At 36.9% G+C, this 63,467-nt stretch overlaps 2 protein-coding genes across 2 annotated transcripts; both read left to right on the forward strand.

Annotated features, from left to right (window-relative positions):
- The first annotated feature begins 35,692 nt into the window (after positions 1–35,692).
- LOC118740108 (odorant receptor 67c-like) lies at positions 35,693–37,253 on the forward strand. Its single transcript, XM_036471601.1, has 4 exons — positions 35,693–36,532; positions 36,692–36,893; positions 36,961–37,116; positions 37,191–37,253. Exons 1-4 carry the CDS (start codon positions 35,739–35,741, stop codon positions 37,251–37,253), a joined length of 1,215 nt encoding a protein of 404 aa, XP_036327494.1. The 5' UTR covers positions 35,693–35,738.
- Positions 37,254–43,082: 5,829 nt separating this feature from the next.
- On the forward strand, positions 43,083–44,609 carry LOC118739890 (odorant receptor 67c-like). The gene is made up of 4 exons (XM_036471387.1): positions 43,083–43,876; positions 44,030–44,231; positions 44,299–44,454; positions 44,544–44,609. Exons 1-4 carry the CDS (start codon positions 43,083–43,085, stop codon positions 44,607–44,609), a joined length of 1,218 nt encoding a protein of 405 aa, XP_036327280.1.
- Positions 44,610–63,467: the final 18,858 nt, after the last annotated feature.

Below are 63,467 nucleotides of genomic sequence, written 5' to 3' on the forward strand. Positions count from 1 at the left end.
GTTGAAAAATTTCATGCCGCTTTAAAGGAAAAATTTTGCCCGCTACCGGGCCACACTGCAATCGGGCACAACGTGAGCTACGCAAACGACACAGCTGGGGTGAGCGCTTCAAGATCGATGATCCGGTGCTGGAACGTGCAAGCTCATCACCTGTTCAGAATAAGGTCGGATGAGTACATGTTTGCGGACTGAAATTTAAGTGTGCTCCGCCCATCCATAAGAAGGGCAACCCTGCCATATGCGCCAACTACCGGAGAATCAGCCTCTTAACCCTTAAAGGGTAACGTTATTTTACATACGTTCGTCGAATCGACGAGGTCCTTTTTATCTCCCATTTTTTGTATGAAAAATGTTGCATGCAAGATTGCCAAACTACTTTTAATAATGATGAACCTTGACAAGAAAGAAAACACAGAGACTACTTATTATTTAAGCTTTTTTGTATACTTTCGAGCAATTTGCTCTTCAGTCCAATGGCGATAAAAATGGTAAAAGAGCAACAGTGTTCGTCGAATTCAGGGTTAAAGTCGCATACATATTACACTGTGCGCCAGCCGAAACCAGCCCGGACTTTGTTAACATTTTTTGAAAGCATACTCAGTCGGGCGCTGTGGTGCAGTGGTAAACAGTGCGCGCTTCCACTCATCAGCACCTGGGTTCAAGCCCTGGTCAAAGCGACATCGCAAAAAAATATAGAAAAAGAACACCTACACCTAAAGTTCAAAACCGCGTATCAAGATAATGCAAAACCGCGTATGTGAGGTTGCATAAATTATATTCTAGAGAGTAAAAACACTCATATTTCAAAATGGTCCTCTGTTTTATAAAGCAATCGCATTTCTGGCTAGTATATTTCAGGACGAATGGATAAGGACTGAGCCAAGAGCTTTTGTGAGCAAATCCAATTTTTGGCAGCAAATGTCATTTACGCGGTTTTGTAGAATGACGATACGCGGTGTTGTACTTTAAACGACGATATGTGTACTTAGACCTATTTCTCGATATCCGATTTTCCTGATGTAGTAGACAAATTAAAAGGAGTATCAAGCCCTGATAGCGACTCTTCGTAGTGCCGCCTATCAATTTCGCCAGTTAGGTCGTCCTTTAACATACATTTTAAGACAATATTATACCGCCCAGCGATGATCTCTGTATCTGAAGCTGAGTTGATAAAGAGTGTGTTTTAGTCAAATAGTCAACTTTATGTTTAAATAAAAATTGTAAATTAAATTTCACTCTGCCAAAAAGTATTCAGTGTGCATCATCAAACGTATACAAATAAAAATACATTTAAAATCATACAACACCTGCAAAGGCATGATTTACATAGCAATGGAGTTTTAAATGCTCCCCGTTGAATTTTTAATTTCTCATTAAAAAAAAAGAAATGAAATGTTTTATATGAGTAAATATACATTTTTCGCAGAGAAGTAAATTTGCAAAGGAAATGCCAAAAAAACGGAGTAAATTTAAACTTGCAAGCATTTTTAAATGTGTGCGTGTCATAGACGATTTTTATGTTCAGACATATCTACATGCATATAACTATATGGTAAGCAATTGCAGTTAACTATGAGCAGTAGTCAATGCGCAAAATAAGCTAAAACGTTGCAGAACAAATAGCCTGCTGTGGTGCAGTAAATGAGGCATTGACGCCTGCGTATGGGGAATTCCACGACGACAGAGTTGCTTTTTGGAAGCTCTAGAAAACAAAAAAAAATTTTATAGGAATTACCAAAAAAATCATTTGGTATAAACGCATAGGCGTTCGAATGTCGTAATGTAAGAAATTGGTATACAATTTCGGTTGTTTGAAAAATTCAGATAGTTTTTTGGCAATGAAAATGCTGGACATATATTTTTTTTTATTTAATTAAAAGCTGGTTATAAGTTTTCGTTCCTTAAAAACGGGAGAAAATTTTGGGTTTCTTAAGAAATGAACATAAATTTTGGCACTGAAAACATTGAACATTAATTTTAAGTTATTTTAAAGCTGGTTATTTGTTTTTGGTTATATAAAAATATTTTTGTTTTTGGTGCTGCAAAGCCTGGTATATCTTTTTGGGTGTTGAGAAACAGGACACAATTTTTTTTTTGTGAAAATTTAAATATTTTTTTTTTTATTCAACTAAGAGCTGATAATAAGTTTTTTAAGTTATTTGAAAGCTGGACATATAAAAACTGGAAATGCCTTTTTGGGTGTAGAAAAGCAGAGCCAATTTTTATCTTTTATAAAAATTTTTAATATTTGTTTTTATTCAACTAGGAGCGGGTAATAGAGTTTTGAGTTCTTAAAAACGGAAAAATTTTGTTTGCATTTTTTTTTTAACTGGACATAAACATTGACAATGAAAACGCTGAACGTAAGTTCTAATTTATTTTAAAGGTTGACATATATTTTTGGTTACCTATAAAAAACAGGAAGTGTCGTTTTGAGATCTGAAAGGGTGTAGAAAAACAGGACATACTTTTTTTCTTTTATAAAAATTTAAGATATTTTTTTTACTCAACTAAGGGCTTTTGGGTTCTTAAAAATCGAAACGATTTTTTTTTTAACTGGACATAAGTTTTTGTTATGAAAAGAGTCAACATAAATTTGTATGTTGCTTTAAAGCGAAACATATATTTTTGGTTATTTTAAAACTGGAAATGTTATAATTTTGGGTGTTGAAAAGCCTGGCATGTCTTCTAGGTTGTAGAAAAACAGGATATATTTTTTTCTTTTATAAAAATGTAAGATATATTTTTAATACAACTATGAGCTAATAATAGATGTTTGGGTTCTTAAATAGGGATTTTTTTTTAACTGGACATAAATTTTAGGTTCCAAAAACACTGACCGTATAGCTAAAGTTATTCGAAATCTGCACAAATATTTTTTTTTTATAAAAACCAGTACAAAATTTTTTGGGTTTTGAACATTTGATAACTGGACATAAATTTTTGGTCACCTAAATTCATAATAATAATAGATGTGTATATCCAGTTCACAATGTGGGGCTTCAAGCCCCACTTCTTTCCTATTGCTGACTTGCGGGCACACAGGGCAGTTATAGCCTTCTTGCAATGCTCTTCGACGATGCGCCGCCGAGTTAGATTTCTGTCCAATACAACGCCTAGGTACCTGACTTCATCCGAGAAGGTCAGCGTAACACCATTCAAGGAAGGAAGTTCCATCTGGACGATTTTAATTTTCTTTGAAAAAAGAACCATGGTTGATTTCCCTGAATTGACACCAATGCCAGATTGCTTGAACCAGGTTTCCACAACGCGTATGGCGCCTTGGACCAGGTCGCGTAGAACTTGGGGGGTGCTTACCTAATGCCGTCAGGGCTAGATCATCAGCGTAAGCAGTTACCTGACAACCTGTGCTCTGTAGCCGAAACAGCAGAGTATTCCCCGTTAGATTCCACAGGAGTGGGGAGAGGACACCGCCTTGCGTGGAGCCGCGGTTTGCGTACCTTGTTACCGATACCGCTCCCATCTCCGAGTATATAGTTCTGCTGCCTAGAAGGCGGTGAACAAATTCTACCAGAGGGTGCTCCAGACCGAGGTTAGTTAGGGCGCGGAGAACAGCCTCTGGGAGAACATTATTGAAGGCACCCTCGATATCAAGGAATACGCCTAGTGCATATTCCTTAAACGCTATTGCCTTTTCAATGGTGTTAACAATATTATGCAAAGCTGTATCTACAGACCGGCCTTTCCAATAGGCATGCTGATAGCTAGATAATTTACTTATATCAATTTCCTGTCGGATCTTCATGTCCAGTAATCTTTCCAGAACCTTCAGAAAGAAAGATGTAAGGCTTATCGGTCGAAAGTCGCTTGGCTTCACGTCCTTAGGAATGAACACAACCGTCGCCAGTGTCCATCCTTTGGGTATGAAGCTAAGCCTGAGACAAGCCTTATAGATTGAGACAAGCATCGGACATAGACTGTCAGACGTTTCCCGAAGTTCGGCGGGGCAGATGCCGTCCATGCCTGGAGATTTGTAGGGCTGGAAGGATGTTTAGCTTTAAGCAAGCAAAAGACTATGAATTGAAAGCGACATTTTATTTTATCAAAATGTATGTGCGATTTTATATTACTGAAAATTTGTGTACAATCATTATGAAACCACAAATGAATGTCCAAGTCTTATATTACCAACAATTTATGTCCAGCTCTAATTGGACTATAAACTCATGACCATGCTTAAAATTGCAAGAATTTTATATCCATTTTGTAAATTGCCAACATTTTATGTACTGTTTGTATAGAATCATGCCAAAATTTGGAATTATTAAAAATTTTTGTATATTCAGTTGTAAATTTATCATATATAAAAGAACAGTTTTTAAGTTTATAAAAATGTGCATCCATTTTTTATCGACCCATAAATGTATTTACAAATTTCAAAATATTAAAAATTAACGGCCAAATTTCAAGTTATAGAGAGAAAAAAATTAAGTAGGTCTACTTTTGAAATTATCAAAACTGTCTGAGATTCGAGTAACTAAAATTGGTCGAGCTGCTAGATTACCAAAAATTTATGACCAGTTTTTATTAAGTCATAAATTCATGTCCAAATTTATATTGCTCTAATTTTAAGACTATTTGTAAATCGATATAAAACTTATATTTTATCAAAATAAATTTTTTTATCTAAAAGAAATTTCGTATTTTGACCTTGCGAACTGATATTTGCTGGAATGAAGTTGTATTGAAGCAAGCACTGGCGAGGATGCCAGCCCATTCGCTTGGTTACTTATTGCATAGGCGGGCGGGGCGGGGCGGCAGATGCATTTGCCACAGTGCAAAGCGCGGCAGTAATGCAGTGCAATGCTATGTATTCGCGCGTTAATTGCTTGCAGCAATTTTCATTACAAAACACAAGCTGCATAAATAGTTAAACACACATGCACATCATTTACACATCAAAAAAAATAGTGCATAGACAAATGAGAAAGGGTTTCGACATGGCAGTCGGGAAAAGTAATGTGGCAGATTGCAAATTTCAAGCCAGTTGCATTCGCACTACACCTTTTGGACTGGGCACTAATGAGCAGGGTGTGGGCTGGCAGAAAAACATGGGAAGCGCACAGCTGTATTTACATTTAAAATGCCACCACATAAGCAATGACGGCATACTATTTAATACATGTCAGTTTACTGCAACAACAATGAGAAAAAAAAAATTCAGCAAAAAAAATGAAATGCGCAAATGCAGTGCAAGCTATTTAAACACATAAATGCAGGCAATATTTGTTATTGTACAACTATGATCATAAAGTGCTCAAATTTTTGCTATAAATGCATAGCTGAATGAATATGCATACATATGTACATATGTATGCATGTATGCATGCGTGGCTTGCCTGTGTGAAGGATTTATGCTATTTGCAATTACTGTTCGTTTATTTAAGTCAAATAAGTTAAAAGCGCTCAGCCATTCACTGCCCTTTGGCAATATTTAAACTTTCAGCTGGTGTTTAGTTGAAAAAAATATAGATATATAAATATGTTTGTATGAATATGCTTCAAATTTATCATAAATATCCACACAAATAGTTACTGCATGCCATTGCAAATATGTTTGTGCGAATGAATAAGTTTGTGTTTTTGTTAGCAATATTTGCAGTTTTTTTTTTTTTGCATTACTTATGTCGAATGCCACTTAACCATCTGAGGTAAATTGAAATTTATTGAGTCAGAAGAAACACAAATAACTATAAATATAAACTCATAAAAATTCGTGCATCCATTAATTTAGAAATTTGTTTTTATATATATAATTGTTTGCATTAATACTAACTCTAAAAACTCTAAAAAAATCAACGTTATCTTTTTGCGACTTGAAACTTGCACTTTGTTATAGTAAAATTTAATGGTTTTTAGCCCAAGAAATTGAACTATAATATCAAATGTTTGATGAACATTTTTTTAAACTTTTGTGAACTTTGTGGAAGCTTTGAAACTTTTATTTATGCTATTTCTGTTATATATCGAACTACATATATTTTAAGCGAAAATTTTTAAAAACAAATAAATATACATTTATTTTACTTATAAGTAAGTTGCTAACCTCATCACTTTCAGTTTTGCTGCTATTATTTTACTCGAAGCTGGTATATCTCTGCAGCTCTAGTATTGTGGCGTCAACGTTAAGGTACAGCAATTCGTGGATATGCTTGACTATAGTTACGGTGACCATTCGTACCGATTTTGGCGGGACAGCACCGATTTTGAGAAAATTGTCCCGCAGAATTTTTTTTTAAAGTCGGGACGTTTAAGTGTCCCGATTTTTCATATTTGTACCGATTAAGTACCGACTTTCAGTGTTTTCTTTATTAATTTAATAAGAGTCTCCCTGTACTCTGTTCCAAAAAAAAATAAAAATTTCGCACAAACATGGCAACACTTTCGTTATCGCAAAGAACATAGCATATAAGGGAGCCATAAACAAAGACAGCATACTTATTTTCTATGAAGTTTGGTTATGTTTTATTCTGTCTAACTGGTATTCTCTGCAGTCTATCATTCTTGTCTCATGTTTGTAAGGTTTATATAATTATTTGTTAAGCTTTTTTTCAATGAAACGATTCAAACATTAGTTTAGTGAAATATTAACATGAATTTATAAAAGTGAATTTAAAAATGAATGAATGAATTTCCTCGAAAAATTCATGGAAATGAAAAAAATAAGCTGTAAATACAGTGACGAAAATATAAATAAAGAAGAGATATTTTAGCAACCTTTGGTTATTCCCATTTCGATTATTTAATATTTATTATTTGTTTATGAAAGTGTTCGTCGTTATCTAAAAAGTCATAATTTCAAACTTTATTAGCAAAATTCGACAAAGTTTCATCAAAATATTAAGCTTTTCAATTAGATTTCTTAGAAACATTCTGACTAGGCAGTTTTGTAACCCATTCGATTCAAAGTGCAAATTTTAAGTAGCTGGGACTTATCGTAGATTTTTGGTATTTATTTTGTGCAAGTAGTTGCTCATTTTTCTCCATATAAAAAAAAAAGTCTATGTGTGGAAGAAAATGCGCGAAACAAAAAATTTGCAAAAAAAATTGGCAGTAAGCCCAAGCTACTTTATTATACTAAAACTTAGTGAGCTACAAAACTGCATACTCAAAACAATTCTAAAAAAAACTGATGAAAATGTTAAAATTCGCCGAATTTATATAGTAAATGTTCTACAAAGTTTAAAATTTTGGTTTAATTGGTTTTTTAGATAGTAAGCTATATTTTCATAAAAAAATAATACAAAATTTTTTAAACAAAGAAAAGCAGCCGAAGCTTGTTAAAATATCTTTTCCCTATTTACATACATCCTAGCCGCCATATATTTTTTTTTGTGTATATATTTTTGCGACCAGTTCAATTTTTTCTCTCTTTTGTTTTAAAAAAAATTTTACTAAAAGATTCTAAAAACAAAATTGTATGTTTGGATTCGATGCCTTAGAAATGTCCCGTAGTATAGTGCACCTTTTCATCGGAGAACATAAATTCCACGGTTATGCCGAGAATCGCTACTATGGATCGATTGTTGGCCATGTAGGTAAACTCTGACATTACTTCCACAGACCAGCTTCCATGAAATATGTCAGAAATAAGTGCCACAATAATTTTGTAGTAAGTGAGTCGCTCACTGCACAAATTAATTAACTACACTTTTTAAAAAAATCTTTAATTTAATGTTTTTTTATTTTTAGAAAATATTTTCAGTTTAAAAATGCGCACCACTTCGGCTTTAAGCTTCAGTGTGTCCTAAAAGCGTAGACTTTTTATATGTTGCCAAAAAGTACTTTGTCTTGCTCTCGATCTCCGCTAAACCCATCTCTTTTCTAAGCTGGAAAATGCTGCACATACCTTTATAAGTTTCAGGTCGACGGTGTCCATATCAGATTTGAAACTCTTACTAGGCTTTCCTGCAACAGATTGAAAGAATCCGAACGAGAGTGAACTCTCTTATCTACAACCTCACTTTGTCTCAAACGGCGTGGAGAGGTGCTTCCCAATTTGAACGGAGCTGAAGGTCCACTCAACGTCGCTCTACATAACCGTATCCGAAATTTGGACATGGCGCCTTACAGGCAGATTCTCTCCGTGCTGTCAAAAGCGGCTTTAGAATCGACAAAAAGATAGTGTGCATCGATTTGCATATCTAGTGTTTTCTCCAGGATTTTACGTGCATCGAATATCGGGTCAATGGTGGACTTACCATTCTGAAGCCACACTTATAAGGTGCAATAAATTGGTTCGTGCAGTCTCTCAAATAGTATCGTGGACAGGATACAAAAGGCTCGATTGGAACTCACATCTCCTTAACGTTACCAACAAGGCTACAAGGACGTTTTATGCCTGCCAGAGACTCCATGGTAAAACTTGGGGCATATCACCCAAACTAACGTATTGGTCTTTCAGTACGGTCGTGAAACCCGTTGTCACATATGCTGCACTGGCCTGGTGGCCAAAAGCAAAGCAAGCAAGTGCGGGTGCCACCTTGAGCAGGCTACACCGCTTGATCTGTGTGGCCATCACAGGAGCTATGCGCACCTATCCAACTGGTGCCCTCGGTATAATTACAGGCATTCCTCCTCTATCTATTCTAATAGAAAAGGAGGCCTGCTGGAGCGACCCAATGTAATCAGCATGAAGAGTGGGGATCTTTGGGGCCACTTGGAGATTATCAAGCTTTTTCTGGATGATCCCGCTATCGAGCTCACAGATATCATGCTACCGAAATTATCCTTTGAAAAGCCCTACAAGGTCAGAATTCTTGAAAGAGCCTGTTGTAAAGCGATAATATCTATGATTGACAAAGGGTCCCAAGTATAATAAACCTATGGATCAAAGATGGAAGAAGGGAGTACTGGGGCAGGCGTGCTTGGACCAAGGTTCCAGAAAAGTCTGCCAATGGGCTCATACCCATATTCCAGGCGGAAGTCTTCGCAATCGAAGTCTGTGTTCAAGAATGTCTTCGAAGAATGACAAACGGGGCCAGAATAAATATTATGTCAGATAGTCAGGCAGCACTAAGGGCCCTAGACATCACAGAACGACATCAAGGCTTGTGGACAGTTGTGGTGCGTCCCTGGGCATGAAGGGCTTGAAGGCAGCAAAAGGGCTGACTATTTCCCAAAACGTGGAGCCCAAACGCGAATGCATGGTCCCGAGCCTTTCTGTGGTATATTTAGAGGATACACTTCAGAACTGCTTAGGAGTTGGGAGGAATCTCAGATTGCTGCCCACTAGCATAAGTTAAAGGGAATGAGACAATCAAAGAAATTCATAACTCCTTCCAGGAGGAACTCAGAAAGACTCCGTGAGCTCAGCCGGAGGGTCTTAGGACTCTTACAGGCTACCTGACAGGACACTGCAAGTTAAGGTACCATCTGAGCAAAATGAGGCTTTCTGTGGAGACGGACTGCAGGTTCTGTGGGCTGGCGGAGGAAACCTCAGAGCGCTACAGAGTATCATAATTGTTTCTCTTTCGTAGCATCTGGCGACGTCAATTGAAAATACCAAGTCGGAACCGGAAGTCGGTAATACCATCAAAAGATAGATCATCCCCGACTTTATAATTTATATTTGTTCGTTTTCCAATAAAAACTTGAAGTCGGTAATACCCTCAAAAGATAGATCATAGACCCCGATTTGGTAGGTCATATTTGTGTGTGTTTTCAATAAAAGAAAACTTCCCTCCAATTTAGAGGGGGTGGACCGGTGGTCTAGGACACCCTATATTCATAAGCAATCGAGCCTGCCATGATTTGTAATACATCATAGACGTTTACTACTCCCCATACACCCGTTTTGAACTTTTGACTTTTCATCAAAATTTAACTTTTCTTATTGGCAAATAAGAATTGAACAAAGTGCGTCCGCCACAAACATTTTCAGTTCATTTCGATTGACCCTAACAATAACAATGTTTACTTGTTTACATTTGCGCTCGTATTTCGCAAAATATTGACGGCAACCAGCGCGCTTAACAGCCAATGTAAATAGTCTGAAAGCCTTTTGCAGCTACTGCTTACGATGAAGGAAAATGGCAAAAGAGTTTAGTTACTTTTCGTGCACCTGCATTTGATTTTCGTTTGTTGATTTTATGGTTTTATCGAATATTCGTTTTGTTTGCTTATTTTGGAGCTGAGCTTTCAGAGTTGCACATTGCTACGCAGTGGAGTTGCAAGTGCAACAATGGAACAAGTGGCAGAAGGTAATTGTTGTTGCAAAACTACGGACATTCGCCAATACAATTTATATCGGCATACTTGTAAGTACTGCACTCTGTGTATGTATGTATGTGTGTTTGCATGTTGCAATGTGTTGACCTGATTTAGTGGCACTCGAATTGCCAAATTCAACGACGAGCGAATGCTTGAAAGTCAAAATGGGAGTATGTTCGATGAAATCGTGCCATTGCATGGACGGACAAACACTTGAGTGAACTAAGAAGAAGGGGAAGAAAGCAAAAAAAAAAACAAACAAAAACAAATCACGAAATATTAGCTTAGACTATAAAGCCGCCAGCAATGCGGTGGGCGGGGCCATACAATATTGATTTCAATGCCAGCGAGCAAGGCGAGTGCAGATACATACATACATATGAACATGTGTACTAGTGTATGTGCATGTAAAGGTGCTGTGGCATCTTTTTTTTTGTTGGCGCTAGCTTTTCTTTTTTTTTGCGGTTAGCGTTATCCAGCATGTGGCGCAAGCTATTGCGCGCGCTCTACTTTGCCACAACTCTGTGGGACCAATAGCTTGGGTGTAGCCGCGCGCTTCTTTTGTATCAAATGTGCAGATTTTTGGTTCTGTGTTTTTTTTTCTTTTCTACTGGGCATTACAAATTGAACTAGTTTAGACAATTTCCAGCTGCTGCGGGCACATTAATGCGCCGGCAAGTTGCATGCCACACCATAACATATTTGTTGATGCTGCACGTATTCAGGCAAGAAATGGAAAGAAATTACTTTTATTCTTTTGTTGCAACTTTTAATAGATCGAACTACTTTCGTTGTTGTATTTAGTTTGTTTGCACTTTTTTGCCTCGCCATTTATTTTTATCGACCTTAAATTGTAACGCCAAACTTTCTAGTCGTGCATTTGGAAATGTGTTTTTCTTTCAAAGTGCCGTCAACAAATTGAAAATTTGTTCAGCTAGTATAACGCCTAGAAGTCAGTGCAAAAAAGAAGAACAAAAAAAAAATCGGAAAAATTAAAAAGAGCCAAAAAACCTACTAATGGAATATTTACTAGCCAACAACACCCACAGCAGTGAAAGGCGCGGCATGTCACAGCCAACCAAATTGAAAAAACAATAACAAAGTAAACAGTTAGAGGAAATGAAAGGAAAGTCAACTGGCCAACTTAGCGTCAGCACTTAACTACTTACTTACTTACATACATAAATATATGTATACATATATGCTTGCATACTTCCACTCATACATCAGTTGCTAATTTGCAATTACTGGTGGTGCCTTGCCTCGCTGTCCAAGTAAGTGGCAATCGAAATTGTGTTGTAACGGTTTTTTATTATTTATTTTCTATTTTTTCTTAAATTTTTTGCTAATTGTATAACTTTTTTCATGCTAAAAATGCATTAAAAGCGGAGAATATGGTGTTAAGATGTGGGTTTTCCCTAATTGCATATTCGCTTGCAAAAATTGGCAACTGCACTCGTAAATGGGGTAGAGAAGAAACGGTATTCAAAATTAACTAATTTAAAAGGGTTTTACTAAAAATAAAGTACAATACTAAGAAGACTAGAGAGAAAAAGAATTGGCATTCATATACAGAAAGTAAAGAAACAGTAAATTCAATTAGGAAACCGAGACCAAAGAATTTGGTTTATTACTGCTTTGGAATTTCTGTGAAAGCAGCTTTACCATGCAAGAAACTAATAAAATAAACACAAATTAGTAAAAAAAGAAAATTTTTCCTCTTCAGCTGGCAATACAAGGTTCCGACTGGTCTAAGCCTAAGCTGGATGCGGTGACCCTACAGCTCAAGAAAAGCACCAAATAACTCGGAATAATACTTGATAGTAAGCTCTTGTGGTGCCTCAATGTTGAGGAGAAGGCGAAGAAGGCCTCAGTGGTATTCTATGCATGCAAAAATATGCTGGGCGATTCAGGGCGATAGTCAGGCCGCTATTGTTACATGTGGTAATAGGATGGTGTCCAGCAATGGTGTAGCAAACATATCCTAAGAGAAGAGAAACAGGTCAGCCAAGGTAAAAGTGGCTGCCAGTGGCCCCACCAGCACACATAGGCCCTTACATTTTTTGGGCCCTTTCTGATGTCATGCGGAGCGTTACAACCCTCCTACTCAAACCATCGTGTGCAGTCTGCGATACCCAAAAGTTGTCGTATTCCTACTTCGGCTATGTTGGTTAAATCTTCGAGAGATTCTGAACCCCCTTAACAGGGGCACTTGGGACTACACCAATGGCAGCACTTTACACACCTTTATTCATATTTTGTCGGCAGACCTATCGCTAGCGTCAATATAGCTTCGAAAACTATCATCAGGCTGTATGCGACAGGGTAGTTTGTATGCAGGTTCTACGGACACAGTATTATAGCGTCAACTTTACTCGGACGAATTGACTATTTACATGATCCCTGATGGGTACTTTGGACGAACTTCCATGCCACTGTTGAGTTCGGAAGTTGGCGTGAGAGCGTGAGGAGTGCTGGTTAGGTGATTGTATCTACAGAAAATTAAGAAGATATCGAAAGGCGTAAGAGCGGCAGTAGTCTGCGCGGTACTCGGTCACAAAAAATCCTATAAGCTGCTAGCAGAATTTTCCAGGCTGAGGTATTAGTCATAAACAGGTGAATCTCTATATTGACAGTCAGGCTGCTCACAGTACTTCCTCAAGAAGTGTGGCGGAGTGCAGTGCAGCTTTGGATTCGCCACATGCTGACATACAGAATCACATTTGTTTTGGGTGTCGGGGCACACCGGCATCATTGGCAACCGAATCGCTCTGTCAGAAAGTATCCTGATTGATCGATGATTCAGAGGACGCAGAGGGTGTGGACAGAAACCGAAAGCTGCAAAATGTTCAGTATAATAAGCAGTTACTCCTACCCCTCAAGCGGGATTAAGCTGGGCTAATGTTGGGTGTTTTGACAGAACATTGTCTGCTGCCATTGCACGTCCTTAAACTGGCTCTGACCAATGATAAGATCTGTAGGAGACGCGGAACAAAAGTGGAACATATCCTCTGCCAACGTTTTGCCCCTAACACACTGAAGATTCGCCGGCAGAAACCTAATCTGGAAGCCGCCGGCAAGGTTGGGTACAAGAAGTTGTTCTAAATTTCCACGAGAACTGCGATGTTCTTCAGCATTGCTGTCCAATTTGGTCTTAGTTTATCTGGTAACGCTATAGACCTTAATGGTCTCGGTCGAAAGATAAGAGCACCTTGCGCTTTGTCAAATAGCACCAGTCATTCATAGACAGATAACATTTTAGGCTGCGATGTATACAATTGATATGTCTGCCATCAAAGGCCTAGTACCTAGTTCGGTAGGCTGAAGCTCAAAGAACTACATCGAGCGTTGTGTTCGGACATTTTGCGAATTACTTCTGTTATACATTAAGTCGTTGTAGCTTTAGCTACAAAGAAGGGAGTTTATTTATCCATATAATATATATATCTCTCGCTTTCATGAGCTGACCATAAGGCGTATATCGAGGGACGAGTACTACGAGCTTCCGGTCGTTTCGCCAAAAGCTCGAACGGCTAGGCATTAATACAGAGCCCAGTTTGAGCTGAACGATTACCTTGCGGAGTAAACTGAGTTCCATCATAACCAACAATTATGTAAGAAGAAAAAACTTTATATCTAACTATTTTGTTAGGTAAAGCCAAAAGAGTCGTAACGCTATTCAAATATATTTCTTGTTCGTGATTACATAAAAAATTCTTTTATATAAAATCTCTTCCCATGCAAATATGCAGATAAATATGCGCTGAGACATGCAACTATTTAACGGTAAACACATTTTTTTGCCGTATTTCACGGTGCAATTATATTTATTGTCATTTCCGTCAACGAAAAGTATAAATTTTAGTCGAAAATCAAAGACAACGAACGAAATTCGATTGTAATCAGCGAGATTTGCTGCGGTGATGTAAGAAATCATAGCAGCGCTGGAGTATTTCTGGCTTCTTTTTATCTTGCTTTGTTGCAGCTATTTGCAATGGTGCATTTAGTGCAGCGTGGAGGTCATGAACTACCGCGGCACACTGTTTTGATATACATACATACGTACATATAGTTGCAACAGTGAGCGAGTTGCACGTTTTGTTTGAGAATGCCTATAGCCAGCAGACGAAGGCAGACAGTGGAAGTGGAGTGATTTGTGGAGAAAAAAAAAGAAATTGACCAAAAAAAATTTAGCGCACGACGCTGCAGACTCTTGCAACATGCGGTGCATCTGCCGCGGCTGTCTTTGGTTGGTGTTGCAAGCTTGTCGCAAAAAGTGCGCTGTAATGCTTGGAGTTTTTGTGCTCACTTTTTTATTGCTGTTATTGTTTTTGTTGTAGGATAGTACATTGTTTTGCCTCAACGCTCTGGCAGTTCTATTACCATTGTTTGCTCTGATTGTGCGCGCCTCCTCGCCTTCCGGGATTCTTTACCTCTGCCGCATCTGTGTATGTACGTTAGCCAAGCCGCCTGGATGATTGCGATTTGCCGCGCAGCACGACCAATCGGCGGCCCGAAATCGACAAATTGCAAATTATAATTTATTAAACGCGAATATTACGTAAAAAAGTATCGACGAGATGCCTCGCCAACAGAGCGCAACTCGCAGTGCAATGCCCGCTCGACTGCCTATTGCTGTACTGTCTCCAGCTGTCGGCTGCATTACCAAAAACTCTAGCAACGAGCTACACGAATTTCAAAATTTGGCCGCAAAGTTATTGCCCGCGAATTGTTGCACACGGACAGACAGCACAATGCTTTGACAGCGCCAAGCTACTCGCATCTTCTTCGTTGCGGCGGCCAATTGTTTTTCTCGCTTTGCTGTTGCAACAATAACCAGGCAATAAAGTGACAGCAATCAGCCGCGCTTGGCTGGCGGGTAAAAGCGCAACGCTCCACCAGCTAATGCTGCTTGCTCTTCTTCCATTCAATGCACTCTGCTTCCTTTATTTAATCGCCTACTTTTTTCATGGTGAGAAGCTATCGTCTGTTGCATGGGGCAGCTAGTAACATACCTACTTACATACATACATCCGTAAGTATGACCGGCGGCGGCTAGTAATTTATAGAAAAAATGTGGAATTGATATTATTCGTTATAATAAATGGCGCAACGTTTATAATTTATTACCGCTGCAAATCGTTTGAGTTCTAGTGCAGTTAAATAAATATATACTTACTATTATTATTGTTATACAATAATCATACTTAGGTGGTTATGTTGTGACATTCGGTGTGCCCTTCAAGTCGGCTCAGATTCTCATCGATTACTTTCTCACTTTTATCTAAAATACATAAATTATTGAAATTTATTATGTCAGCCAGTGAAATGTAAACAATGCACACGAATTGACGTCACACAAGGAACATTGGAAGGATTTTGCGGAATACTGTAGTCGGTAGATATGACCAGTAGTTGCTTTGGCGATTGATTAAATGTTGAAATCGCTGATAAAAAGAAACGACAGAGTACTGTGCTTTATTTTACCAAAAGATTAAAATTAAATATAATTATAGTTATTTAGTTATTTAGACTAATCAACAGATGACTGATCCAGTACTAAATATAGATACATATACCAGCATTAGCTCCAAGCGTCGCACTGTGTACGATTCGGGAGTGTCGATGGACAAAATCGTAAATCTGCAATGGGAATCTGATAAAAATATGGACAAATATGGGTTCAAAGCATAATGGCCAACAAGGGTAAAGTAGTGCCATTGCATAATCGTTATTTTTAACCCTCAAAAATTTCGTTGAAATATCAATACTTTGCTGGCTAGCTCAAACAAAAAAATGTTTGTTTTTGGTTTTACGGATATTTCTTGCAGATTTTGACCGAGGAATTCAAATTTATTGTCAAAAGTTGATCAAGAAATCTTTTGGATGCTCATTTTTTTAAATTGCAAAGTTGCATCTAAATTTTCAACTTTTTAATAAGATTTTTCATAATGTATTATTAGTTTAATAGCCCATTAAATTCTAGTGTATAAAATGCGACTTTTAAGTTGCTAAAGAATCGCATTGATTTTTGGGAATTTTTTAACCAATTTTCTTGAATACAAAGTATATATGTTAACTCTATCGCAATGTCCTTTTTAATAGCAAGTAAACATTTATTAGTTGAAGATTTCTTGATGCCGAAGCCTAGTTTGTAACTGACCGTACACTTAATAGCATTTTCTCGAGATAGTAATCGAAGCAAAAGAAACTTTCAGCATTCAGTTTTAGTTTACACGAGCAGATGTGCCACCCAGAGATGACGCCGACGCCTACTACTAACAAAACTTCTTCGTCTTCAGAATTATTAGAGTTGTAGGTGCAGCGAGACGGCATCAAACCAATCAAGGACTTATAGCGTTTTCGTTTCTTCAAAAACTGGTGCCTTTTAATTGCTCGGCTCTTAGTGATTGTGCTCAGAGAGCAATAAGAAGGTAACATTTTTCGGTAGAAATAAAAACGCCATTAGATTTAATGCCCTATTTCTGTAATTTTTACTAAAATTAGTTATGATATTAAAATCCATCTTAAATATATCTGTCATTGATTACATGAAGGGTATTCTTAGATGTAAGCAAAAAAGGCGAAAAAACAATATACCAAAAATGACGTTTGACCCTTCCAATTTTCAAAAGAAAAAACAGTACATTGTAAATTTTTTCGTCGAAAATTATTTTTTATTGTACCAAAAAATGTTGTACAACATTTTCCATTTTCTGGTTTTGTGAAAAATTTCTTTAATATGAAGAAAACACAAAATTTTGTAAATTATAATGTGTAAACTGATTTTTCTTTTAAAAATTGGGAGGGTCAAACATCACTTTTTGTATATAGTGTGTTCACCATTTTTACTTAGATTCGAACTTAGAATTCGAATACACTTTTTTTTCGAAATTAAATTACTCCGCTCTAATATACATATTTCGCTTATTGTAAAAATTTGTTATTGTAATTAAAAATTCGAAATCATTTCGGAGTTAACAGAAGGCTGAAAAGGGTTCGAAAATCTGCGACAAATACGCATGTAGTATATAGGATGTACTCTAGCTGTAATAGGACCCAATCTCATCAACAAGATTTTGTCCAGAGCCAACATGGATTGTCATGATTGTCACGGGAGCACTACCCCTTATACCCGCCAAATCTTTATAATTAACTTATAATTTTCCACCAGTGGATCTCACATTCGGACACGCAAAGGTCCTGGTAACTAAACCGAATAATCTACGAAACCAAGATTTTACTTCTACTCTGTTTGGATAAAAAATTCTCCATAGGAATCCCAAAGACGAAAGCGCCGTTCGACGCCACAGACCTTGACTCAGGGTCGACGGCAATCTTTACAGATGTTTTCAACAAATGAGTAAACAGCGCGACTTACTCAAATGAACTCTGCTAATCCTCAGTCTTCGCTTACCAGACCACCGTAGTATTTTTCAGGCAGAACTAAATGCTGACATAAAAAAAAGAAAGCTTTAAAAATCCTGCGGAGCAACGTCCAAAGCAGTCGTAGAATGTAGAAGTATTCTCAGCCTGCTTGCATCTACCCTGCAGGAAACGGGACTAGTTTGTAGCTAACTATTAACTAACTAGCCGTCGACTAATGGTAACTATTTACTAACTATTTCCTTTGGCCGCAACTAACTACTTTTGAAGGGCGATGGCCGCAAAATAGTGATCCCTGGTTTCCTTTACATTAGATGTCAACTAGCTTGTAGCTAACTAATTTTGGACATAAACTATCAATAAAAAAAAAAATATATATTTTCAATATTTTTATTTAACATTACATACTTGCTTATTTGGTTACATGCTCTTTTGTAGGTGGTCTCACATTTGAATTCCATCAGACATAACATCAAAATAATAATGTTACATTTCGATATTTGTTTTATTTTTCGTAAACTTGAAAAAGAATCTACGAAGTGCAGAAAAAAAGTGTATTGAAAGTAATTTTAGTATGAGGATATTTAAATAGAAACGTGTAAAGAAAACTAACTAACTTTTGTCATAGCTAATTAGAAGTTAGTCATGTATCGAAATCCCGCAAAAAAGCTAACTACAAGTTGGTTATTCTAATCAACTGATATTTTTTTTCTTCAGGGTAGTTAAATGCATGTTGACTGTTGAATAGATCCCTCGGCAAGTAGACATTCCCGGCAAATGCATGACCGCTGCTCAAGACGTGACCATACTTCTTACCTCCACAAAATACAGATTATAAACATAACTCATCGAGGACGTAATATAAGGTGGGCCACGGAACCAACCGGTTCGACTACCGTACAAATGTCGCCAATAGTTAATGTAAACCGATCTTTGTTTCTCACTCGGCTTGACCGCTCCTCTCTTAGATTAAAAGTTGTATTACCACCAGAAAATGTTTTATGACCAAGCATGGAAAGGGGTTGGGACAGCAAACCACCGATTTTTGTTGCAGTTTCAGAGGCGAGGAAGAAGTCGGGTGCAGCGAACACTATCTCCTCCACGGTTTCGGCCTAGCCAGTGCAAGCGACCAATTCGTCAAGTGATTTTTATGCAGGGATCACACGATATGTACCATTTGTACATTTTGACAGTCACAGAGTGGTGTTTTCTAGAAACTTTGTACCGAGAATGAGTTCAGCTTAAAAAAAAATCCCATTCTGTAACGGTCAATTCTACAAATCTGTACAACAGTACAAATCGTGTTATCCATGCTTTAGATTAGTTTTTAAAACATAAAGCGCATTCGGTGGTTCAACTTCGAAATAAAGGAAGGAAATAAATGGCTTTCGCCAGTGGTATCACTGCGGACCTTTTTTGCCAAGTTACGTACGCATCCGTGCTCTTGCACGGTAGCCGCCACTCTTTCCTAACCTAAGTCTATCTGTTTTGGGAAGTTTAGTTATAATATTTTTGTACTGTATGCTTCAATTAAGAACATTGCCTGGCGTAGTCCTGCTGCCGTAGTAGAAGGTAAATAACCCTGATTTTTTATGAAAAGTTGCTAAATTGATAGCCCTTGGCTATGATATAAACCTTTGTCATTCCGGTTACGTAATCTCAACTGACATGGAAGCGACCTGATGAGCTCTGAGAGAGTTTTGACCTCTTTGCCTTTGCCTACTTGCTAAGCCCTCCCATAATAGTATTTGTTTTGACCCCGGGAAAGGATCGGAACTCGTTGGAGTAGTTTTCGCTGTCACTTTCTCTTTCCTCTGTTTTTCGAATATGCTATGTAGTTATATCACTTACCACAATCGCCTTGTGATGTGGTAGCTACAGCAGCTGAATGTCATTGTGCCTGGAATGGGAGTGAAGTAATTTTGACATTACATACGACATCTCTGCTTTGGGGACCTGTAGTTCCTGGCCCTATGTTTGTTTTGTGCAAATGTCATTATATTTTAATATTATTATTTTTTACACAAAACTCTTGTATATATCATTTGTACCAAATGGAGCTAGTGAGAGAACAGTTTCTTCATGTTTCTTATTGATATAATATTTCTTTTCTATTTTTCTATCATATTCTGAAGTCTCTTTGTGTCATTTGGTTTGTGAATAACGTTGACGACTTCGCAGGTTGTTAAATAATTCCACCCTATCATTACCCACCGTTTCGTCTCGTCGTCTATGTCTTTTCATAGGTTTTAGTGACATATGTAGTTTTCTTATACCTGTAATAAATTGAAAGTCTCATCTACTGTTTTCTTTCCCTTTGTGTCCAGTAACCAGTAGCTACGCAGTCTCGCCCATTTGTTTTTGCACGTGCCAGCTCCACGGTTTTACTCATAGCTAAAATTTCGGTTTGCATTATACTGCAGTGGTCCGGTAGCTTAATTGTTTGAGAAGTTTCGTGTTTCATCCAGTAATATCCACGGTCTTACTCCTAATCTGCGGGATATCTTATAGTCTCTAAGATATCTATTTAATTCTATAGTGGTCCGGAAGCTCTGCTCCGATATAGATCATGACACCATGCAGTTGTCATTGGTTCTTGCGAGAATTCGCCTTTCGCTTTTCTGCGAGTTTGGCTACAAGGGTTTCCATAGCAAAATCAACTTAGGGTATATCGAGTATCTTTGCCAGCGTACCAGTTTTAAGTATATTATATAATTTATTTGTTTTGTCATTGAAACACTAAATAAATTGTATTTGCAAATGTGCTTGATAAGAAATCACCCACAGCGTTGATGAAAATTTAGTTTTTAAACCAGTGTACGAAAATAAACTATATTGTACGTTACTATTTCGTTTCGTTTATTACTTTAACAGTTCGGTACAATACGAAACAAAACGGCTGAGTTCACTTTGGCGATAGTATACTACAGTAGTTTAGTAGTTACAGACGAAACAACAAACGAAATGAATCGTGCAGGGAAAATATATTTATGTGTGCACATATATGCAATAAACAAATACAAAACGAACGGCTGCAATGAATAAAAAAATAAAAATGTTTTTTAATTGAATTGGATATGAAAATTTACAGAAAAAATTATTTTTCACGTAATTGAAACGTTTGCATACATATAAAACGTACCCTATGGTACAATTGTCACAAACGAAAAGCAAACGTTTCTCGTTTGGGAAAATGACAGTGAATCTTACAATTTGTTTCTGACTATTTACAAAACCGTACAAAACCACAAATGATATGATGATCGATGAGCAAATGGGAATTGTTTTGTACAGTTTATTTTCGTACCCTGTTTTAAACAGAACAGAAAAAATATTTGAATCCTTAAGGTCAATCTTCTTAAAATTTTTTTGAATTATTCCGAACAATTGACAGCATTTATTAGCAATGCAGGAATATGAGCAGTATGTATGTACTAGATACTTACCGTAATTTTCTGAACAAATTTTTAATATCATCTCATTATTTATTTTTTTTTTATTAGTAGTTGATATGATTTCAAATCAACCGAAAAATTTTATTTAAAAATATTCCAAATGTTTCTATCTAATACCATTCAATTTTATTTATGCTGTGTCATGTGCACTTCATGTAGTTCTTGCCTATACTAAGTGCACCAACATGCCGCAGATCAAAAGGTATTACGAGTACTTACTTAAAATCCAAAATAGGCTGTATGTATGTATATAAAAACATAATCCAAAGGATTAACGGTATAATGCGTGCATTTCGTAGAAAAATTGATGTTAGTGAACAGTTTAAAAATACACTACGAGTATAATGTATGGGTGTATGAAATGACGAGGTCTGACACTTTAGAGCACCACTGCATGCTTGTATGTATGTACATACATACATACATTTGTAGCTAAAAATAAACTTTCTTCTCGATTGCTAAGAGATTGGTATGGCTATAAATTACAAACACTTTTCAATCCGAACAAGCTGCATAAATGCGCCAGCGTAACATTTGCCACATTGGCGGCATGTTCATGAATCTGTCTATTGATGATCTTTTAATAAATACATGGCTTAGCTGGATGTTGCATATGTAAAGTATGAGCACTATGTAGAAAAGTATGTTGCAACAGGGCGTATTTTTATGTATAATTAATTATGTTGTCATTGTTGTTTGTATATATATATTGTTTTTTTGATGGGTTTGACTGCGCCAGCGTCAACGAGCTATTTTCAAATGACATTTTCAATAACAAGTATTTACATATGTATCGATGTATATCTAGATGTATGTGCCTGATTGGAAATGTACATGCCACCTATAATTCCCATATGTCGCGCATTTCAATGTCAAGGGACTGCCCCAATGTGTTGCACCAAATGGAGCTCTAAGTAGCAGGCGCAAAGATTTCAAGTGCCATTAAAGAAGCTGCATTATTAGTGGATATATATTTATTTACAAATATATATGTGTGTACATTAGACTGCATCACCAAAAAAAGTTGCGGTTTTTCCGACGGGATTACAAAATCTATTATATTTTAAGACGTCCACCAAAATATTTCGGAAAAATATTAAGATTTACGTGAGCTGGAGCGATTTGAAAATATCTCCAAAAATGGAGTTTTGTTATGAATAAAAATAGTTTCTCAAAGAACTTTAAAAAAAAGGTCCCTCAGATGACAAAACAGTAATCGTAATAATGAGAATTTTGATGCTGTTTTTTTTTACTTTTTCAAAGAGTGATCTCGGTAGAAAGTTATTTTCCCTCTATTTTTATTTATGTGCAAAATAATCACTCGTGTCCCATTTTTTTTTTCAAATACTAACACATCTTAATTCAAATTTGAATGATGTTCGTTCATCCTACCTTTCTCTTTCATCCTTTGTATCAGCTTATTAGCAATGAAATAAAAATACCTTTCCAATGATACCTTACAAGTTTAAATCGGAATAGCTTAGGTTCAGTTATTCAAATTTTTCTTATACCAATCTTTGAAAAAAGTTCAAAAACAGCATAAAAAATCTCATTATTACGATTCCGTTCAAATTTTATTTTCTATTTTTTTTAAATATTTTTATATAAATTTTTTAAGCTTAAACTATTTTTATTCATAAAAAACTCCTGGGAGGTATGTATTTTCAAATCGGTCCAGCTCGCTTAAATCTTACTATTTTTCCGAAATATTTTGGTGGACGTCTTAAAATATAATAGATTTTATAATTCCAATGGAAAAACAGTACCCAATTTTTTTTTGTATTTGGAGTGATGCAGTCTAATGTACATATATGTTGTACATTGCATACACTTGGTATACCAGCACGCATGTTTCACAACTACAAAAATGCTCATTTGACTACTTTACTACCCTCAGTTCAACACTAGGGAGTTTAAAAGCTATACGCTTACAAGATGCTTAGTTCTGCATTTAAATTTTATTTTTGAATAGCAAACAACTAGATATGTATTTTCAAGATATGTATTTAGCTGAATAGTCAATAACGCAGATACTTATTTTCCTATTTCTCATTAACTATAGGTATTTAAGTAATTTTCAAATGTTCGTCTAGAAAATAATTTTCGCTTATTTGGTGTTAATTGTTTTGATAACTTTTGATTGGTTTATTTCGGTTTAAATGGAGAACATCATTCCTAGACTTCGGCCTTTATTTAGTAATTTTTCGGGACCTCTATAACAGAAACTTTCGGAATTTTTCAAAACTTTCCGTAATTTTCTGGACTAAGCGGGTCAAAGTGTGTATTTGAATCTTAAAGTGTGTTCACATATAAATAACTATTATCTCAATCAAAGCTCGTAGATTATTAGCCGTCAAATTTGTTGTGCTTGTTATTCTCATATCTCAAGGAAAAGTTATGTTTTTTCTTCGTGCCGCCGTGATCACTTTTTTCTGCTATATTAAGCACTTTAAATATATTTTAACCGAGGCGAATTTATACAGGGTGGTGTTACTGGCGTATTTAGATTTTCGCTGCGGCCCTTCTTAATGTCAAAATGATGCGTTTGTTGTAATATGAATTCAGAAGGACCTCGGCGAAAATCTAAATTCGCCAGTAACACCACCTTGTACAAATTCGCCTTGACTTTAACTTGGTATTTTATTAAAAATACCTTTACAAACCTCCTTTACTTGCTAGCGTCCATTTTTGGTTACTTTTACATTTGGCATTTCTCCTCTTCTTCGCAAAATTAATCGATAAAACTAGGTTGGACACCGAAAAGTTATCGGTTAAAGCTGAGATTATTTTATAATTACAGATAAACAAGGGACGTATTTTGTATGGCTAATCTCTTGTTCTAATTACAGATTACGGAGTTAAACTCGAAAATGAAGATAATCTACTTATATTTAAACCTAGTATTATTTTTTTCAGCATTCTACATGATTTTTCGTGATTTTATCGGGACTTTTTGGAATTTTTTTTTTTTTGAAAAACTCTCTTTTGTTTACCTTTGGTTTTTATTTTGTAATTGTTCAGCGCATTTCCTGATTGAAACTTTCCGGGATTTTTTCGTGAATTTTTTGGTTCAGATATATATTTAAATCTTAGACTTGATGTTTGGGAAATTAGAAAATTCGAAAGTAGAAAAATTAGATGTTTGAGAAATTTTTATAATTTGTTCGTAACTTTTTGGAATTTTTTAGGACTTTGGTATTTTATTTTCGTAATTTTCGCGGCTTTTTTAATTTTTGCGAGATCTGTCAGTATTTTTAAAAACTTTACGGTCCTTTTTTGTGACGGTTAGGAATTTTTTAGGACTCTTTGGGAACTTTCACGTTCAAGAGTGCAACAAACTTTAGATATGAATATTATTTTTTTATTCAAGATTGTAGACAATTTTTTTCTAGATTTTTCGGCATTTTATGGAAATTTTCGTGACTATATCGGGACTTTTGAGAATTTTTCATAACTTGTTCGAGAATTTTCGGGCTTTTTGAGCACCGTTGATTTTTAGTTTCGTAAATTTTCGCGGTGTTTTCCCAATTTCGATTTTTGAAAACTTTCCGCGTTTTTTCTATACTTCAATTCCAAGAGTGCATTTAGATCTTAGCTGTGATTTTTATGAATTCTAAATTCAGTATAGAATGAATGCAGGTCGATAGGGGCCCGCTCAGTTTTGTATTAAACCACTTTCTTGTAAGTAGTTTCTAAAAATATCCACTGTGGTTAACATTGATTAGGCAACAAAACAAGAATAATCTATACCTCAGCAGCAATTATATCTAATATTTTTTCTCTATATGTTTAATTGGCCAACATGAGTTTGCACATCCGAAGTATTTGTGCTTCTGCAGAACCTTCACATCTTTTATTTTCCATTCTACGTAAGTATGTTTTTATCTATATTGTTTTTTCTTTAATCCACGAATTCTTTGCCTATTAACACGTGCACACGATGAAATCATTAATCAAAATTAAATAGCAATTATTATATTCGTATTCAAATAAATAGCAGTATGTAGAAGCTCACGAAAAAATGCCTTCACAGCCATAAAAGAAAAAAAATCTGTTTAAAAAAAAACTCGAAGGCATTCAGCATCACGCACGCTCATTGTGGGAGTCAAAATAGCAATTAAAAGTGACTGTGGCTAACTGAGTGCAAAGCAAAGGGCCGCTGACTGGTCTTGACTTTAGGGGTCAAGCGCTTTTGAATCAAATTGGCTTATCGATATTCACGCTGTGGCATCGCTGTGAATGGAAGAAGTTATAGCGTCATAATTGAGAAGTGATGATCTATAATTAAGACTCTAGTGCCATTAAATGCCCATACAAATATACATACATACATACAAATATACATTATACATATTCATGAACATTTGTTTGTTTCGATGTTAAAGCAACAGATTCTTTGTATTTTGAAATTTAGACTTAGCAATTTTAAAGCTAACCAATTTTCTAAACTTTTGGTTTGCATTCGAGAAAACTTCCAGCAGCTGCTGCAACTACCACGTCTCCTTTCTTCAACTAGTCACATCATGCAACACGCTGCCCATGCCCATACCGGGCATCCATCTAAATACATACATACATGCATACAACTGCGCCAACTAACGACCAATCCACCAAGCATTCTAAAAAGCAGCACATCTCTATAGTCACCTCCAATCTGTAAAGTTGTATATAAGTCGATATTATGACGCCTAATGTTGCACGTAGTAGCCTCGTTGCATATTGCATGCAATCACTCGCTATCGCAGCAATGCGCTGCTTGGTCATTTTGTCGTCAAGCAACGGCGCTTTTATTGTTCAATTCCAATTACTGTACATTGATGTTTGCCGTAATCGCCTTTCAGAGGCAATGCCATCACCAACACCAATGCCGACGTCAACGTCACCTTCCCCACAATTACCACCGCCGTCAACATCAACAGCAGCAGCAGCAGCATCAGCAAGAACATTAAAGAGTCTATCGTCATGTGGCCACAAGAGTGCAGGCAGCCAGGCAACTGAATGGCTAGTTGCCTGCCAAGCAGTGCTGAAAAATCCTTCGTGCTTTTGTTGCCATTGGAAACTTTTCCGAGCATTTATGTCAATTTCAATGGCTTTTGACGCAATGCACTTTAAATAAAATTAAATGTCAGCGCGTTGTTTTTGCTTTATGGTGCACACTTTTTTTTAGTCAACTTGAAGAATTATAATTTTTTTTTTACTGCTTGCAGGAAGAAAAAAAGTGTTCATAAAACGTGGGAATCTGGCAAGACAGGTCATTTTATCGTACAAATTTGTCCAGGGGGACACACATACGCCTAGACGAGGTTGCTTTACAAAGCGAAAAGAAAGTATAATCAAGGTACTAACCTGCTCAATCACTCGCTTTGCCAAATTTATTTGAGGAGTGAGTGAGCGTGACCCCAGGCGTTTGATATACCCCCACTTAAGGCGGGCACATCGACGCAGAAAGTACTTGTAGTAATCAAATTACTTCTCATTCCCAGCCTCTACGTTTATATTCACCATCTTAGGAGTATCGTGATAACGCTATTAAAAATTATTTCTGAAGATATTTTGAATTTCAGAAGGTCTTCCGTCTGCTTCCTATTTAACCGCGGTCAGAATGACCGTTTGGTCCATAAGTCACGTAAATCAGCTCATCCAATTTGTTTTTTAATTATATCACTCAAAAATCGTTATACAGAACTGTCTGCTTTATTGACACATCAGAGCCATACCGGTCTATTTCATAAGCTGCCTTATTTTCTCAGTCCGCGAACGCAGCAAAGATTGGAATTGAGGTGGCAAAGTGATTCCACATGCGACATACATTTTCACGCCGATTCCACTACTTTGGACTCCATTGCTTTCGGCTATCGAAGAAGATAGTGACTTTTTCTGCTGAAACCGTGCTATTTGTTAAAGTACTAGCTGCCACGAATCTGCTTGGTTGACGCTGCTGTCGTTTATTCAAACGAAAATGCTGACTTATTTGCGGGTTCTCCGGATAGAGACCGGCTCCAACTGCCTGCTCATGGCCATCATTTCCCACTGGTAGCTCTACATACCCTTGTATTGAACTTTCAAACCAGCGTAGGCAGCATTTTTCACTCAGTACATATCGTCACGGGTCAGACATTCACATTTTTCATATGTTTGCTTTCACAAGTCAGAAAGTGCAGATCATGTAAATCCCATTAAGCCACTTGCCGTTTCCGAAATGCCTAGGCATGCGAGACTTTGCACTTTCCAAATTATTTTATTATTGTTCTCTTTCTTTAGATCTTTCCTCCAGACTATTTCGTCATACTCTGAAATCCGTGCAATGGCTGTGGTTATTTTCCAAAAGTCCATTTCCAGCTGTGTGAGCCCTTTTTTCCGTACGGCACAGAATAGGTGCAATTGTTCTTTTTTTTAAGACGAGTTCTGTTTTGTAGCAGTCAATCCCCAAGTCGTTCTGTTCGTATCGCATAGTTGGGTTAAATTTTAGCGATTTCAGAATTCCTTCTTTGATATTTCCACCGCAAATTCTACCGGCATTAGTTCTTGTTGCGAAATAAACGAAGCCATCTAAGTTTTCGAAATTATAGCTATCTGTCAATAATGACGTACATAAGTACCGGGACGCGTATGCACTGACTGTATGTCTGATGGTTGGGGTAGGTTTTTAGTGGTGTGAGCCAAAAGGCAAGTCCGACACGTTTCGGCTTTCGATGCTTTGCGCCACCTCTAGAGAAAAACCTTACTTCACCGCTAATTTGAACGGATCGAAGGACTTCATAGACCGAGCTAATTTTGCACCATGCAAAATGTCTGAGACTACTATCCTACGTGTGCCGAAGAGCTAAGAGTTGGTGCCACCTGGAAAGTGGTTCTCCCTAAGCATCTCCAGAAACTTTTAGCGAGAGATCGTCCAGGTGTAAGAGTTGGCTGCCCCGACGTGCCTAGTCAAAGCCACATCGGACTAAGTTAAAACCTTTCTAACCTAGACTGCTCATTTATGGTCTCCAAGTGTCTACAGGAATCCAGAAATATAAAATTTTGACTTGCATAATTCTACTAAAAAATATGTTGATACTTTTTGCATAAAAAAATTTGATTTCTCTTAAATTTTTTTTTTAATTTGTTTGCGATCAAAATTCTGTTATAAAAAATTCTTACTCAAAAAAAATTTCTACCCTTCCATTGCATTTTTGTATTCCCTTTTGGGAGAACTGTTTATTCAATGGCTCGCAAAAAAATCCATACCAAATAAAAAAAAACATCCGCTTTAGCGAAAACCCAAAGTAACTTATTACCATTTTAAAAATATTTATTTCGATGACTTTTACAAGCACTTTCCACTTCAATGGCCGCAAAATTTAGCATAGTTATTAATATTGTTAACTATGCCATAAAACTACCAACAAATAAATACACATTTATGTGGCAAAGGCAAGCGTAAAACTTCCGTATCAAATAAAATGGCGTACAATTACGTTTAAAAAGGTTTTCGAAAAACCAAAAAAAAAAAAAAATAAAAATACTGCACTCCCACTACACGGCTTGACCGGATTTAACCTCGGCAATAAAGCAAGCGGATTCGCTTTTTCTGTATGTAATTGTAAATGAACACTTGCGAACTTTAAAGCAAATATACATGAATTCTTTTTTTTACACACGTATGTGTGCTTATATATATGTATGTATGTATGTATGTTTGTAAGTGTTGGTGCAATCAACGCACTCAAGTCGATTTAACATTATTGCCCGATTCGATTGATTACACCGGCAATGCGTGCTAACAGCAATAATAACAGCTACAACAATTGCAACAAAATTGAGCAAAAAAAAAAACAATTACGATATATGCGATTGCAAAAACAATGTTGCAAGACATGCGTTTGCGTGTGTGTAGTCAGCAACATGAATGCGCACGTAAATCGGTATTTTTCACATCTCCACTTCGCACTTTCACATTCAACTACCCAACGCCTCCAACGCTTGCACACGCATACTTTCAAAAACTCGTAGTACCCCTGCAGAAAAAAATTATCAATTGGAAAAAATTAACCCACTTGTAGTTGGCTTTTTTGCGGGATTTCTATAAAATACTAGCAGACCCGGCGAACTTCGTCACGCTCAAAATTATTATTTTTTTATTGAAACATTTTGATCCAACATTTTCACCAACAATTCACGTTCACAATTTTCAGCGATGCATTTATCTGCTTGGTGGTTGCACAACCCCTTCACAACGACATAAATTTGAAGAACTTTTTCCTCTTCACTCCCTCGCGGCAACAGTGATCCGGCTCGATAGTGACTCTGTCCTTCAAACTCTGTAGTATAGGTAGTATAATTGGTGGGTGAGTATCGTTGTTCTACAGAAATCCTACATACATAGACTTATTTCAGACGAAATATCTTAAATGTCTTGTTAAGGAGCGCAATGGTTCGGATGGTTGATTTAACGGTGGTCATTTGAGAGTGAACCCTGGACATCTCAATCCTGGTGTCTCCGAATGAAGCTTTATTGGTAATTCACGTCCATTGGACGGTGATACAGCACGTCGATGTAATCGGGCTATTTGAAAAGAGGACGTGGCGCCGTACAAACTTCTATATAATTCATCTGTAGGTGTGTTTGTGAGTGAAGTCCTCCTAAATGCTCGGACAGATTTTAACGAAGTTTTTTGTGTGTTTTTGAGTAACTCTCTGGATAGCTGGCACTATAGTTAACTTAGTTATTACTAAAAATCTTATTTATGATCCAATTTGGCTAATATTCAAAATATGTATTGGTAACGGTAAAGGCAATACTATTGCAAAAAAGAGCTGCCACGTGGCGCTAGAGTCATTACGAATAATCGCCAAGTTAGAAAAGTTGCCATGAATGTCAGATTAAATCGACCTGTTGCGCCATTGAGTATATCGAAGTCTTATGTGTTACGATTGGCCCAATGTATGTGATTTTTGCCGGTATAGTTATGCCTTAAAGCTTCATTCGAAGACACCAGGGTTGAGTTGTGCAGGAGTAAATCTCAAATCACCACCGATAGATCAATCAAAACCATAGCACGCTTTTTACTGTAATAAATTCAAGTAAACAAAAATTTATTTTCACTTAAATTGCTTTCGTGAAACTTACTTTTAAGGTATTTCGTCTGAAATAAGTCTATGTAAATTGGATTTCTGTAGAACAATTACCACCATGAAAAATTCGGTTGGTATGGGAGGTGCCACGCCCCTTTTTCCAAAAACATAAATTTTTTCCTTGAGTATGCGATTCATATATCTCCATACGAAATTTCAGTATTCTACCATGAACACTTCCAGAGATATGCAGTGTGAAAGATTCTGTTTTTATGGGAGGTGCCACGCCCCTTTTTCTAATAGCCCCCATTTTTCCTCATGACTATGCGATTAATTTTGTATATCTCCATACCAAGTTCCAGTAATCTACCATTAACGCTTCCAGATATATGCAGTGTGAATGATTTGCTTTGTATGAGAGGTGCCACGCCCCCTTCAATTAGCGGTAAGAAATATACTTTACATCCCATTCTCATACCTAGTTTTAATTGAATTTAATTGATAAGATAAATAAAATATTGCAATATGGGTATCAAATTGAAAAGGTTTAGGAAAGTTTACTGCCGAAAATATTGTCGAGGAGGGTTGCCAGCTGCTTGAAAAATTTTATTAAATTAAATTGGTAAAATAAATTAAATATTACAATACGGGTATTAAACAGCACAAATAATCTTTTTAGGTGCAGTGAAGCTTGCCAGGTCAAGTATCTGTGTTAATAAAATAAAAAACTAAAAAAAAATGTTTAAATATTGTTTTTCTTATTGTTATAGTTGAAATCTAATGCATTATTTCGCTGTCATCGCCATAGAAATATAGTTAGCATTCCTTTAAGAAAATATACCTCTAATTCCTTCCTAATCAACTTCCAGTTAACCTATAGTTAGATACTTTTCCTGCAGGGACGTGCGTACATATCAATAAATGTATGTGTATCTCTGTAACATTAGTGTGCGCAAATCGGGGATTTATTGCTCGCGAATTGTTGATTTTCGTTTCACATTTTGCATGAAATTCTGTTTATGACCCTGCGCGCATTCACACCGCACACACAAATGCACATTCCCATACCCACTCCAGCAAACTTCTACTTGCAATTTGCAATTGTGTAAAAGTTAAGTTTTGTATGGTAAGTAAGTGTGTGGGTGGCTGGTTGGGCGGCTACTTGACTACTTGCCGTCTGGCTGAGCGCGCGTTTGACCTCGCTCGCTTCAATGACTGTGAACTGAGTGAATGAAAGCGCAATGTTCAATGCGTGCATTCGCCGTTCATTTCTATGTTTTTTCTCCATTCAAACATCTGTACATGTGCTGTGTGTTTGTGTGCGTTTATTTGTTTATTTTCTTCCCTATCGCTTAACTGGTAATGTTTTGTGTTATTGTTTAGCAAATGGTCAATAATTTTATTTTATAACTTGCACGTTTACATGGCTGCATACCAATGTGACGCCCTCTCCCTCAAATGAACGCTAAAAAGTTGCATGTACTCGAGTATGTATGTATGTGTATTGTGTGCGTGCGTGCGTGCTTTTTCTTAGTGAAAACAATAAATTATTTACGAGTACTGCAGCAATCATCGAAATCACTCAAAGGCAATACGCAAAAGTTTTATATAAATAATGAAACGTTAACTTCCTTTTATGTAACGCGCGCTCTCGGTTGGTTGCTTTTAATATGAAAACTAAAGGAATTTGTCTGAGAAAATTAGGAGAATTTTCAACTTTTGCAAAGAGTCAGCGGACCTATATACATGACTGGCCCCCGAATTCTTAAGACTGTTTAAAGCTCTTAATCTATGCAATGCCACTTTATATCCTGTTCAGTTTGCAAACGTCAAAGCCAAAATACGATAACGGTCCTCTATCTGGTACCAACCAAAGAAGTTTTGCTCGGTGTGCTTTTTTGGATTAGAGTAATATTTGGAGAAGGTCATCTAATTACCGGGACCAAAAACCATCTTGTCCCTTACATCTACTTCGCTAGAGTTCTTCTTTGGTCCACATAATTTTAAGTAGCCTCCAGAAAGCTTATCTGGCTGACTACTATTTAGGTCCTATCGATGGCCCCGGGCTGCTTCAGCTCAACTGGTCGGTAGCCATCAATTTATCAATGAACTATACTAACTTTGTACTACTCAGGAGATTTGTTGATTGTATTCCATAGAGTTTTACTCCACTGCCATGATTTTTCTTATGGCATGGCAACTCTTCCGTGGCTTAGGTCATTTATTGTCCCATTGTTATTTACGAAATATTGCCGTAAAAGCTGGACCCATGAAAAGCGTTTTTGCAATCTTGATTTCGACGCTCATTTGGACCAGCGGCGATCAGAGAGAGCATTTAAATACTCTGTGAACGTCAAAAAAAGTACATATAAAATTTTAGAAAGGTTATCTCTCTGTGGTCGTCGCTGCTAAACTAGACTGATAGCTTTTGGCAATATACGAGTAATATATACCGTTGGTGTAGTCATCCTTTGTGGGATGAAATAATACTCTTAATAGTAATAAAACTATTTTGGCGCTAACACTTTTCCAAAGTATTTGGCCGAGCGTTTTCTTAAATTTTTGGTGTGCCTCCTTGCTGTTGTTACACAAATGGAGGGACCTACAGCTTTACGCTGCCTCCGAACGGCAAACGGATTTTATGAGAAGATTTTTCAAGGCAGAAATACACTCGAACGATTGCCATTGTCTACGAAGTATAACGGCTGTTAAAAAACAACTTTATAATTAATATGTTGCTAGGACCAGTGATCGAATCTAGGTCCAACGGAGTAGTATTACGCACCTCTAACCACTCAGCCACAGCGCCTAACACTTACAAGGCGAAATATCCGTTAAGCGCGCTCAATAAGGTAATAAGCGTCTTAGTTGGAACTCACATAAAGAATTTTTTTTCTTAAATCAGCACGGATCTTTTTGGTTATTTGGTGAACCAAAAAAATATCTACTAACTGAACTAAGTAAAAATATAAATGATTAAGTGGTAAACTGCGACCTTGAAGCCATTTTTGTTCAAAAGGCAGCCCTTGGATGTGGTGCAACTGCGAATTTCGAACGATACCTGCGACGATCAACCAAGAGTACGATAGCAACCATTTGGTGATCTTAGTTGGTCATCCATGAAACTCTTTATTACTGCCTGGATAACCTCAATAGGATTTAATAAATGGAGAATGTTTGATGACCTTAATCAGGCCAGTTTTTTGGTTATACGCTCTAAGGCAAATGAAACAATTTACGCGATTTAAGATTAGGCACCCGAAATGTGTGGATCATTTATAGGAAAGATTCATAACTCAACTGCTACTAGTGTTACCCACACTTTTGAGATACAAAGAGCAGTTGCCATGGAACGGAGCAGCAGATTCGCTCTCATCAAAGAAAGGATAGCTACAAAACCTTAGTTCAATAATATCAGCCCTACGATATTAAGCTATAACTGTATATACATATAAGGGTGCTTTTTCGGACTATTGTTTTGTTTCATTCCTACATCGAAATTTTGTGGAAAACACCAACAAAAAAACTCCCTGCAAATTTGAACCCATAATATTAACATTAAGTACTAGCCCAAGGCGTGCAAAGATTTCCCATACAAAATACACGTAAACTTTGATTGTTTTCCTTCAAAATTCTATAGCTCGGAGGCATTTTATGGTCTAATCATGGTTAATGATGGATTTTCTTCAGAATTGCACGTTCTGCAAGAGCGTCCATTGCAGCGTAACTTAAGCTCTCACCAGCGAGTCACTAAACCCAATATTTTCATGAAATTCCCCTTTTTGCCCCTATCTCGTAAATACCAAGAGGTGCCGAAAAATTGGAAATCACAAGCTTGTAGGTCATTCAATTTCCTACAAAAAAGTTTTAGATTACCAAATCGCTAATACCGATATTTCTTGAGATATTGGGCTTTGCAGTTGATCAACAATTATCACAATTTAGCTCAATAATCAATAAAAATTCCACACTACTTCAAGCACCCTAATACATATGTTTGAGCAAATTATTTTTCATTTATATACACCCCGCTTTACTTTAATAGGTACAAATTTGTTCCTCAGATGTGGGCTTATATCTGGACTAGGAATGTTAATCTCGGGATCCTTTTCTTGACTAGTATTGGCTATATTCCTTTTTTATTCAATAATTAATATTAAATGTGCTTAAAGAAGAAGTATGGGTATAAAATTAATGAGGAAATCCTGTAGAATTTAAACAGTTCAAGTTTCTGGTGCAGAAGGGCTGGTAAATATTGAAAATGTTTATTTTAAAATTTTATCCTTGAAATATCGCAATATTTGTTTTTGAAAAAAATTATATGTTAAGGGCTTACATAAACACGATAACATCCTCGAGTTTCGTTCTTCTAACTATGTCAGCTTAAAAATTACCTATACGTCCTTGTGAATCCAAAAAGTTTTAATTTTTTAAATTCTAAAGAAATTTCCTATTCCATTCTTTTACCCATATTTTTATTCTACATTATATTGAATTTTCTTAACAATTTTTGGAATTAATCATATCTTTCAAAATAAATCCTGCAGTCAGAGAGAAAAAATAAAAATGCCACTTTAAATAAAAAAGTAGCTTTCAAACCCATTTATTATTATCTATTTCATGGTAGGATGGCTTCTCAAACAATATGGAAGCAATTTTTTCGATTCAAGTTGTTGAAAAGTAATGAATATCTAAATCCCGGGATCCCGGGATTGTGACAACGCCTTCCCGAAAATCCCGGGATCGGAAAAGCCGAAAAATTAACATCCCCAATCTGGACTTCCCTCATCTGGAATCGATTTCAAAGTGAATCAAAATAATAAACATAAATTTCATGTAGCTTGATAAAACCTGATATAAAATTCAAAATAACAAAGGTGTTTTCTTCATTTTCACCACCTTTCTTTGGAATTGATTATTCTACAAAATCAGATCAAAAGGATCGATGTCCAAACGCCGAGATATAAGCGCAGATCTGAAGAAACCCTGTGTACCTTTCAACTGAAGCGGGGTGTATATATAAAAGCGTGCTTAGCTGGAAGTATCTGCGCATTGCATTAGTTATATCTCTCAGGATCTGTTTTTAATGCTTTATATATTTTTTTAATTTTAATTTCTTACATTATGAGTATAATTACTTAATTTGCCATACATTTGTGAAATAATTGTTTGCAAACAAACAACTGTTGCAGTTTCCATGCAATGTGAAATTATTCCAATTTTTTCAACTACTACTATATTAAAGTATTTGCATATTTACATACATGCTTAATTTCAGAGTACTAGTATGAAAATAGTGTAATGGGGGGTGTGAACTTCAAGCCCTCTGATTCTGGCTATTTGTATAAAGCTGGGAAATTAATTATATTCAAGACTGAACAATGCAACTAGTTTTTACGAGTACAATGGAAGAGTTGGTGAAACTAAATTAAATTGTCTAATTATTTTAACATTTTTCTAACCGTCTGGTACCCCTGTCTCAAATGCCGCCCATGCGCACTGCCTTTGGTACTATTCACATATAAAACGACGCACGCCCTTTTCTCTAAAACAGTCGTCCACTAAAACTATTTTAATTCGAATTTATTAATTTCGTGCTGGTCCTTGATAATGTCTGCATCTTCCGAGGCCACTGAACCGGCAGCTACCGTAAAAGATTTCGTGAAGATACCACTCTTTCTGATAAGTCTCAATGGTGAAAAACTATTCAAATGGACACCAGATGAGCCACCATCCCGACGACAGAAGATATTTCTTCGCACCTTCAGTACGATTGTGACATTCAATTTCTCTAGCATGATACTCTTCCTCATCTACGATCACTTGGAGAGTGCTTTAGATTACACTGCGCTTACCATATATTGGGGATTTGGACTCAATTCTTTGATGAAAGGTGGCACATTGTGGCTCGGTCGTCATGAACTGGAATTCATAATAAAAGGCTTAATGGCAAGGCACCCGAAGACGACAGAGAAACGCCATGCCTATCGATTGGTGCCTTATTATAAGAAAATAACTGCCTACAACAAATATTTGACACTCTGGCATCTTGGTACGACAACTCTGTTCAATTTGCATCCAATCGCCTCATCGGCTGTGGAGTACTTATGGCGGGAGGATAAGGAGCAGGGATTCAATTATAGGTTTCCCTTCATGATGTGGTATTTTTATAATGAGGAGAAACCCATTCCTTACTTATTTTCGTATATACTGCAATGCTTTGGTTCATATTACATGTCCTATTTATTTTTGGGTGGCGATTTACTACTCATTACTCTCGTACACTTGGTCAATATGCATTTCGATTATTTGGGTAGACATATTGAACAATTTCAGCCAAGTGGTACAGACGAGGATATAAAAGTACTGGGGCCTTTGCTGGGGTATCATCATGAGATATTGGAGTGAGTGGTTTGAGGTTGACGAAACTTAAAATGAAATTACTTAGAGAAGCTTAAACTTTTTTATTTTAATCAAATAAGAAGAGGTCTTCAGATTCATTACTTAATGCCATAACTACCAATCAAATACTTTGCTTATACCTACTTTTCCTATAATTTCAGCTACGCCGAGCGCATAGACTCCACCTTTAGTCTGTCCATTCTTCTGAACTACATGGGCTCTTGCGTGGTACTTTGTCTCATTGGACTGCAACTGGTTGCCGGCACAGAATTCTTAAGCGTTGTAAAATTTCTAGCTTTTCTCATCGCAACTATGGTGCACGTGTATTTCATCTCCTACTTTGGCAACAATCTCATTGATTTGGTAAAACGAAAAGTTCTTTTAGAAGAAAATATTCACACTTCACTAAAAATTGCTTATCTTTCCACAGAGTTCTGGCATAAGTGATGCGTTCTACAATCATGCCTGGTACAAAGCAAACTACAAATATATGCGTATGTTGGTACTGCCCATAGCACGCGCCCAGCGTTATGCACATTTGACGGCTTTTCAATTCTTTGAGATCTCAATGGATAGCTTTAAATCGGTAGGAGAAGAGATACATATTAGCACTTTCATATACTTTTAATAAATAATATGAAATTTTTTTGTTCAAAACAGCTCTGTACCACTTCTTATCAATTCTTCACTCTCCTGCGGACTACTTTAGTTGAAGAGGTTTGATAGATTGTATATATTTGTGTATAAAGGTCATAGTTACAATTTACCGAAATATCTTTATTGAAAAGCTATAATCTATAGTTACTGCTTAGTATAACTTTGCTTAAATTGTTCTGCAGTGGTTTATTTCGAAATAAAATATTATTGCTATGAAAAACTCATTCACGAAATCATGTCTCTCTTCAGTCTTGTCTTTAGAGACCTTCAAACCTACATCAACCCCATAACTCTCTTACCTGGTCTTTCTTAGTAAAAGCAGGTTCTTTTGTAAGCCAACTTTGCGAACAACTGCCTCCAGCTAGATAACATCGTTAAGGAGCCTGAAAAATGTGCCGCTTGAAGTCGAGCATGGCAGTGTTTTTCGAAATCTCATTAAAGGGGGGAAACGAGAGTGGATCCAGGTATTGACGATACATCATAGAACAGAGTACCTGTTTAAACGGAAAGAGTTGTGAAAAGAGCTAAGTCCGAGAAGACTGTCATAAGGGAGTCAAAAGTATTACAACCGTCGGCATCCATCGAAATCCCTAATACTAAAGTTACTTTTTTCTTCGCATTATTTGGCTCTACAATCAACGTAGACCGGATATTCCCCCAAAAAATTCAATAATAGACACGGGTTTCCAAAAGGAGGACTTGCACACTTGAAACATGGATCGAACACTTCTTAATGTTTTCGAATGCACTATGGTCCCAAATAAATTTTTTTTTGCATAAATTAAACTAATGCAACTACGAAGTTGAAAATTCGCGGAGTCAATAGTGAAGGCATACATATGTAAGAACAAGTCCAAATTTTGGACCAATCGGGCCACGCCCATCTTGAGCGCCCATATAACATTAAGCTAGGTTTATTTGTTTTTAAACATCCATTTAGCATATGTGTAGATATGTGTATCCATACATAAGTGCATTTACGTAAGTCTATATTTAGCTACACTAGGGCGGGTCAACTTGTATGAAACGATTTTTTTTGACATCGTTCTTAGCAGATTCGGTTTCTACATGAAATTCTAAGTGAAAACCCCGTCAGAGCATTGCTATAAAGTCATTTTCGAGCCCTGTTTGTATGCCAAAAGGAAAGCATTTCGGCACGGCTAATCGAAAATTGTGCTAAAATAAAAGACAATTGTGGGAGTTTGCTGAAAAAATGCTGGCGAGATCTGAATTTCTACATATAATACGCACTTTAGCAAATACTTCAACGTTTGTACATTTATGCAAGTTCATGCCCAAATACAATACGTGTTTAAACATCCTGCTTTGAAGGTTTGACGAACCGGTAGTGTTGCCACCTAGTTATTTTCATTGTGCCCTCTTGATAGTCTATTTTATTGCCATTAAGAAAATATATCTGTGGTCATAAGCAATAATCGCCTAAGTCGAAAAACATGAATTCGAGAAAAAGCGCTTTAAAGATTTGGATTGTAATGTTAACCTTATGGGGAAACCAAAATACTTTCATTTATAACTTTTTAAATAGAATAGGTAATGAGATGGGAGTTTCACGTAGACATGGAATAATAGTTGCAGAAAACAATAGCATATATAACTCAATTCTTTCTTAAGTCGACTTAGGCGGTTATTGCTTACGACCACAGATATATGCTTTATGCAACTTCTTATTTTTCTTTTTTGGTTTTCTGCCAAAAAATTGATTTGGGACCATATTGCAATAGCGACAAAAGGTGACATGTTTGACGAAGAAGAACATGAACCAACAAATTGGGACGAAGCATCACTCGAGAAATATAGACTTCTTCGTTCTATTTAATCGCGCAGAAATATCAGCGATGTAAACAAATAGAAAGGCTTTCAGGTTTCGACGTCCAAGTGCGGACAAAGGCATCTGCGATTTAACTAAAAGGACCCGTACGCACTTGGTCCTGTCGACGCTTGGTAGAATAGAATAAATGAAGAAGCATCTCAAAGCAATGGTGATTTTTTGTTTTTTTGTTTGAGGCAGGTTGAGCGAAATTCTCTCTCAAGAACACTCTCATCCAGCATTTTTAATATAAGAGGTTAGAGTCACTGTGGAGTCGTTATACATGTGTACCTTTCAGGATGTAGAGTCGACAATTCGAGACCGTTGCTTAAAAAACTCCGCTAATTCTCTCTAAGGTGCTTCTGATGGTAGAAAAGATAAAAATGTATGCATTTAGTTTTCCCCTTTAAATCACCGGGTATGAAGAGAGTATATCCGGATCATGTTCCCCTAAGCTGAAGGAAGATTAAAGTAATTTTTACGCTTAAGAGGCCACGAAAATTCAGGGTAAAGATTACACACCAATAAGCCTAATGTCTTACGCTAGCCTTTCGAGATGCTCTCCGATCTGCATATTAGAGAAAGGGCGTGCAATTGATCGCAATCTCGACATGAGTACTTCAAAAGGATTTCAAATGGCTGAGAGTCCACATTTTTACAAGCAGTTCACCATGGCCTCCTTTATAGATATTAAGTGTACCTTCAATTATGTGTAGATGCTATAAATTAGACGCTAACATATGTAGCGATAAAATGCTGCTTTCGATCGCGAATCGTATCTCCGTTAAAAAACATAGAAACTCAAACTGATCTAGGCAATCTTCGCTTAGTGTGAACCCGAAGAAAACTGGCCTGATGTTCTGTACAAATATGACATAATTGGCCAACTTTACGAAATTGAAGGGAAAAGAACTGGGTCTCTTACACGAGATGAAAGATCATAAAGGTATTCGGGATGCCAAACATACTTAATTGGGGACTGAGCAGTCAGTGCCTGTTGGCGCATAAAATGCTCAAGAGGCAGTGATTGTAGACGGGGAGATAGCCAGTCCTTGGATGGGATGACTGTCTTTAGAGATGCATCAATGGTAGGAATTTTCTTTAAGTAGTTTCATTTGAAGCAATCTTTTCACCTACTACACCACGTAAGCTATATATCGACGGTGATGCTAAAAACTTACTCCAATGCAATTACTACCCCTGGAGCTTAAATGACCTGTCACCGGTTTTGGATCGCTTCTGTCATCTCATCGTCATCAGGGAGACAGTACTTCTAAGCGCCAAGGGTACTAATTATATTGACCGTTTTGCGGTATCACTACGGTGACCATATTTTGGAAGTAAAAATACATTACATATTCATACATACGTGTATTCATACTTTGGTAAGAGCGGCCTTACAGCCACATAGTATAGCGCATCAGATGTAAATAGCTGACTTAAGCCGCTTCACTTTTGCCACTTATCTCCTTTTTTGTGTACCAAAAACTGTACCAGAATGTAAAAAATTTACCAAAATATGCTTTGGCTATAGATTTAATTATTCCATTATACATTTTACAAATACACATTGCTGATATACTAGTTAATAAATCATTTTTTCGCGTGTTTTGTGAACTATTTTATAATACTGGTTTGTATAATGCCTTATCCATTTTTCATCCGCCATTTGGCGGCAGCTTGAGAATCCTCCCACTACTCTAGTAGCTCTGCTGTATAGGCTCCGTTGTATCCGACGTTTTGCGTTTCGCGGCCATCAAAACCCTCATGCCCCTGTACCCATCAAAGGGCTACACTTACCCAGTTATGCGTGCTTAATTAAACAATCAATAGAGTTGTCCACAAGCCTTAATACTGCCTGTCTGTTAGACATGATATTTTTGGGATTAAACCTCGTTGACTTTCGTTCTTTTGGTCAAGTTGACGATGATGGATTTTAATACAGTTATTGGTAGAACCTTTTCAGAGCACCCTTTCTCAATCAGTTCTAAGGCTTCGATCTAGAGTGTTGCAGCCACCCGTAGCTGAACAGCTTCTTTGCATAGCCAAAAGCGTTGCCTGTTAAACTTTGCAGGAGCTCCAAACGTACAAGAAATAAAATGGAAACGGTGTCTTGCCTTCGTCCAGAAAAGTTCATGAAGCTCTGTTAGTCCTTATTGCGATAAATTCCAGTATTGCTGAAATTATGCTAGGCAAAAATCTTACCTGCCCTGGAGAGAAGCTAAATTTTGATAATGAAATTATAAATGCTATATCTAGATAGATTATTTACTTCTCGGTTATGTTTTGACAATAATTTTTCGACAAGAATCCCCGTTTGGAGTGAATGGCAAAGTTTGGCTAAAGCTAAACTTCAGTTCCATTTCAATTTTCAGCTATGGCTCTAAACATAACCTCAGCGGTTTTCTCAGCGGATTAAAAATCCTTGAGTATTTACAGCCTTTGTAGAAAGTGACAAATGAAACCGCTATGATTGAGGTTCAATCTGTCAATCCTTTCTTCAAAAAATTTTGTTTCTGCTGTGAATGAGAAAATTGGTAATCCTTTACATGCGAAAGTAGATGGGGCACATATCAGGTCACGCTATTTGTATCACAATGGGCTTTTAAGCAGAACCAGGGCTCTCTACATTCTGTATGGAGAGTTGCTTAGCCTAACCTATGGTGATTTTCTGCCACGAAGTAGTACCTATAGAACAAAATAAGCTTTGCAAAATTCTCATTTTCTATTTTTTCTTCTTTACTCAATAAGAATAGTGAAGGAACTCGCCTCGACAAAGTAATGATTAAAAGCTAAGCAATTGGTTTTTCTTGAAATTTCAGAACTTTTAGTCGATGTATTCGAATACAAACTTAGTTTCAAATAAAAAGTCTGAATTTTTAAGAAAATTCAATTGCTTAGTTTTTATCCATACTGCGAACTAATTCCTTTTTTGAAATAAAGGGCAAAAAAGATTTTTAGAAAAATAAATACAGTCAGAGGTAAGCACCTCCAGAAAAGAGACTGTCCTTTGAAATAAAGTCCGGATGTTCAGTGCAAGTATAACCGAAGATATTTGCAGACCAAAGCGGCTGCAGCAATTAAGGAGGCGTAAGGCCAGCCAGGCCACAATTCAGAAAATATCTCCCACAGTCGGATCGCAACTTGTTGAGGGCTGTATGTACGCGACAGTTGGCCTCAATTTTTGACCAATTCGGAGTTGTCCTAATATGAAACAGAGGACGAACTGGCGAGGCACGGGCATAGGCGACTCATACATGTAAATCAAAATTAAAAACGAAATTACGGAAATTTACTAAACGAAAGTTAAGCTCATGTGAAAATACCTACAAATCCAAGGCTATCTGTACATTCCAACAATTATATTAGCCGTAGATATATAATTTTTTTATAATGCGAAATATTTTTTAATTCGTCACATTACTAATATAATTACTTAATTTCCTTGCATTAGTGAAATAATTGTTTGCAAACAAACAACTGTCGCACTTTCCATGCAATGCGAAATTATTATAATTTTGAAAAAAAAGTAAATAAAAATGGTTCCAAGCAAGTAAATATCCATCGTAATTGCGTGCTTATTTTTCAGAGGTGTAGTACTATCTTTAGTAGTGGAGGCTTGTAATGGAATGCTTTTAAAAGGACACACAACATCTAACGAGAAATCACTAGCTAGAGCCCACCTAAGCCATAGGTGTATATGTCGATTAATAAAGCATATAATCATTACAAGAATTTTGGCTCCTCGCGTCTCCTCTCTGTCGATGCTTTGTCTAGTCGCAAGTGCTGTTTTACAGCTATCCATCCGCTTGATGTCCTTTAATAAAAAAAATCTGATAGCAAACGATTAGCCGTGAATTTATTATGTAATTAAGCCATTTGTCTTTTATGCACATCAACCTTAGTTTCCTTAAAGCTTTACATTGCTTTTCACACACCCCTCTTTGAGCGCCGCCCTTGTACAGCGTTGCATACTTATAAAAAGGGTACCAAGCTTTTGTTTACAAACATTTTCACTTCAAAACTATTCCGCTCAGCATTTATCGATTTCGTGCTAGCTCGCGGCCATGCCTTCACTTTTCGAATCGGCTGAAACAGCACCTACCATAGCGGATTTCGTGAAAATACCTCTATTTCTGCTAAGTCTCAATGGTGAAAAACTTTTCAAATGGACACCAGATGAGCCACCATCACGAAAACAAAAAATACTTCTGCGGAATTTCTGCATGATTATATTGTTTAATTTGATTGCCATGGTACTGTTTTTCTTCTTCGGCCAATTGGAAAGTGCTTTAGATTACACTGCGCTCACCATCTATTGGGGATTTGCACTAAATTCTTTGATGAAGGGTGGTACATTGTGGGTCGGACGACAAAAATTGGAATTCGTAATTAAAGGCTTAATGGCAAGGCATCCGAAAACGCCCGAGCAACGTCACGCCTTTCGCTTGGTGCCTTATTATAAGAAAATTATTGCCTACAACAAATATTTGACAATCTGGCATCTCGGTACGACGAGTCTATTCAATTTACATCCGATCGCCTCATCGGCTGTGGAGTACTTATGGCGTAAGGATAAGGAGCATGGATTCAATTATAGGTTTCCCTTCATGATGTGGTATTATTACGACGAGAAGAAGCCAATTTTCTACTTACTTTCATATTTAATGCAATGCTGTGGCTCATATTGTGTCTCCTTTTTGTTTTTGGGCGCCGATTTGTTACTAATAACTCTCGTACACGTTGTCAATATGCATTTCGAGTATCTGGGCAGATATATCGAGGAATTTCAGCCAAGTGGCACAGACGAGGATATAGAAGTATTGGAACCATTGGTAACATATCACCTTGACATACTGGGGTAAGTGGTAATGAATTGACGAGGCTTGGAATTAAATGGCTTCCGATTTATTGTTCGATTCTTAAGATAAAGAAAAACATTCAAAGTTCCCTATTCCCCTTTGAGTTCAAATATTCTTTTTCCTCTTACTTAGTGCCTTTCATGCAATTTCAGCTACGCCGAGCGCATAGATTCCACCTTTAGTCTATCGATCCTTCTGAACTATATGGGTTCCTGCATGGTTCTTTGTCTCATAGGAGTGCAATTGGTTGGCGGCACAGAATTCTTAAGCGTTGTAAAATTTCTAGCTTTTCTCATCGCAACTATGGTGCACGTGTACTTCATCTCCTACTTTGGCAACAATCTCATTGATTTGGTAAAACGAAAAGTTCTTTTAGAAGAAAATATTCACACTTCACTAAAAATTGCTTATCCTTCCACAGAGTTCTGGCATAAGTGATGCGTTCTACAATCATGCCTGGTACAAAGCAAACTACAAATATATGCGATTGCTGGTATTGCCCATAGCACGCGCTCAGCGTTATGCACACTTGACGGCTTTTCAATTCTTCGAGATCTCAATGAATAGTTTCAAATCGGTAAATGGAGAGATAAATATTTCTTAGTAACTGCTTAATATTTGAGAGTTAATTTTTTAAATATTACTCTTTCTTCGTTTTTGGAACAGCTCTGTACCACATCTTATCAATTCTTCACACTCCTGCGGACTAGCTTGGAAGAAAAACCTAACTAAATTTAACTTCATATACATATGTACATATGTGTGCACCGGATTAGGTCTAAACCAGCTATGTTGATAAATTTACAACCACATCCTGCAGTTCTCCTTAAGCATATTGTTTCTTAACTTATCTAATTGTTCATTTTGGAATAAAATATTTTGAATTTTCGATGCAGCTCACTTGCTATCAGAGACATTTCAACCGCTTAATTACACATCTCTCTAAACCGGGTTTTACGTCGTATGAAATTTGAAAGCAGATATTGTTTCGAGATGTAGAAGCATACAAATTTCGCAAAGAGTTTTTTAGGGAATGATGCTGGATCGACTGTTCTTGGCCAGATAAATCTGGGTCGTTCCGAGTACATAAATACGACTGTCGTGGGAACGAGCAGGCTTGCGCTGCTGGTGGTCCGTTAGCTAGTACCGGCGGTAAACGTTGCTCGGGAAAGTCATCACTGAGTGCAAGCTCAGTTTACTAGTGCTTCAGAAAATAAAAATGTGGTTGACTCCGAAGCGAACTTTGCTGACTGGCTCCGAAACGGATTTGCTGTTACTCTTCAAACCACCCAGCTTCTCATTTCTGCAGAAGTCCCCCGCCCACGGTGGATATCTGTATCATTCCTTATATCATGAGCACGAATTATATGAACGAGTAATTAAAATCCACTTAAAATGGTTTCCTGAACCCTCAATCTTGGCATTGCTCATTACAAAGAAAAGGGTTAAGAAGACCAGACACCGATAAAAGAGTCAGAGAGGTGTTGAGGTCGGCTGATGGTATCGAGCTTTCGCGGAGCTTGCTGAGAATACGAAGTCCTCACTTAGAACAGTCCGTAGGTAGGTACGTCCGATTGTTTCTCTATGGCCCCGAACATGGTGTCCACTGTGAAATTGAACCAACGACGATTCCAAGTCCAAAAATCATCGAAGTAGCAAGTAGTTTCCTTAACAAATTGTCAGACTCGGACAATCAGTGACAGGTTTCAGGATTCAAATTGCCGGTTCTCAGCAGGAAGCAGCGACTAAGACATCGTGGCTACGGATAAAATAGCATGGGTCACAAAAATATTTGATCCTCACCAAACTACAGGATCGGAACGGTTGAGGTCAGCATGATACCCCAATACAAGAGTGAGTTTTCCGAATACTCTGGGGATGAATATTTAATCTCCCTTTTCGAAGGATTTAAGGTCTTTACGTCTTTATGAAGCCAGCTCATGGATCGGGGAAACTTAACAAAAAAGACGAAGAAGCGAATTTCCTGCCGCAGTGTTCATCACGCTGGAGTGTTTAGCATCAATCCAGGCAATACGGAGCTTCGCTCAGAGACCTGCAGAAAGGAAACAAGCCTTCATCTTCTCGGGAACAAGCTTTCGCCCTTCAAAACCTCCAGGATTACCTGTCCTCGCTACAACAGCAAACCCATGTTGTTGCTCTGCCAATTTTATTCTTCTTAATTTTATTTCATAATGATCTTGATTCTGGTATTTGTTTATAACTTTTTATTTTATTTAAACTGTAAAAAAAACTTGACAAAAATTCTAAGCAAACAAACTTCGTTTAATAATAAGGTATTTGGTTGCAGTTCCTACTGTGGCGCCACTTTTGAGCCTCAGTGGACAAATGTGTGTTGCACGCGTAAACGTCCCAGCAACAGTCATAAAAAAGCATAAACTTGCAAAAATAAAAACAGTGCATAAGCATATAACGAAACAAATGTGCGATAATGAAGCCCCAACAGCAACGAGTGCAGCACACTGAATAATATTTCGCTTACTTTTCGCCCAAAGCAAAGTGATGGGGTGATGAGGGGACGAGCGCAGAGTATGAGTAATGGCAAGAGTGACCGCTTTTATTTGCAGTTAGTCACCCAGTAGTCATTCACTTGCTCCACTCATTTGCTTTTTCAATTAGCGGAAAATGCGACGCTGGAGGATCATTGAACTTTGTGGAGTTTTTCAGTTTTTTTTTTTAATTTGTATTTGCGTGCTGTTTTAACAAGGCTAATGCGAATAATATAGAGGAGTGTTTCAACTAAAATTTAGCAAAAAAAAAAGGTTTAGTATCAAAGAAAATTATATTGGAATCGGTTTGAATTTAAACTTAAAATTATTATGTCCTCAAAGGATTTAATCAAAAAGGTACGTGACCTTTACTGACTAAGTATCTGAACCTCGAAAATCTCGCCTTATGGTAGAAAAAAATTTATATAAATGAAACCTTACATGGAGGCATGTTCTAAAGAAATTTTCTATTCGAACGCAAACTTAAATTAGCTGCTTCAATTTTTCTCTTTGGGTAGCTACTCGCTGCCTTCTTCCTATGACTATATACATATCGTCGACCGCTTGGTCAACATTGCAGTAAAGACGTGACGAAAGAAATAACAATGAAGTTCTCATTATAGGAGGACTAGACTACAAAACAACTGTCAAAAGTCATGCACAACCGAAATTCCATGGGGCCGCTTGTTTAACAACTGACTGCTGCGAGTGTTGGATTACAAGTGTAGCGCGAAAATTAATTAGTAAGTGACTTACTTACACTCATACAGAAAAACTGAACACGTTCATGTGAGTGTTGTTTTTTTTCTTTGCAGAAATAAAGTCAGATAAGAATAGTTGTGAATAGATACATATACTAATGAACCTACTTGTGTGTGTATGTACATTCATGGCCCTTGCTTTTGGTCGTACCCTATCGGGAATTTCGTAGTCGAGTACTAAAACAGTTAACTTTTGGTCCACTAATTACGGCTAACTTTTAACTCGTTTCGAAGTCATGCGGGGCTCAACCGATAAACTATGTGTTAATTATATTTTCATTGTGCCACTGCGTTTGGTGAAAGCTAGAGTACGTTACTAACAGGGAATGGATTTTTAGGACTTCAAAAGCTATAAAAAGAGCAAAATAAAATACCGAAAAAGGCAAGAAAACCGAAAAATAGGCAAAAGATATATTTATATTCGAAATTTTATACTACAAGAGAAAGGAAAAAAATTGTAACTAATTTCATAATCAGCCTTATTCTGAGTTTCGAACGAAAAAATAAAATTAAATTAACCCGAAAATTTCTCATTCGCCCATAGTAAATACACGGAAACAAAAGGAAGGAATTGTCAAAAAATAAATCGATCTCCCAAGATTGATTCAAATATTTTGTCAAATAAAATAATTTACTAAATTTTTATAAAAAAAAAAAACACAGTGATCTGACCAAACTTTTATTGTACATACGTAAGTAATTTTGAAAACATTCATACCACCTAGGTGAGCGAGTCTGCGTCAAGCGAGAGCAACACATTCGCAATGTTGATGTGTTCTGGCGTTTCTTCGTCCACCTAACTGACAGAAACAAGTGATTTTTTTTTTTAAATCAACTAATTGAAAGACTACTTCAAAGCAAATGCAATGAGTAAATGTTTCGAATTTTTATACTCTTTTTGCTCAAAAAAAAAAACAATTTGTTCTTTGGAAGTATGAAAATGCATCTGTGAAGTGCAGAACGAAAGCGTATTCAAACGAAACATACTGACTTTGAAGTTGTTTAAGCCAAATTCATTTTAAAGTAGTTGAAAACACATGCAGGAAAAGGCAATAGACAGCTCCCTAGGATTTCGCCATGTTAAATAAATGAGTTTGTTGCAGGTGAGAATTTCAATTAGTTATCATTGAAAATAAAGTAGTTTATAAATTACTTTCAAACTGATTCAATTTTATGCAGGGAAGCGACAAACGCTCGTGTCTAAAAGATTCATTCTACTGAGGCGATAACGCAGGGAAAAATATCCCTTTAGTTCGAAGGTCCTCCCTGCCTAGATTTTTGTTTATAACCCCCTTTAAGGGTGCATTGGTGAGCCCACAAAAGGGTTCCGGGCCAGAGAATATTGTGGTAGCTCCGTGTTTTGCTAGGCTGCTAGGCGGTCCGCATGTTCATTACCATCGTGGCTCTCATGCCTCGGCACCCAGCACAGCAATACTGAGTTATTGCTTCCAAGAGCATTTTGGAACCTCAGCGCTAGTAAGGCAGACTGACTGTCCGATATAATACATGTTTTTTTTTTTTAGAATCAGTGCCTCATGTGTGGCATTTATATCCATCGCATGAATCTCTACTTGGAAAAAGGTTGGGTAGCTGCCCATTGGTTACGATCTTTTAAAATTCGGCACAAATATACCAGCTCCAGTTTTTCCATTTTCAAGTTTTGATCCGTCAGTGTACTTCAGCTCCGGATTTGGTGTAACGATTTCCAGTTCTGTAGAATGCTCGGCCCGCAATAGATACTTCGCAATCCCTAGAAATGACTAGTTTTGGAGGTACTGCGTCCCTCATGTGCATTATGGGGTCATTAATGTGAATTTCATTAGGACCTTGATATGACCTGTCATATTTCCGGCTTTTATTTTGGAAGTATTTTGGATTCTCAATACCCAAAGCCTGGCCTCCTTCAAAAGCACTAAGTGCATCAGAGGGACAGATTCGCACATCCCCTGTTATACCAATGCTTAGCATTCGGTGCAGTTTTCTTTGTTTTGTGCTAGCAGTTTTTGTGTCGCTTTTGTCCACCATGCCAATGATTCGTAGGTGACTATCGGCTTTGCAACCGTGTTTAATTGTCAGTAAGTCACTTTGAGGGAGAGTTTCCCATAAAGTCGCTTGCATGCGACTTGTTGGCGGCTGCATCCAAATGTGCATTCCAGGTGAGTCTCTTATCCAGCCAAACCCCCCAGTATTTTGCTTCCTTTGAAAGACATATTCCAGTGCCGCCCAGAGTAAATTCTGTCATGGATAACTTTTTGCTCCGGGTAAACGGAAGCAGAGAAGATTTCGTAAGATTAATGGCTAATCCTTTGTTGTCACACCAACTTTGCGTAATTCGCAGGGCTTGTTGCATGCGCCAGATCGTCTGCATAGACTTGTGTTTCGAAGCCATGGTCGTTTAGTAGGAAAAGGAGTTCGTCTTTAACCATAGTCCACAGGAGAGGAGATGTACTGTCGAGAGCAACCCCTTGTGGCTGTAATAGGTTTATTTGTGCCTTCTAGCTCCATACTGATCTTCCTTTTTTTTAAGCATAGAAACCACCCAATTTATTATGGCGGAGCTTACTCGCTTACACATCAGGGCATCTCATATTTCCCGGTAAGGCGTAAGGCACAAAGGATTTCGACGTAAGGCTGTGAATGACGGTCTCATTGGATTTGCTTGGTTGGTAGGCATATTGGTTCTTATTAGTGGTCGTTCCATTAGGTTAACTTCTCTGATGTGTTGATCCAAGATTTCCTCTATGTTTTTTAGGGGAAATGAGCTGAAGCCAATTGGTCTGTAGAATGAAGGCATCTGCTCAGGTTTACCTGCCTTCGATTGGACTATTTACTTCCTTGTTGGAGTTGACAAAGATATTTAGACCCCATCTGGTCGTCGTGATTTGTATAGGCTAAAGGTAGATACCGCCCATTGCACTCTTTCTACCGTGGCAAGTTTAGTTGCAAGGCTCGGTTCTCTACGGGAAGTGCGTGCTGGGACACCAAATTCCGATAGATAATAGCCTGATTTGCAGCCCGGGAAATGAGTGTCTAACAGAAGTCTGCAAGTCTCACCCTACTTAAATTTGTGCCACTGTTTTTAAACGGTCTCTATTAAACTTTTAAAACGAAAAAAAAATCTCCTCAATTCGAAATTTTATAGAAATTTTTAATTGACATTCGCTAAATAACTTAGCGCTCATTACATCTCTTTGCTACTCAATTATCTAAAGCTCCCGGTTTAATACTTTTTCACTTTAATATTTTTCAATTAAAACTCATACAACTCTTTTGTGCATTTTTTTCGTACACATTTTATGGCTTTGTTATTATTTCCGCTACTACGGGTTTCACCCATTCATTGTCCAACATTATCATGTACATACACTTAAGCGCTTTAGTCATGGCTCCAAATCCCTTTTGTATTTTATTATTTTCATAACCACACCGTCTATTATGTCGGCATAATTTGTGCCTACAATTAAAAACTTTTTTGTTTAATTTTTTGGCTTTCTACAGCAAGAGGAGCGGTTCGTAGCTACCGGCCGGCTGGCCATTTGTCCACATGCCGCACGCTATAATATGTTAATATCGGTGACCATAAAAGCATTGTTGTCATCCATCAAGCGCTGCTGTGGAACTCTGAAACCCTCTGTGTTCGCTGCTATACGATAATAAAGGGACTAAAGCACGCATTCGGCTCGTAAAGACATGGGATATATAATGCTAAAAAATTGCAGCAAAAGTTCAGCAAGATTATGATATACTTAATACAACAGTAAGAAAAAACAACTAGCTGGACGCAGGGTAAAAGCTGGTGTCATTGCTCTCTTTGCAGCAGTTTTGGAACACATGCCTTTTTATTCTACATATTTGTTTTATTTTTTGTTTCAACTAATTTCATCTCAATTTGCATATTGCGCTGTCTTTCTTCTCTCCTTTTTGGTTTTTGAAAAATACACTAAAGTGCCGCTTTATTACCAATTTCTGCTTTGCAGCATTCAAATCGTTTTGGTCATACGCGTGAGCACTTCCCTCTTTTTGTGCTACTGCGGTTTCCGTCTCTTCTACATGCGATGACATCTAAACAAAGCGAAAAGTCCTGAAAATTAACAAAAAAAAGAAAATTTCATAAAAACAGCAAAATAATTGTATGCGACATTCTTTCGGTTTCACGCTTTGGGAAATTATGCAAATTCTTTTTTATGCTTGAAATGTTGCGGTATATAAAGCGTATAAAGCTCATATCCTCATTCCATTTTCATACTAAATAATATACATCAACATTTTTATATAAAAGTAAATTAAAGAATTTCTTGCATATTTTAAATGGGCACTCGAGAGTGACGAGGACATGTAATGTATAATATAAGTACATACATACATACGTATCTAGATAGAAAAGCTGGTATATTCAGAACAAATTTTTTTTTTATTTTTAGTGGCTATTTCTGGTTTGAAGTGTCAAACACTTCCAACAAAAAAAAAAAAAACATTTTTATACGAGAGCGCACTTGTGCACAAGCGTATATTCACTTTGTTCACATAACGGTTGTTTGTAACAGCCAAAACGAATCGGGATGGATATGGACAAATATATACATAAATGCTCAGAATGAATAGAGAAGTCGATTAAGCCATGTCTGTATGTCCGTCCGTGTACACGATAACTCGAAAAAATTAAGATATCTCAACGAAATTTGGTATGTACCCTTTATCCAAAGTAGGTTGGTATTGACAAATGGCAGAATCGGACTGTAACCACGCCCACTTCCCATGTAACGGTACATTCGAAAAATGAAATGGGCGTGACCCCGCCCACTTATGATGAAATGCTGTATCTCACTAGCCGCTACACCAATCGTTACCAAACTCGGTAGGAGCCTTGCCTAGGGTCTGTCTAAGAAATTTGGTGAAAATCTTTGAAATCGGGCAGCAACTACGCCCACTTCCCATATAACGGTAATTTACGGAAACACGAAAACTGCGATAAATAAATAACTGCTGAAGCTAATTAGTGATCGATGATCGCAATAACTACTTGGCATAAAATTAGATCATTATAAATTTTTGAACAATGGGCGTGGTGCCGCCCACTTATGACCACAATTGTGTATCCAAACTCGGTGCAATTAATAACATTGGTAAAAGAAGGCAATTTGTTGAAAATTGTTCAAAACGGACTAAAATTGCACCCGTTTTCCGTATAACTGTAAACTTCAGATATACGAAATCTCTAATATTTCAATAACTGAAGACGCTAATTTACTCTAAGGCAGTAGTTACACCAACCTCTTAACAATAAATACATGAGACTGCTATATATTTTTAGGAATTGGGTGCGGCACCGCCCACTTTATGACCACAAAGATGTAACCACTTTATCGATTTCTACCAAACTTGGTTCAATTCTATCATTAAGTCTATCTCAGCATATCAACGAAAACGTTTGAAATAGGGAAAAACACCCCTGCTTATCATGCAAATGTAGTTTAGAGAAAGTTGAAACGACAATATTTGATACCTGCGCCGGGTATATAAAGTTCGGTTTCGGCCGAACGTATACTTCTTTACTTCTTTACTCGTTTTTTTTTTTTAATTTTTGACCGCAGCTCATATACAAAAAAGAGGCAGAGGAGGTCCTTGTGTCTTCGAGATATATCAAGTGCCCCATCTCTCAGCACTGGAAAAAGGTGGATAATAGTAGGTGGAAAGGCCTACAATCCTGTAGGGTCTGTAGTAGTCTGCGGCCCACTTATTACGCAAACTAAACAGGAGGAATTAATATCGATTAACTGCCGTTTAAACATGGCACTGGGCCGTGGAAATCCATGATGCAAAACTAGTACTGGGACACAATAATTCTTGTCATAGCTGTTATTCACCAAATGCAGAAGAAACTGTGGAGTATCTGCTCTGCGATTGCCCAGCACTATGTAGGACACAAATCTGGCTTCCAGTCAAATCCTGATACTACGATTTAACAGACATAAGTGATATTAACCCACTGTAACTTCTTAAGTTCTTGAACTCCACATGCTGGATTTGAGAAAAATAACCGACTTCTTTTAAAACAGCATGCATAAGTGCTAATTGAAGTTAACAACTCGCCACCATGATACCGTTTTATGTGAGTCAGTAATTAATATTGCTGCCTGGCTGTCCAACATGACGTTGCAGTTCTTCTGTGAAGACATTTTCGCCAAAAATGCGCTTGGATATGTGTAAATTTTTTCAAATATAAGTTCAAATATGGCAGCTCAGTGCTCGCATAAACAAGTTTGGTTCCATCAGTGTTCCCCGGATCCTTCGCAAACCGTTCTGTTACCTCTTAACATCCGTCGCTTTTGAGACTTATAACCTTTAAGAGCTTAATAGAGATGGCCATGACAGAGTTACATGAAAAGACAAATGGGAACTTTTCCAGCTTAAGCACAGGCAATCAGCTTCTTAGAACAATGATAAAGCATAAAGCGCCATTTTTAATTTAAGTCCCTAAAACTTGGAAAACCGGCGTTTTATTAATTGAGCTTTCTGTGAAGCACATCATGTAAGAATTTTAGCCAAAAGTGTGAATTCTCACTTGTTAGTCTTTCAAAAAAATGATAAACTGAAAAAAAATGCAAAAGGATTAGAAAGTTGACAAGCGCTACAGCTGAGCTAATTGCTTAATTTATACATACAAAGGATAGGGAAAAAGCTAAAGAATATGAAACAATAAAAAGGACAAGAAGAACAGAAAGTTCGCACAAAAAGCAGCTCCTATTCAATCTACCCCTTTCGAACTTTGTCCATTTACACAAAAAAACTTTGGCATTAAAACCATTTTGTTTCAAAGTCAGTTGTGCCATTTTCTGTCGCTTTTTTCAGTAAACGTATGTGTGTGTGTTGATATGCTCCTCTTCAGCGTTTCATTTTCTATATGTATTTCGCGATATTTATTTAATGTCCCTACCCTTATTCTAATTGTTTATTATTATTCGTAACTGGTTAGCCAACATTGCTGCCAACTAACTAATTTATATGTTAATTTTTTGATGCGGTTGCTTTAATTTGAATTTTTCAATAATGCAAAAGCTGCCATTTTTCATTAACTGCGTCAGCTTTATTTTCCATAGAATTAATGAAAACAACATTACAACAAGAAACGCAACGCTATAAGCAATAAGACAGCGTGCCAAGTGCGTCTGGAGGACGCGTTGGCTTCACAGTAAACAGCGGACAATAAGTGTGTCCAAATGTTTAGGGCAGCGAACATTTTTCGTTTGAATTGTTTATTTTCATAGAAATACTTATGTATGTATGTATGCACATTTGAGTGGATATTTTATGGATATTTGGTTTTTTTTTAAATGCGATTAAATTATTTTTTTATTTTTTCATACCTCCAGAGATATATGTATGTATTTTCCCTTTCACTTACTTTCAACAGAATGCTTAAAATATTGGAATGGTTTTATAAATTATTCGCTTTTCCTTTGAATTGTTTGAGCGACTTCCGGTGTACATAGGTACCATTTTTCATCAGGTGTCGGATGATATTCTGTTGTTCTCTAAGAGCAAAGTGGTTTGGAGTTGACAGAGTCTGACTCAAAGAATCAGGCTAGCGGCCGCTGCAGCACGGTCATTGTGGTATTCTTCACAGGCTTATCAAATCGGGAAAACAATCACATTATATATGTACCTCCTACGACACACTTCAAGAAAAACTTTCAGGTGAAGTTTCCTTCTACACGAGATTGGAGTAGGGGCAGAATAGTTGAGGATAATTCCACTGAATTCTATGTGCGGTGTGTGTGCGGGGTATTCTCTGAAACGTTGAATTCCTCTCTCCCGTTCCGACTACAGAACTTTTGCTAGCATCTTCCAAGCGGAAGTACCAGGAATCGAAAGAGCCTTTAAAGCATTAGGGAGGAGCTGCGTTGGAGTGCGAAGATCATACATTCTTTCGGATAGCCAGGCGGCATTTCTAGCTCTTACCTCACCAGTAAAAATTGCCTAAAACAGTCAGGGATTACAAATGTGCGTTAAGCTCAACGGCCGAGTTAATAGACATCTCCCTCATCTGGGTTACCGGCTATAGGAACATACACGGAAATTGGAGGGATGCCGGAGCATATCTTGATGAATCCGAAGCAGAGGCAATAAACTGTCCACTCGGACTCATCAAAAGTAACTGCATTTGCAATTCGCACGTATGGTTGATACACGCTGGAATAACCCTCAAACCTGAAAAAACTGCGAGTAACATATGACCGCATTATGAAAAATCAAAGACAGAAGGAGTCCTGAAGAGGTCGAGGAAAGATATAGTCAAGTTAACATCCACGATAACGGGACATTGGTCCATTGGCGAACATGTGGCTAAAATGATCCTTCCGTACAACCATCGCTGTCGTATCTGTGACCTTGAGGGAAATAAGGAAACGAGCCTACACTATCTGCGCGAGTGCGCAGCATTGGCACGAATAAGGTATGACCCAATTGGGAGTTTTTCCATCGAAAATCTTAGGGAGACCCCCGAATGCACATAACTAGCCGAAGTAGATTCTTAAAAAAATCTATATGGTTTAACGAAACCGACGAAAGCGTATCAAAATGATGCTATCAGCATTAATTGGGTCCTGGGCATGTGCTCAGGCGACGCTTCTTCAATCCAACCAAACCCTCCGAAGCTTTACTAAAAAAGAAAAGAAACGGCACTGGTTATAAATAAGTGATAAAACTCAAGCAATATCATTTGGCAATCAGCCTGTAAAAGTCAGAGTTAAGTTGATGCTGAGAATATTGTTTGGATACTTTCCTTGGATGTCATTCCAAGGTATTCGGCCTCGTCCTTTGATAAAGATAAAATAAAATAAAAAAATGAGAACATGGTTTTTTTTATATATTAGATCATTTAAATGTTCTTTATTTAAAATATTTTACTAAATTACTACACTATTTCCTTGTTTCCTTGTTTATCGTAAGTTTTGGTTAACTATACTCATTTTGTATTTTATTTTTATTTTTATTTTAATTTTTATTTTTTCATATTTACTTGTATGTGATATTGATTTGCAAGAGGGTGTAGTATGTATATTTATGTATCCATGTGTGTTTTAATGTATGTAAGTATGCTTGTGTGCGTTGAGTGAATATGTGACCATTTTGCTTAGCGTCTCGGAGTGTTGTAAAATTTTGATAACTTTTAAATATTAAAAAAATTATCTCATAAGCTGAAGGGCAAATCAGTTTTGCTGATTTTGTTTAGAATGAAATTTCGCTTAATAGTTGCAGTTATGAATTGGACGCTCAGCAAAATTTTGATTGTTTGTTTGATTCTGTCATTTCGTGTGTATGTGTTTGTGCATGTGAGTTAACGGCAGTATTGTTTTCTTATACTTTTATAAATCGTACATTATTTACGCTATTTTAGTGTCTGCTTAGTATTTCTTATGTAAATAATTTCATATACAAGGTGGCGCAAAAAGTATCATCCGATTTTCTTCAGCTCCAGTTTTTTTTCAATGGCATGTGCTTACTTGAAGCAATCAATTTTATTCGTTCATGTTTTCAAAGTGATATCTGATAGGTGGCCGCCACCAGAGTTGATGCTAGTTTTTGCTTTTTTATGGCATTTAGCCTGGAGTCACTGCGGTTTATTTACATAGACCAGCCCTTTTAAGTGGCCCCGCAGAAGTGGTCCCTAATCGAAAAATCACGTGGCCTGGAAAAGTATTCCGGAAAATCCTGAAAGCGGCGGCGCCGTCTTTCTGTAGCCATATATCTTCCAACTCCAACTCATTCAGTTTCGGTATTGAGAATTCGTTCAACTTGGTCCGGTACGGTTAATCCGTTTCTATAGTTCAAAAAAGTACGGTCCAATCACAACCAATATACAGTTATTTTTTGTGGATGGAGTGGTACCTCATGGAGAACGCAAGGATTGTCGGTTGCGTAAAACCGTATATTTTATGTGCTTACATGTCCACTGGAACAATCAAATCTCTTTCCACGATACAAAGGCTGGCGTGTGTATGCATAACTGGATCCATGATCCACGTATAAAGCGTTAAAGCGCCAAGCATTCCTTTGTCGGAATCAGATATGATATACTATTCATCCCCAAACCTAGGATATAATTTTGAAACTATTTAGGGGCTTCCCTTAAACTGCGAAACTTCGAAAAACATTAAAGGTTTTATTCAGAGGTCATGATAAAGATGAAATGAAAAAACCGGTTTGTTCGATCAAAATATCAGGTTTGCTCGATATCCGAAAAATCAGGATTTCAAAAAACCGCCTATATATTTCCAAAAAAAAAACGGTGGAAACCGCTTTGGAAAAACCGAGTCAATCACCCTAGTGTGTACATAAACCCAATACGATTTAAGAAATGTGTGAGCTTATCCAAGAATAATTTAAGAATTTTTACAGGAATTTTGACAGGACATTGCAGGCTGAACTATCACCTGATTAAACTGGAAATTTACTCGTTTGGGCGATGCAGATTTTGCAGGATGGATATTGAGACCGCACAACACATCTAAGAAGGTTGTCCTGCACAGATGCCGGAACGTAAAATACACCTGGGTGAACATTTAAAAACTGAGAGCGAAGTGAAATCCATAGATTTTGGCTCCATACTAAAGCTTCTCCCGGATACTGGGTTAATAGGCACACTATAAATCCATTAAGGGGGCACAATAGATCTTTAGGTTGCAGTGCTTTATCATCCAGAAATAATAGTAAAATTATTCAGCTGCAGGAATCTCTGACTGTATGCCACAAATGTGTATGAGGTCGGCAGGCACCAGCTGTTGAACCAACTGAATTTTATACGGAAACATCTTAAAATTTTTAGTCCAAATTCTTTTAATGGATCGCCAAGGTGCGCGTTATCGCTCATATGCTGGATTTTCTCAATTGACCGGCGTGTTCGAGGCCGTCCAGGTGACTGCCGTCCTCAAGTTCACCCGGTCTCCTCAAGTCGAGCCACCACACATCGTGGCAAATGAATGAATGTGAGTTTTATTTATTTTTTATGTCCTAATGATTTTTCATATCATATCGGTATAAACAAGTTTAGATATAAATTTCGAATCTTGAACGTTTTATATCGGCACTGCTAGCTCATATATGTACAAACATATGATAGTCACACATTTTTTGTTTTTGAAATTCATATTTCTTATCCACGCGTGGCCACGTAGGACTCCTTTTTCGGACTCAAATATTCTGAACGCTCAGAATATGAAAAAAAACAATAATTTTCACTGCCAACTGCAAAAGTTTTACCGTCTCCAAGTAGGGTGACACCTTTTGCGCCACCTCATACTATACATATGGTATGTATGAAAGTCTGTAGTAAGTAGTATTTTTTGTTGCTGTGATGATGTTCGATTCATGTTGATTATTTGATTCAATAAAATATATTATATATTTTTTTCTTCTTCTTCGCGCTTCATTGCATTTTCGTATGGGACGAAAAAGTTTTTGCTTGTCATTGTTTTGCTACAACAATAGCCTTGTGGCGCCCAAAAGTAGTCTAACTAAACGAAATTCAAAATTACTCCAACACCTCAAATGTGTTTTTACTTGCATGTATTTGTATGTATTCATAACTTAGCCTACTTTTGGGCGTTTCTTTTCAAACTTAAGTTAAAGAGTTCGACTGTTTATGCATTATTTATTTTTGTTTTGTTTGTGTTTTTGTTATTTGAAATTCGAAAAGTTTTGCCTTTGCATAGTAATTATTCTCTTATTACAAGTATACCATTTTTTTTTTTTTTATCGCCTCTATATATTTGTTTGTTTGTTTGTTATATATGTATGTATGTCTGTAATTATTGTAATTCAACACGCTCAACTGAGATTTATTGAATTACTTATTCATTAGTTAAGTTGTTGATTTTCTTCTGATAACTGTGCTGTGATTTCCTTGCTTTACGCTTAAGTTAAACTTTTTTGTTTTCACATTCATACTTGAATAAATTTTTTATGCTTTCGTATTAGAGGGCTGCATGAATTCATTCAAATTTCTAGCCAAACAGAGTACAGTAGATTTGAATATTTTACTTCACATACAAAACACTCAGCGTTTGGAATTTTGTAAGTTATGAATATACATTTTATTTATATTTTCTAACTTCAAATGAAAGAATGTGAATGAATGAATAGAAAACATTCAAATCATCCAAACTCATTTCGGTAAAAATTTTTTCTACAAACAAGTTTTTTTATATATAATAGGAGCGCAGCAATACATAAATACATACATATGTATGTTTGTACATATGTGCATAGAAAAAATATTTTTCATACAAAAAATTGTCATTTATTTCAATTCAATTTATTTTCACTTTGTTTGAATATTGTAATGTCGACACAAATATCAGAACAACTATTCACTCAAATTCAAAAAAATTTGAAGCCAAAATCATTCATTCGTTTTGTATATGAATAATTCATAAGCCGTTTTGAATGCATTCATGCAGCCCTCTATTTCGTATTTATTTAATATTTCTATTTTTGCCTTCTTCTTATTTTTTCTAAAATTATTATTTACTTATTTTTTGTTGTTATCAATATTCCCTTGTGCTGCATTTATGATTTATTTCATATAATTTTTTATTTTCTTTTAAATTTTTGGTACTCCCTTGTCTGTTGTAATTCCTTATTGTATATAATTGTGTAAGTATTTGTTTTGAGAATTTTGCTTAAACACTTAAGTACTTACAAACCTAGTGGCTTAAATGCATAATGGCTTAATTTCGGTTTAGTTCTTAAATATTTTATTAGATATATATTTATTTAGTATATAAACTCCCTTGTATTGGTTTTGGTTTGTTTGTTATAATTTTTTGTTTTTTGTTTTTCTTTCTACTAAATTTTAAATTTTTCAATATGCATATCGAATGAATATTCATAAACTCGTAGGTAGTCACATATACATAAAAAAAATCTACGAAAGCATAAAATGTTTGTCCTTTTTTTTCAGAAATATGTATGTGAGTTTTTAAATTGCACATTAAGATACAAATTGATGTATATTCGTATGTATTGCTACCCAATGTAAGATTTTATAATACTTTTGTTAACTTTAGTAATCTTAAAACAACAAGTCGTTTATAATTTTATATTCGAAGTCCAATTGAAAGCATTATCAAATTTTGGTAATTAGAAGAAGGTAATAAAAAATTTCATCGGCCTATGAAACTGGCAGCTCTTTCAGAAAATTGTGCGATTTTTCACCTTTTGCCCAAACGCCTGTAAGTATACCTCAATTCAAAGCTTTTTGAATAATTGTTCAAAACTCTATTAGACCATGGCGAGGTTTTAGAATTTTAAGCTTTTAAGCAGAGGTCGGAAATAACCCTCTCCAATTTGAAAGTGTCCCAAAATAACCGTCACTATTTAAGAGAAAAAATAACCCACAAAACAGAACAGGTACTTTATTTTTTGTAGATGTGAGTTCCTCTCAGTGGTAAAAAGTTATTTGCATATAATTTCCGTTGCGGTTGGTCCCGAACACTTATCGCTGGAAGAGAAAAAATAAGTGTTAGAGCGCGGTTACCCACGAACGTGTACGCAGGGTACCGTAAAAGTGCGTAGAAACATATCAAATTTGCTGTTGATAGAGAGAGAGAGAGAGAAGCAACGTGTACGTCACGGCCATGCGGTGGCAGGGTTGCGTGATTTTAAATCCATATAGATTTAAAATCCGCTATCCATTAGTAAAATGGTTTGTTGACCAAATAATAAATACAATTTGTTTGCAAATAAGATATTCAAGTATCTTCCAACTTCCACTTCTACGAAAATGTTCAGAATTTTTGGGACTAATTCGGAATTTTCGAGACTTCTTCAGGATTTTCGGAATCTTCGGGACTACTTCGGCATTCTTGGAATCTTCCCGGATTTTTGGACTATTTCGATATTTTCGAGACTAATTTGAGATTTTCGAGATTCTCGGGGCTAATTGGGGATTTTCGAGACTTCTTCAGGATTTTCGGAATCTTACTGCCATCCCTAAATTGGCGCGTCAAGCGCCAAACAACTGTCAAAAATCCTCATGCCCATACAATTTGTATGAAGCATCCCACAATAACGCGGCGCTAACGCCGAGCAAATGGAATTTTCATTTTTGACAGGGCGTTACGTGTTGAAGTTGGATGCGGAAGACGGAAAGAAAGAGAAAGGACAAAAAAGTGAAAGAGGAAACGAGAATAAAAACGAGAGGATCTAAGAAAACGTCAAAAATTACGACGCGTTGATTTGAGGATAGCGCGCGCTGACACTCATCGACAATGGATAACGCAACGCTTAGCGCTCCAATTTAGGGACGGCAGTTAGCGACTACTTCGGGATTTTCGGACTGCTTCGGGATTTTTGCACCATTTCCGGATTTTCGAGAATACTTTGGGATTTTCGGGATCCTCTGGAATAATTCGGGATTTTCGAGACTTTTTGGAATTTTTGAGATGTCTTCGGAAGAAATCTCGAAAATCCCGAATAAGTCCCGAAGTAGTCCCAAAAATCTCGATATAGCCCCGAGGATCCGGAAGTAGTACCGAAGATTAAGAAAATTCCGAATGGTCCCGAAAATCAATATAAATATCGATAAAAAAATCTATATCAGAATCGTTAAACATATCGATAATAAAATCGATACCCAAATCGATAACAAAATCCTTAAAAAGATCGATTATTATATCGATAAGTCCCGAAAAACAGCTTCTCATACAAATACAATCACCGTTCGGAGTCGGCGTAAAACTGTAGGTCCCTCCGCTTTGTGTGACAACATCAAGGCACACGCCACAAGTCGGAGGAGAAGCTCGGCCAAACACTAACATATGTGTAAGCGCCAATCTAAAAAAAAAAGTCCCGAGAATATCAAAAAATCCCGAAATAGTTCCCAGATTGAGTCTCTATGTCTCTATTTATACCATCTTCTTTAATTTTATCTGTATCTCCATCCTGATCTTTTTCTTAATATTTATCCTTGTTTTAACCTTTATATCAAACATTTTCTTGCTCTACATATTCCCCTTCACGTTTGCCCTTAAATAAGTAAAATGTTTAAATTTACCTTGATCTTAATTTTGGCATTTATCTTTACGCATCTTTGTTTTTGTTTTTATTTTAACCCTTGCCTTTATCATTTTATTTATTATCAGTGTATCATATTATGAAAGTCCACGCTCTCTTCTTTCTTATAAATGTTCGCACATGTATATGTACGTATGCGTCGTGTAAAGAAATGCCTAACGCTTTGCTTCCACTTATATTTTTCAGTCTTTCAATAACCCTCAAATTAAGACACTTAAAAAGAAAAGTCCCTGCCAAAGTGTCTTTGCCTAAGGGAAACTTAAGCAGTTGATAAATAACCCACAACACAAAATGATCGCACAGAGTGATTTGGCAGGGTGGGAAACACTCTGTGAGAGATGAGTGTTTGTGTCAGTGGTAAACACCACACAAAACCAGTGGAGAGAGTTATTTTCGATCTCTGCTTTTAAGCTACATATGTACATGGCTGCTTCCAGATCGGATGATGAAACCCCGAATCGTTCATGCAGTGATATACCGAATTATCGCTCCAAGTGTTTTGGAAGCACGAAAAGATGTGTTGTCCGTAATAAAAAGTGAGCACACGAAATACGTGAGTTCGAAGAGCTTTAAATTCTGAGCCATAGGAAGAGAGCCTGAATATTTCAAGCAAACGCTAGTCAGCTTTCACTTCACGGCTACCGAGAGTCACTAGGAGAGTCCTGTCCACCAACAACACCCTGGCAGATTGTGGTTAAAAACCCCGGTCATCCTCTCCTCACCGCTGTTCCTCATTGTGGCCGACGCCGCCCCGTCTATCAGCCGGACAGTCTCTCCCTTTCATCTTGTAAGCAACTTTGAGGCCACGCTAGTTTAAAGAGCTGTGCGTGTATGTTCGACGTAAACACCTCGTCATGAAATTATTTATTTAGGTGGGGGATATCTGTTCGACACTGGGTTGACTGCGAGCCACCTCAACCTTCGACGAAACCTACTTCAGAGAATATGTATAGCCTGCATGAGAATTTGCATATTTCCAAAAAAAGGCTCCGTAGTAAATAGCGCACAACTTTTTATCGAAGTGAAACTTCTTTAGCGGCGCCATCGAACTAAAAAGCCTTCATTTCTCGACAACGTATTTTGACAGCAAGTTATCGAAACGTGCTAAGCAGTGGATTAAAACTAAATTGCTAAAACTAGATTCTAAGACAGCAAAAGGGAGGGACAGGGAAAGGATAAGGATAAGGACAAGGACAAGGTTAAGGATAAGGATAAGGATAAGGATAAGGATAAGGATAAGGATAAGG

Source organism: Rhagoletis pomonella, unplaced genomic scaffold (genome assembly GCF_013731165.1).
Source record: "Rhagoletis pomonella isolate Grant_MI unplaced genomic scaffold, Rhpom_1.0 Rhpom_scaffold_00005, whole genome shotgun sequence".
NCBI classification, from domain to species: Eukaryota; Metazoa; Arthropoda; class Insecta; order Diptera; family Tephritidae; genus Rhagoletis; species Rhagoletis pomonella.

Coding starts and splice junctions, on each gene's coding strand:
- LOC118740108 (XM_036471601.1), top strand. CDS start 35,739: ATGTCTGCATCTTCCGAGGCCACTGAACCGGCAGCTACCGTAAAAGAT. Junction 36,533..36,691: donor TATCATCATGAGATATTGGA/GTGAGTGGTTTG, acceptor CTATAATTTCAG/CTACGCCGAGCGCATAGACT. Junction 36,894..36,960: donor GCAACAATCTCATTGATTTG/GTAAAACGAAAA, acceptor ATCTTTCCACAG/AGTTCTGGCATAAGTGATGC.
- LOC118739890 (XM_036471387.1), top strand. CDS start 43,083: ATGCCTTCACTTTTCGAATCGGCTGAAACAGCACCTACCATAGCGGAT. Junction 44,232..44,298: donor GCAACAATCTCATTGATTTG/GTAAAACGAAAA, acceptor ATCCTTCCACAG/AGTTCTGGCATAAGTGATGC. Junction 44,455..44,543: donor CAATGAATAGTTTCAAATCG/GTAAATGGAGAG, acceptor TTTTTGGAACAG/CTCTGTACCACATCTTATCA.